The 72,089-nt window shown below is 47.2% G+C and overlaps 1 protein-coding gene and 1 long non-coding RNA gene across 2 annotated transcripts in view; both read left to right on the top strand.

The window, feature by feature from the left end:
* The first annotated feature begins 28,009 nt into the window (after positions 1–28,009).
* Positions 28,010–61,230, top strand: LOC138295467 (uncharacterized). The gene is made up of 3 exons (XR_011203604.1): positions 28,010–28,222; positions 45,929–46,015; positions 60,379–61,230. It is a non-coding gene; the product is annotated as an uncharacterized lncRNA (long non-coding RNA).
* Positions 61,231–70,170: 8,940 nt separating this feature from the next.
* ITPKB (inositol-trisphosphate 3-kinase B) overlaps positions 70,171–72,089 on the top strand; it is a 387,273-nt gene continuing 385,354 nt past the window's right edge. Inside the window, exon 1 of the mRNA XM_069233800.1 lies at positions 70,171–70,247. The gene's annotated coding sequence lies outside the window, so the exon portion shown is untranslated. The remainder of the gene's footprint in view (positions 70,248–72,089) is intronic.

Below are 72,089 nucleotides of genomic sequence, written 5' to 3'. Positions count from 1 at the left end.
TACGAGAGGAGGTGAGTGAAGGAAGACTAGCCGCGAGGCTTTGTCAGCCGCAGTGGGTGTGAGTGTGACGTCACTAGGAGCCGCGCTGGGATAGGTTGGTTGCAGAGAAGGGTCGCGCACGGATTGGACGCAGTCCGTGGGGTCCGATTGGAAGGGGAAAGGCAGGTGAAGAGTATTCCGGGAATTAAAGTCACCTATTGATTACAAACTTTGTGAAATAAAAAGACGAGAAAATGAAATTCTTTAAAGCATTCAGGAGCGCGATGAAGGGGGAGTCTTACATTAAAGCGAGCGTAGGAGAGGAGACGCCACCCGAGGGTACACCAGCTTTCATCGTAATGGAAGAGAAGGGGGTAGCTCCGTGCCTTTGGCTAAAGCAATGGCACAAGTTGACAGAGAAACATGGGAGCGTAGCATTCCCGATACATGGGACATTCAATATAAGGATTTTAGAGAATTTGAGATTTACGATGTATGACATGAAGGTGCCTCCAAGGCCAGCACAGTTTGAGGCTCTAGCGATTTGGGAACTAATGGCTAGACAGCAACAGCAGAAGAAGTTTGAGACCAGGATGAGAAAGGTAGAAAAGACACTAGCGGATGCTAGGTGGGATAATGCACAAAAGGTGTGGAGGTCAGATGTATTGCAGGGGATTAAATTGTTTCCCGCAATTACTAAGGAAGAAGAGGAGACAGGTAAGAAAGCTACCTGTAAGACGGACAGGAAGTGTTCCAAGGATAGAGAGGACGAGGAAAAGTTGAGAAGAGAAGAGGAGTTAGAGGATGAGGAGCTAATAATGCATTTGCTGAACGACCGTCCACCACCTTATGCGGAGAATGGACAAGGTCCAAGTACCAGTTCTGCCCCTCCGGCATCGGTACAGAACAGTGAAACCCAGAGTTCAGGAGCGTCATCGGGATCTAAGGACCCGAGTTTATTGTTCACCCCGCAGATACCGCAGGTTAGGAGAATATATCCAGATGTGCCCGTGTTGAAACCAGCAGAAAATTATCAGCCGCAGATGCCAGGGTACTACAACAGTGATAACAGTGCAGGAATGATTCTAGATCCAACCGTAAGGGGAGTACAGAATGGTTACAACCCAACAATGGCACAAGCTGAATCAACTCAGTTTTTGATGCCTCAAAAGCAGATGCAGGGAGGAAACGCACATGTTCAGATGACGGGGAGCTAGATGGGCATGCCGGCAATGATGACCCATGGAGTGGGAATGAACATGCCTCAGAACATGGGAAATGGACAAAACCCAGACGCGATATCACTACCCATTACTGTAGGTCCACCGGTACCTTTGTATAGTCAGCCTAATTTAGGTATGAGCGGTCAGGGAACAATGCTGCAGAATGGGACAGAAAGAAGGTGCATAGAAAACACTCCAGGGATAACTCCGATAGCGGCTCAGCCAACTGGGTCTGGGTCCTTGATGGAGTTTAGTCCCATATGTGCTCAGTCAACACTGGTGAGGTCAAGCCCCCCACTGATAATACCCCTAACATCGAATACTGAAAAGTTGCCGCAACCATCAATGGCAGTCGATGTGAATCCTACGCTGATGGGGTTGAATGCGCAACAGCTGACACAATGGTTCAACAGTTTAAATTCTACACAAAGTTCAGCCAGTGGGAAAGGAGAAGACTATATGAATAGGGTCAGGTTGAACATGGAAGCTCAAGAATTGGTGGAAGGGACTATGGGTGTGAATAGGTTAGAGTCCTACACGGAAGAAGAGCTGAGGTATCTATGTCCCAGGATTACGAAGGAAGTGAACAAGGTACATAAGAGCTTGCAGGAAGCAGCTGACAGAAACGGGGTTGACATAGACAAGATGAAACACTTGAGCAGAAGCTACAGGTTGGATTTTGGGACCACAGATTTTGAACACATGAGGTCAGCAGGCATGAAGACACACCTTAGAGAATTGCTGCAGAGTGCCCAAGTGTGGAGGTGTCTAGACAAGTGGGAAAGCAGGTGGGTAAAGAGGAAGGAAAAGAGGAGGGATAGTGCTACAGAGCATAATGAGAAAAGACCACAAAGCACCGGGACGGTAACTATGTTACCAATGAGGGAGACAGCAGGGGGAAAGTTAATACATGTACCATTGCACAGAAGTGACATTCAGTCTTTTACGGATGATTTCCCCAAACTAAGAGAGAAGCCGATTGAATGGTATCCGCAGACTGACAGGTTTGTGAAGCTTGCAAAAAGGACCTGAACACTCTGTTTGAGATTGTGGTTCCAGCAGATTTGTGGGAGGATTGCAAAAGAGCTGTAGGTTGGCAGACAAGTGAACCGGAGAGAGACAGGGAGACGGGTGCACCATCACCTATGGTGATGAGTTTGTACTATAAGGTGATTGAGCATTTGAAGACGAAGGTACCAGCGAAAAATGTGGATTGGCAGAAGATCGATCGAACTGCCCAAGAAGCTAAAGAATCGATTCATAGTTACTATGAGAGGTTGTTGAAGGCGTTTAAGAACTACAGTGGCACGGAAACAATAGAGGCGAAGGACATGCTTCATTTTGTCTTCAGATTTGTGGAAGGGCTGAGACCAGAGATAAGTCAGATGATAAAGTCGCATTTGATTTGCTGGCAGTCGAAACCGATTGATGAGGTCTTGAATTATGCGAAATACTGTAGCGACGAGATTGAAGTGAAACAGAAAAAGCTGAAAGAGAAGGTGATGATGATGCAGCTTAAAGCAGCTCAGACAGGTTTGCAAGGTTTGCAAGGGATGCCAGGGTTCCAACAGCAGGTACCGCAACCGCAGCCGCAGTTACAGGGAAATATGGCGTTTCAGCCACAGGCGAGAGGCAGAGGCAGAGGAGGTTTTGTGAATAATGGTCCGGATTTGAACACTGTTGTGACGGGTGTGCAGGCAATGAAGAAGGTGATGCCGTGTCACGTGTGCGGAATCGTAGGTCATTGGAAACGCGAGTGCCCGATGGTGGTGCAGGAAGGTGCAGGTGTAGGTGTTGGTCAGCAAAACAATGATGTCAATGCATTTCAGACAATGAGGGGACCGAAAATGAGAGGTCCAAGCCCAAATTTTCAGACTGTAAATCAGTTGCAGGGATTGCAACCTATGCAGCCGCAGCAGATGCAGATGCCTCGTATGCAGATGACGCAAATGCAGCCAATGCAACAGCAGTTACCTATGGTACCTAATCAGCAAATGCAAATACCCTTGGCACCAATGAGTCAGCAGCAAGTGATGGTTCCTCCACAGGTCTCGGGTCAGGTAATGAGTACAAATGGCACCGTACAACAGTTCCCATTACACAGTGAGAGTGGAATAAACAATGTATGGGAGAGTGAAAGTTCAGAAGAAGGAGATTGTGTGCTTGCAGCATCCTTGGAAGTTGATCAAAGGGGTCCGTACGTAGAGGGAAGAGTAATGGGTCATCGTGTATCGTTCTTGGTTGACACGGGAGCCACACGTTCAACAGTTAAGAGCAGTGAAGTACCAAATTTGCCACTCTCAGGGAGGACAGTTCAAGTGGTGGGAGTAGCAAACAGACATCTGACGAACCCAATAACAGATCCGGTACCAGTCAGCATCGGTAACTATCAAGGGGCACATCAGTTTGTGGTATGTGACTCAAGCCCGATAGCACTATTAGGGAGAGACCTATTGTGCAAATTGGGTTGTTCGATCATGTGTTCGAACGAAGGAATAACAATACAGACGAGCAGTGATGGGGAAGAAGAGGACAGTGTAGAGGGGGATGAGATGGAAACGGTAGATGAAGAGTATCCTCTGATTTGCCTTTTCCCAATGATAACTGAGGAAGACATCCCAGCTGAATTACGGGAGACAGTCGGAAAGGAAGTGTGGGACATGACAGGGAAAGAGGTGGGATTGATGAAAGGAGTGGAACCAGTGAAAGTGACTGTAAAGCCCAATGCAATCTTTCCCCAGACCCCACAATACCACATGCCACAAGATACCCTCATGAAAGTTGCTCAACTTATTGACGAATTTGTAAAACAGGGGGTACTGAAAGAAGTGTTAAGCAGTCCATGTAATTCGCCAATAATGGGACTAATAAAGCCGAGTGGAAAGGTCCGACTTGTGCAGGACTTGAGAAAAATAAATGACATCATAGTCAAATGTTGCCCAGTAGTACCGAATCCAGCTGTGATAATGTTCCAGGTCCCTTGCGATGCTGAGTGGTTCTCAGTCATCGATTTGTCACAAGCGTTCTTCTCGGTGCCTCTTCATGAGGACAGCCAATTCCTCTTTTGTTTCAAATTCCTAGACAGAGTGTACAGTTGGTGTCGAATTCCTCAAGGGTTTTCTGAGTCACCGTCAATATTCAATCAGATTCTAAAGAAAGATTTGGAAGCATTAGAATTGCCATTCGAGTCAACCCTAGTACAGTACATTGATGACTTACTGGTTGCATCAAAGACAGAAAGTGGCTGTACAGCCGATACCATTGCTCTGTTGAACCATTTGGGAAGGAATGGACATAAGGTGTCTCCTTCCAAATTACAGTTCTGTCAGAAGAAAGTGAAATACTTGGGTCACCAGATAGAGAAGGAGTCACGAAGAATAATGAAGGAAAGAATAACGAGCATACTCCAAATGAGTCCACCAAAGACAAGGAAGGAGGTGAGGAAGTTTTTGGGAATGGTGGGTTATTGTCGCCAGTGGATTCCCAACTTCTCGATTCTAGCAAAGCCTCTACTGAAATTGACCCAGAAGGATGCCTTGGATGAAATTGAGCTGAAAGGAGATGAGATGGATGCTTTTATTGAATTGAAAGAATGCATGTGCAGGGCTCCAGCTTTAGGTATGCCTGATTACACAAAGCCTTTCACATTGTTTTGTCATGAACGTGATGCATGTTCTCTGTCTGTCTTGACCCAAGCCCATGGTGGCGTAAACAGACCAGTAGCGTATTTTTCAGCTACTTTGGATCCGGTCGCAGCAGCACTCCCAGGGTGTTTGCGCGCCGTAGCAGCAGTTGGCATCAGCCTCACTCAGAGTGAAGGAATAGTGATGGGACACCCAGTAACAGTCATGGTCCCTCACTCGGTTGAGATACTTTTGACCCGTTCCCGAACGCAGCACATGACCGGAGCAAGACTCACGAGGTATGAAACGATAATTCTGGGCTCACCGAATGTGCAGCTGAAAAGGTGCACTACGTTGAATCCAGCAACGTTGCTCCCTGGAGAAAATGCTGAAATTGAGAACACTGAGGACGTCGAGCACGACTGTCTTCAGGTGACTGAATTTTGCACAAAACCCCGACCGGACATTAAGGATACTAAGCTTGATGAAAATGATCAAGTACTTTTTGTGGATGGTTCATGTCTAAGAGATGGGATGGGAATTTTGAAAGCAGGATATGCTGTATGTACTGTCACAGGAGTCTTAGAAGCGGGATGGCTTCAAGGAGTCTATTCTGCACAAGTAGCAGAACTTGTAGCCCTCACAAGAGCATGTCAACTGTCTGCATTGATGAAAGTTACCATTTACACTGATAGTCAATACGGGTTTGGGATTGTGCATGACTTTGGACAACTATGGTCACAGAGAGGTTTCCTGACTTCTTCAGGATCCCCAGTGAAGAACGGGGAAAGGATAAGGGAATTGTTACACGCCATTCAAGTGCCAGCCGAAGTTGCAGTGGTAAAGTGTAGTGCTCACACGAAAGGACAGGACTATGTTTCTCTGGGAAATGCATATGCGGATCAAGTCGCAAGATTTTGTGCCTTGAACTGTATATTACTCAGGGATGATTGGAATACGATAAATGAGCCAGAACTCGAACCAGCTGAAGCATTTGCCTTGAAGGTCGTAGATACAATAGATGAATTAAAAGCATTACAAAATAATGTCAGGGAGGATGAAAGAGATTCCTGGATTAAATCACAATGTATAAAGAGACAAGACGAGTTATGGGTTTCACATGAGGGAAAATTTGTTTTGCCAAACAGTCTCTTATCACAGCTTGCGCGGTTCTATCATGGGCAGCCTCACCTAGGGAGAGATGCCATGATAAGATTGTTCAAAACTGATTGGTTTAACCCCAGATTTCGTCAAGCTGCAGAAGCAGTTTGCCATCGATGTGTCACTTGCCAGCAGATGAACCCAGGAAAGGGAACAGTTGTGAACGCGAGCCACATTGGTAGGGCAAGCGGGCCTTTTAGTCGAATGCAGATGGACTTCATTGAGATGCCTGTGCATGGGGGTCTGAAATACGTGTTGGTGATTGTGTGCATTTTTAGTCACTGGATTGAGGCATACCCTACACGTAGAAATGACAGCCTTACAGTTGCAAAGCTATTGTTAAGAGAGTTGATACCACGTTTCGGTTTCCCAATCTCTTTAGAATCAGATAGGGGAAGTCACTTCAATAACGAGGTAATAAAGTTACTTTGCGAAGCGCTGAACATTGAGCAAAAGCTGCACTGTAGCTATCGCCCTGAAGCCTCAGGACTGGTGGAGCAGATGAATGGTACACTGAAATCGAGAATGGCGAAAATATGTGCATCGACAAATTTGAAATGGCCTGACGCATTGCCCTTAGTGCTAATGTCAATGAGAAACACCCCTGATAGAAAGACTGGATTGTCTCCGCACGAAATCCTCATGGGCAGGGCTATGAGACTTCCTGCAGTTCCCGCAAACGCGCTTTTGAATATTACAGATGATATGGTGTTAGACTACTGCAAGGGTCTGGCTGACGTGGTTCGCTCTTTCTCTCACCAGGTGGAAGCGACCACCTTGCCACCGATCCAAGGTCCAGGACATGCACTGAAAGCAGGTGACTGGGTCGTGGTAAAGAAGCACGTGAGAAAGTCGTGTCTGGAACCCCGTTGGAAAGGCCCTTTCCAAGTGATCCTGACGACAACTACCGCTGTGAAGTGTGCGGGGGTTCCCAACTGGATTCACGCCAGTCACACAAAGAAGGTGTTGTGTCCCACAGATGAGGAAGTTGAAGCGCTGAAATTACCAGTGCCTGACAAAGCAGTGCTGAGTGCTGAGACAGAGCAAAACCGAACTGAAAGCGAACAGGCAGAAACGGGAGAGAGAGAGATATTCTCTGAGGACGAAGAGACTAACTCGCTTGGGGGAGACCAAGGAGAAAGTTCAGACAGCGACGAAGCAGCTGAAGGTGACAAGGAGCCTGAAGCAGCTGAGGATAGCAAAGAGCCTGAAGCAGCTGAAGGTGAAAAAGAACCTGAAGCAGCTGAAAGTGATAAAGAGCCCGACGAAAGTAACGGTGACGAAGGGCTCGAAAAAGGTGAAAAAGAAGGAGAGCCTGATCAGAGGAGGGCTTTCCCAGAAGCAGACGATACAGAAAAGGGAAAAGAGAACGTGATTGATTCCCCAGGAGGAGGGGACAAGGCAGAACAGAACGAAAAAGTTCAAGCTTCCACAGAAAAGACAGCAGGTCCATCAAATGGACACGGTGCGAAGAGAAGACTAAGTATATCACCAGTAAAAGAAAGGACTAAAGAAAGTTTGGACGACGGAGAAAGGCCAAAAGTGAAAGAGAAAAGGAAGGAAGTGACTGTTGTGGAACAATCCTCAAGTGAAGAAAAAGACTTGACAAAAGAGGAAAGTACCAGCGAGGCAGAATCGAAAAGGGAAGCAAAATTGAAAAGGAAAAGGATACCGAACAGAAGGTATTCCGGTCCTGAATGGGCATATGTAGTAAATGACGATTGGACTGAGGAGTTTGTATCTCTAAGCATCGAGAACGAAGAAGAAGAAGAGATACCAATAGAAAAGAAAAGTTTTATGGACTCTGTCGATTGAAAGGGCAATAAATGACATTGCTTGCTACAATCTAACGTGAAACAAACAACCAGCTGAGACATTGCTAAACCGGATGAGACACTTGCTAAACTGATAAAGACTGAGTTATTGCCGAATTGAGACAAATGCTGCTAACCGATAAGTGACTGGCCTTTTGAAGAAGACGGTGTGAACATTGCGCTCGTTCAGCTTTGTAACTGAATTGCTAAATAGTTTCTTTATAGGTGCTTCCAGCTCTCTGATTCTATATAGATCATGACGCAAAACAATAGAAAGAAATATTGTAAATATGTGTGTATAGGCTTGATAATTGCATGCGTAATAATAATAATGGCAATTGTGCTTGGAATGCATGGAAAGGGTGAGAATGAGAAGATTGAGGCTTCTACTTTTGCTCCTGTTACTGTCACTGAACTAACTGCATTGAAAGGACTAGCATTAGATGAGAGACTCTTGCACGATAAGAAAGAGCTTTCGTATAACGTTTTCTATCGCTTGCTAACAGAATATGTTGAGACTATGGATGCGAAGGATTGTTACGTGTGTACACAGATACCGACATCAGTAAAGGAAGGGGTGACTTATCACCACATGCCTCTTACATACGGGATTACATGTAGTACAGTAATGTCTAGGTTTTATGGTCAAACTAACATACAGTATTTTTATTCAAACTATGATGTTACCTTTGCTTATGTTCCTATAATAGCGCAGCTAAGCCAGACTGCTAAAGATTGGGATGCTAAAATAATGAGGGAATTTTTCGAGCCAATGCAACCTTTTGAAACGGCTCACGCTCATAGGGAAAACCTTACCTGCTCGCTCTCTGCAGTAGAAATAAGCTTTTTAGATCGCACAGATGATAGAAGAGCACAAATGAAGGCGAAATTAGAAAAGGAGTTACATAAGAGGACTTCAGTAGATAATTATGATTTTGCTGCAATAAAGACACAAGGGAAAATAGCTTTAGATGCTTGGCATGTAGGGAAATTTTGTATATATCGAGGTGAATCCTATTATGACAATATTTTTGTAGGAGCGAGTGAGTGTAAACATACGTTTATTTTTAAGGCCAAATGGACATTCATGATGAACGGACTTGACCCTGTCATTCCAGGTGTATATTACATTTGTGGGTATAATGCCTATTATCGTCTTCCAAAGGGATGGTGGGGGAGATGTTATTTGGGTATAGTGTTCCCAAAGGTTTATCAACTGGATGACCTATCGATGATTCAAAAGACATCTGGATCCCATCGTATCCAGAAAAGAGAGACCGCAGCTGCTGTGGTAGGAGATATATTTGGAGCCATGATTCCTTCATTGGGAGTTGTGCTGAATTCCATCAAGATAAGAAAGTTGTCTATTATAGTGGATAACATGTTGACAAAGTTTTCAGGTGCTATAATCCTGATAGATGCTGAACTTGCAGCGGAAAGAGCTATGACTCTTCAAAATAGGCTTGCTTTAGACATTCTTTTAGCAAAGGATGGCGGTGTTTGCAAAATGCTTGGTGCACGACACTGTTGTACCTATATACCTGACAATAGTGTGAAAATTAAAACTATGCTTGCTAATCTAACAAAAGAAAGTGCAGATTTGAAGGAACTGAAAGAACCAGGAGTGTGGGAGAAGGTTGGAAAAGGAATTGCTTCAGTGGGACATTGGATTGGGGGAATTTGGAATGGAATATTGCTAAAAATAATAGAGGGAATTTTAATAGTAATAATTTGCATATTTGGAATATGGGGAATAAAAAGGGGAATAATAATGATTATGGAAAGAATAAAGAGAAGAAAAGAAGAGAAAATTATGAAAAGAATGGCAGAAGAATACAAAGCGCAAACTAGGGGAATTAAAAGGATAAGGGAACTGACAGAATTTTAATGGAATAAAATTTGTGGGCGTGGTTTGGTGTGATGACTAGTAGTCATCAGAGGAGGGATTGATGAAGCAGAAAATGAAGGTTTTACATTTATTAAAGCGTAAACGTAGTGTGAAATAATCATGTGTGACTCTAACCGAACTAATAAAGATTGTACGGGGACAAAATGTGCCCTCAGAGTAGTTTGCCAACATTTATAAGCGTGCTTTATATAACGTGGTGTATTAGAATTGCACTAATCCGACATAATCGTAAACGTGTGCTATGATTTGCTTGTTTGAAATGCTTTAGCTTAGCATGACTTTAGCGGAGACTTTGGCCTAGTTGCCTGGTCTCACGGTTTAGATGCTCGTATTTTTCCACTGTGCTAATAAACGTGTATTTTTGCTTGAAGCTGTACTTTTCCACAGAAACCGTTCACATGCTTATCTTAAGGTTTCGTGCCAGCCTGGCATATTTTCTCTTTACTCCAAGGTCGATTTGCAGGTGCGGACAATGGAAGCTCAGAAAGTAAGCTAATTGGTATACTATGTTGCAATTTGCGTACCCATCTCCAAGGATAATGTATGCTTAAGTAAAAGCTTGAGAACTGTCGTTTTTGATTGGACAATTTGAAGCTAACCTATGAACCCTCCAATGGAAGACCCTACTGGATTTGAACTGTTGTCTATAAAAACCAGGTGCACGAGAAGAAATCAGATCATTACAGCCATTACCAGCTCGATACCCGCCATTTTGTAGACTTCGTAGCTATTATGGCCCACTTTGGTGCGACGCCATTTTGAGAGACTTTGATGCTTTCTCTAATCGAGAGAAAGAGACTTTAATGATTCTTGCCCTAGAGACTTTAACTTTGATTTGTCCCTTTGCATGAAGTAGTAGTCTTACCTTGCCGCCGTGAGGCAATTGCCCCGTCCACCCCTGCCCCTTTGCCCCGTCCTATGCTGATCGAAACGGTACCCATGATGACCGAAGAACGGTACCTGTGAGACGAAGACTTCCTTGTATGCTGATCGTAATTGGTAAATATGAAAGGAAATTGTAAAATTGCATTGTGTTTCCTTTAGGTAACCAACTGCTGATTTTGATAAGAGCCCTAGTTAGGAGTTTTCTAAATTAATGTTGCTAAATTGTTTTTGCATGAAGTCCCACATGCCGATGCTAATCTGAGGTTAGATGAGGATTCCATATGTCGCACGATGCAATTTGAGATCTTGTTATGCTGACTAAATGTATGCAATTAGTTCATTACAGATTATCGTACTAGTGATTTGCATTGCTATTATCGAATGCCTTGTGATTCAAATGCTACATAGATTGCACTTGTTTCGACGTTATGGACAGCTATTAATGTTCATATATGTTTATCATTTGGTGTCGAGACACATTTATATTGTGCTAGCTTTGTTAATATAGGGAAATAAATTCACTAACTTTGAATAAACTGGTGTGGTTATTCCTGACTGAAAGGTCAGGGTTCGCCGAAAATGTATTCTGGATTAATTGTCAAGTGTTATGTTGATCAAGGTATTGCTTATGTTCGTTATTGATTATTGATTTGATGCAATTGATCGATTAGGAGTACAGAGAGTTCCCACTAAGTCAAAAGATTCATTGGCCTAAAGAGCGTCCGAACACAGGTAAATTATTACTACGGACCGCTCTATCACTCTTACTCATGTGTTCCGAGCATGCCCGGGGCGGTCACCTTCCGACCATAAGCCTAGGTTCACCTTCAAGAGAGCTAAGACTAAAAGCAGAATAGAGTATATCCTGCTGGATTTACACCTATGGCCAAACATGGGGGATATGGAGGTGGATAGTGACCACAATGCCCCCACACTGTTGGTAACAGATAGCTATACTGAGGTTACGGTGGCGACCCTTTTCCAGGCGGCACCTGTCTTTCTTTCTAACAGTGGGAAGACTATTAGATGGTCACGCATCTAAGATTCAGCCAGGAAATCTGAAGCAATTTATAGAATCATTGCCGATTTATTAGAACCATACTATAACATTCCCGCTGAGGGAATTCTGATGATGGCTATCCATGGTTGCATGGTAGATCAGCTTAGGGATCACTTCACGAAGTTGGCTTCATCTCAGAAAAGTGTGGCTGTCGGCACCGGCTGGTTTAATACTTCCTGTAGGAAGGACAAGTCTGAACTAACCAAGGCAATCAAGGGGGGAGTGAGAGCTCTGATCCTAACTGCTAGAAAGAACTACAAGCTTATCCACAGCAAGAGAGAGTGGGGGCAAAGGAACTTATGCAATGTAATTGATTATTTGAAAAAACATAGGAGTAAATAATTTTGGCATCTTTTGCTCAGGGCAGTCCTGACCCTAGTAAGATAGATGAGTTTTACATTGAACCCATTTTATTACCAAAACGTTTTAGGGATCTGTGTGCATTAGCTGATCAGGGTAATAACCATCACGTTGCGGTAGACCGGCCCTTAAAGGGTACAGATGGGGGCAGTTTGGGAGGTAAAACGGTGAGGGCAATTAATTCCATGAAGGGGGGTGAAGCAGCTGGACTAAACAAGATTCCCGACGATTTTCACAGCTTTGAAATAACTGTCTTTCCATTCATCCATTGCAATTAAATAGCCTAATTAAATCCCATTAGCTCACTTAGGGTTCTTTTGGGCTCAAACGTCGTATTACAATCACCCGCCACTAGGAAAGGATGGCTAGTAGTATCATGATTCAGGAAGTCATCTAATACCTGTAAGGTTATGGAGTTCTTCCTGCCTTTGGGATGACAAATGTACATTTTTACAGAGGGGAATCTTTCAGAGGAAAGAAGTAGTCCCAAGATATCAGGGGATCCTATATCCAGCAGCTTGATTTTTATAGCAAGTGAAGGTTTAACCTCGATGGTTAACACTCCAGAAGGACGACCAGAAGTTGAGGGTAATGCAGTTACGCTATAGTTTACAAACCCCGGTCTATGCATTGGTGAAACTGCCCATGTTTCCTTGAAGAGCCCCACATGAAATGAGTCAACAAGATCCCCAAGCTTGGAGTCTAAGCCAGCTACATTCCACGAGCGAAATCTTAGTGCATTCGAGCTATGCCTAGGTACCCCGACCGGTGTGGGGTAAAGGTTAGTTGAGGGACTTGACCCTAGATCCAGCTGGCATGGCCGGCTGGGAACACTCGCCTGAGTCTCTTGACCCTCCACCCTAATATTGGTCAATTATGTCAGTCATTTTTGCCTAACCCTGATGGGACCAGAAAGTCGATAGTAGAAGGCAGTGGGATAAGACACACAGTTCACAGGCGAGGGAACACACCTACCCCTCAATGGTGGCTTCCTCAATACACAGAACATCAACAATGCAGTGTCCTCTCCTGGATGATAACAACTGGAACTAGGATGACATTATTGTTCTGCATTTGCAATGACATGCCAGACAGTGAGGCATGGAGACAATAGGGTAACACATTCAATGTATACGTACAACGAGGACATGGGTGTGTACCCAGATGTGTGTTAAGATACATCAATATATGCTCACATGAATTTAGATAAAGTACACATACATATATTGGCTTGAGTACACAGACATATGGCCTATCAGTTTGTCCTTTAGATATTTTATTTAAACATGAATAACTTCTTGTCCACATTGTGTTACATTAATAAGAGAAATACATATCTCCACACACAAACACATGCACTCACATACTCACACACAAACACACATACATAGATGGGAGGACAACACAGGAATCCGAAAGTAGAGCAAGCAAAGTGATTGAAAACTGTTTGTGAGTTCTATTATTTGACAATCTAAGATGCAGTTGCATAAACTGTCAAAGCCTAATAACATCCAAGAAGTTATGTATTTTTTATTGTACACATAACAATAAAATAAAGTGCAAACATATTTTTGTGGTGCCATTTAATACATTAACACCCATGCATGTGTTGGTGGAATGTGTTTTGAAACACAACCTGTTTACCGCCCTGCCATGGATGGAACTACTTCTGAGCCAGGTGTAACAACCAAAACATTTGTAACAAATAAGAGGAAGAGAGAATCTGTGAATATTAAAATCAGCCGATTACTATTTTAGGAGTAGGGTTTTTGTTCCTGCATATGAGGCATACATGTGCTTCTCTGGGTAGGGTGGGTAGGACAAAGTAGCATCAGGAACCAAATGAGAACTAGGTGGGACAGAGGTGTGTATATTTCTTACCTGGCCTGATGCTGGGGTTCTCAAAAACAAGCAGGCCATATCGTAGGCTAGGGTGCGTGATGAAGAGGGCATGCACCTCAAGGGGGTAAGACAGAGAAGGGATCCAGGTCTACTTCCAGGAAAAGTCACCTATATCCTGGAGAACATCTTCTTCATCACCCCGGTTTTTTCTCATCCTCCAATTTCATTTAATTATCTTCCATAGTGCATAATTCCTTCCCCAGTGCATGCAACTAATTCCATAACTTCCTGGTACAAAGCTGCATTCTCCACTCCACTGAGACTGTATGACTGCGGACTGTATGAATGTCTGTAGTGGTTTACTACAAGATCAACAACAAGACTGCCTCCTCCTCTTTCTCGTCAATGAACTTGATACATAATGGGGTGTGATGTCCTAGTAGTGTGGCAACACAAGGAGAAGAGGGCAGATTCTTGGGAGTGGGCTATTTTAATATTCTTGCTGTATGACTGTGTGTCAGACATCTGTGATTTAGGCTATTTCCCATTCAATTCCATTTGGAGATGTCCACCCCAGTGGTGGAGATGTCTGCATCAGTGACGGAGATCTCCGCAAACAGGTGGAAAGTAAAAATACAAGTAAAGAGTTGCTAGTAGTAACTGTGTCTACATAAATCAATTTGCAAGATAATCTAAGATCTATTTTTTAATGGATTTTACCCAGATTTGGTAAATTGTAGATATAGGTGGATACCTCTGCACATGAAGATGTCTGTACGGTGTCAGAACCCCATTCATGGCAGGAACTTGTGGGCTCAATCGTGGGGCTGAGGCCTTTTACTCCTGATGTCCTGGGGCCCGGCCTAATATAGATCCTGAGCAACTGAGCCAAGTACCCTTTCACCACTTACCTCTCAGCTGTAGCGCAGGTCAAGCATTTCAAGGCCTCTTGGGAGGGAGGTAAACACAGGGGAGTGACCACAGACTCGCAACTCAAAATATGTTCAATAGCAGCAATAGATGATTGTTCAGTCAAATACTTTCTTTAGGACAAAATGAGTATTTATATACAACCATAAAGTGAAATACAGCATACACAAACAGTGCACAAAGCTCTCTGAAGTCAGCACTCTAGTGTTTAACAGGTAGTCTTCTGACTCACACCTACCTCTCAAAAGTGGTAGTGGTTATTCCACATTCACTATGTGTGATATTCAGGTTATTTACCACTAGCAGTCCAAGTCGTAGAAGTCCCATTCTGACTCTGTAAAAAAAGTCACAAGTATTCCAGCGCCGAAGCACCATCTAACAGACAAGTTCCCCTGGGGCCTTCTGACCCTTTGATCAGTCTTACTCGCATTCAATCAATCAATCAATCAGGAATTTGTAAAGCACACTAATCACCTGTGCAGGTCTCAAGGTGCTGAAGATGGGGGGGAGAGGGAGAAGGGTAGTAGGTGCTGCTACTGCTTGAACAGCCAGGTCTTGAGAAGTTTCCTGAAGGTACGGAGGTTGTTGGTCTGGCGCAGGTGGGTGGAAAGAGTGTTCCACGTTTTGGCGGCTAGGTGTGAGAATGATCTACCGCCGGTTGTAATTCTGCAGACGCGTGGGACGGTTGCGAGGGTGAGGTCGGCGGAGCGGAGATGCCAGGTCAGGGTGTAGAAGGAGAGCCGTCTGTTGAGGTATTCTGGTCCGGTGTTGTGCAGTGCTTTGTGAGCGTGGGTGAGGAGTTTGAAGGTGATTCTCTTATGGACTGGGAGCCAGTGCAGGTTTCTCAGGTGGTCTGTGATGTTGCAGTGGTGGGGGATGTCCAGGATGAGGCGTGCGGAGGCGTTCTGGATGCGTTGCAGCCTCTTCTGGAGTTTGCCCGTGGTTCCTGCGTAGAGGGCATTGCCGTAGTCCAGTTTACTGCTTACGAGGGCTTGGGTGACTGTTCTGGTTTCGGTGGGTATCCATTTGTAGATTTTTCGGAGCATGCGGAGGGTGTTGAAGCAGGAGGAGGAGATGACGTTGACTTGCTGGGTCATGGATAATGAGGAGTCCAAGATTAATCCTAGGTTGCGTGCGTGGTCGGTGGGAGTTGGAGCAGCTCCGAGAGTTGCAGGCCACCAGGAGTCATCCCGTGCAGAGGGGGTGGAGGCAAAGATGAGGACTTCCGTCTTTTCGGAATTGAGTTTGAGGCAGCTGCTCTTCATCCATTCGGCGATGGCCGTCATTCCTTCATGGAGGTTGGTCTTGGCGGAGTCCTTAGTGAGGGACAGGATCAGCTGGGTGTCGTCGGCGTATGAGATGATGTTGAGGTTGTGGGATCGGGCGATGTTGGTGAGCGGGGACACGTAGACGTTGAAGAGGGTCGGGCTGAGGGACGAACCCTGGGGTACACCACAGATGATTTTGGTGGCCTCCGAGCGGAATGGGGGGAAGCGGACTCTCTGGGTTCTGCTGGTGAGATAGGGGGTGACCCAGTCCAGGGCTCTGTCGCGGATTCCTACATTGCTGAGGCATGAGTGTAGGGTGTGGTGGCAGTCGGTGTCGAACGCGGCCGAGAGGTCCAGGAGGATGAGGGCCGCGGTTTAGCCATTGTCCAGTATGGTTCTGGTGTCGTCGGTGGCGGCGATGAGGGCACTTTCGGTACTGTGGTTGCTGCGGAATCCAGATTGGGAAGGGTCCAGGGTGCAGTTCTCCTTGAGGAAGCAGTTTAGTTGTCTGTTGACAGCCTTCTTGAATGCTTTTACCGGGAAGGGGAGCAGGGAGAAAGGCCAGAAGTTCTTGAGGTCCTTTGGGTCCGCCTTGGGTTTTTTGAGGAGAGCGTTGATCTTAGCGGGAAGGTGCGGCCTCGAAGGAGCTGTTGATGATCTTCCATAGTTGGGGTGCGATGATGGAGCTTGCTTTGTTGAGGATGTGGTGAGGGCAGGGGTCAGATGGAGAGCCGGAGTGGATGGTGGTCATGATTTTGATGGTGTTGTTGTCGTTGACGGGGGTCCAGGAGAGCAGGAGGTTGGTCAGAGGTGAATCTGTGGTGTTGGTGGTTGCCAGGGGGTCTGGATGCTGCAGCTGTTGTGGATGTCTGCAATCTTGCGGTGGAAGTATGAGGCTAGGGAGTCGCCGAGGTCTTGGGATGGCAGGGTGTCTTTGGCATTGGAGCTGGGGTTGGAGAGTTCCTTCACAACGTTGAAGAGCTCCTTGTGGCTGTGTGCGTTGTTGTTGATTCGGTCTTTGAAGGTGGTTCTATTGGCGGCTCGGATGAGTTGGTGGTGTCTGCAAATGGTGTTTTTGATTGCTGTGTGGTTGTACAGAGTCTGATCTTGCGCCACTTTCTTTTGAGCCTTCGGCAGGCTTGCTTAGATTCATGGAGGTCGGCGGTAAACCAGAAGGCCTTTCTGTTGGCGTGTCTGATGGAGGGATTCTTGATTGGGGCGAGAGTATTGGCATAGGTGTCGACCCATTGCCTGAAGTTGCGGGCAGCTGCATCAGTGCCGGTGGTGTCGATGGGTGGGTTCCGGGAGAGGGTCGCGATAAGTTGGTCTTCGGTGATCTTGTTCCAACTGCAGTGGGGGATCCGTTGTGGGTGGTGGTGTGTTGTGGGTTTCTTGAAGGAGAAGTGGATTCAGCGGTGATCTGTCCACTGGAGTTCGGTGGTGTGGCTGAAGGAGACGTGATTGCTGGCGGAGAAAATAGGGTTGAGTGTGTGTCCTGCGGAGTGGGTCGGTGTTGTGACAAGCTGTTTGAGGCCAAGGTTGGAGAGGTTGTCGAGCAGGGTGGCGGTGTTGTTGTCGTTGGTGTTCTCGAGGTGGAAGTTTAAGTCCCAGAGGAGTATGTAGTCAGTGGATGCGAGAGTGTGCGTGCTGATGACGTCGGTGATGGAGTCGCTGAACTGCTGTCGGGGCCAGGGGGCCTGTAGGTGAGGGTCCCTCAGAGGGTGGTGTTAGGGTCAGTGTGGATCTGGAAGTGCAGGTGTTCGGCGGGGGAAACATCCTTTATGCCGAATTTTTTATAACGAAGTCCTGGTTAACGAAAGCGGAACAACGCTTTCTTTAACCACGACTTCGTTATTTTGTGCCTTAACCACGCATGTCCTGAACAACGAACATGCATGGTTAAGGTACAAACAAGGGAGTCGGCTGAGGAGGACGACGCAGATGACAAGGTGACGACTCAGGTAAGTGGGGGGTTTTAGGTTTTGGGGACGGGGTGGGGGGTCAGGGGGTTTTAGGTTTTGGGGTGGGGTTGGGGGGTTGGGGCGTTTTTGGTTTTTGGGAGGGGGTGGGGGGTCGGGGGTTTTAGGTTTTGGGGTGGGGTTGGGGGGGTGGGGCGTTTTTGGTTTTGGGGAGGGGGTGGGGGTCGGGGGTTTTAGGTTTTAGGGTGGGGTTGGGGGGGTGGGGCGTTTTTGGTTTTGGGGAGTGGGTGGGGGGTCAGGGGGTTTTAGGTTTTAGGGTGGGGTTGGGGGGGTGGGGCGTTTTTGGTTTTGGGGAGTGGGTGGGGGGGTCAGGGGGTTTTAGGTTTTGGGGTGGTGGGGCGTTTTTGGTTTTGGGGAGTGGGTGGGGGGTCAGGGGGTTTTAGGTTTTAGGGTGGGGTTGGGGGGTGGGGCCTTTACTGGTTTTGGGGAGTGGGTGGGGGATCAGGGGGTTTTAGGTTTTGGGGTGGGGTTGGGGGGGTGGGGTGAGGGATGTAGGGTGAATGGTGCCTATTGCTAATGATTTTATCAGGAATGCCTTTACAACGAAATATCGTTGTTAAGGCATTCGTGGTAAAATCATTAGTAGTAAAGACGAGGTCGGTGTTCCGACCTCGTTGTTAAGGTTAGTAGTAGTTTAAAATTTGGTGTTCCGTCATATAACCATTCGGCGGTGCTGAGGGTGTCTTCTGTGCTGGTCGTGATCCTCAGGGTGTTCTTGTGGATGATGGCGATGCCTCCTCCTGGTTTGTTGGAGCGGTACCTGCAGGTGATCTTGTAGCCATATGGGATGGCTATGGCGATGTCAGGCACTGAGGAGGGGTTCATCCAGGTCTCGTTCAGGGATTGTGTTGCCGGAGTTTCTGAGGGCATCTCTCTCACGGGCACAGTGGCTGCAGTGGCTGAGCCTGGTGAGTATCACCCACGTGGCTCTGCAGAGCCATGCCTGGTTGTCCTTGGTGATCCTCTGATGCCTTTCTTTGGTCTTCACCACAGGTGGGGGGATTTTGACGGCTTCTGGTGTTGATTCATAGTGACCAGTGCAGGTCAGGACTCTGACCTGCACTGGTCAACACAGCAGCCTTTCCTCACAATGATGAAATCAACCAGGATACAATCCTTGTCTTTTTGCGGTGCCGCCCTCTGACATACAGGGTCACTGCACTTACTCTAAACTCTGATATGGCCAGACCAGCATCAGTTTCTTTTTCACGGCAGCCCCCTCTGGCATAAAGGGTGACCAACTTACACACCACCCATGGGAGATGGCCGGGTCGGCATGGCAAACTTCACAGCGGACCTCGCTGGCATATGAGGCTCGCTCCTGGGTGACAGCCCGATCAGCATGATAGTCATAATGACCACGTCTAGCTTCACCTTGGCCTCCTCTGGCATTCAAGGTGACTGACTTGAACATGTACACGAACACTGACACAATCAGTGCAGCAGCCGTCTCCTCACACCTTGGTGCAGGAATCCACTCACCTGTATCCCTCATTGGACTTTGTTCAATTCAGCACTCTACTCTTCCTCACAGGGCTTACTGATCTTGGCAAGCAGGCAGACACTGGTGCTCCGGGGATAGGTGGTTTTGGATGTCCTTGGGTGAGTTTGCTTTACCCAGCTGGGAGACTGGGAGGTCTTAGCCTCCAGCCATGGTCACAGGCAGAAGCCTTCCAGAGCTTTCCCTCCTTGCAAAGCTTGGCTGGCTGCTTGACAGTTGACAATTCTGGGGGCCTCGAGCTCCCCTTCTAATAGTCGATTACCAAACACCAAATATGACTGAGAGTCTGAGTCTTTGAAGTTTGTAGTGGGGTTCTTCTTCCACTCCTCTGTCCTATTCTTCCTCTTAAAAGCAGTTGGCCTCAGCAGCAGCCACTCCAAATCTGATAGCCCCATGACAGACCATGTGAGTGATTAGAGGTTCACACCTGGAAGTCAGTCACAGTGATATGTGTATCAAAAGGTTATCCCAGGGCCCCTGACTCGCGCTTTGTGATTCTCTTATCAGCCCGATCTCCTTCCTCAGATGTGCCCAGGCCCCTTTCCAGTGACTTCTCTCTAATTCAAAGAGCACCCCTTGAATTGTAATGAAGATCCTGCTTTTCTTTCCTCCAGTGTGTAAACCACTCAGTTCAAAGGAATACAGCAATATACAAATCTACCTCCAGGCAGCCCTGCATCTCAAAAAACAGAACACAGAATCTTCAATATATTGCACCATTCACAGGCACACATACATCCAACACATGCACACATCACGCATGCACAGCGGTAAAGACGAACTTGATGTAGGCCAAGGGTGAGTTAACCACATCACAGCTGAACTTTTCATAAGTCAGCCTGAAGACTTCCTCTAGTGACACATGTAAAAAGGACCTGTTCAATGCTACTGATCGCCACACGGCATCCTGCCACCACAGCAATCATGCTACTTAACTCCTAGGAAAGGCAATAGCCTGTCACCACTGTGAAGGTAGCATTTCGGTCGGTCGTCCTGGTCCAATAAGACCACAATCCGTGAGACAGTCCTATGTTATGGCACACTCATTATCTATGTGTATCCAAAGAGAACCAGCTCCAGGGATCCAGACATATTACGGCTGGGGAAGGTGTACAACATGCGAGGGACTTTTCCATCCCACCATAAGGGCACTAATGTCTGTGAATAGGCCCGTATGTCTTCATCACCACATTCACCATGCCTCCTCGCCTAGAACCCCAGCTCTAAATTCCAGTACTTACACCAGATAATATAAGTTGTAACGGTGTTAGGAAATTTCGCACATTGAATGCAAATTTTCAGGCAACATTTGCACTTATAGCGAAAGCAAAAACATTTCCACCGACGTATCAGAGTAAAACTGACAATTTGTATTAATCGGCATGTAACATCGGTTCAAAATGTACATAAAATTACATGACACCAGATCAAACATGCCCGGAACTGGTGCAGTGTACGCCATCTGGCGCCTCGCTATGATTGCGCGCGTGAGTAATATATCTGCCGTCACAAGGACTTCCCTTCCTTTGTTTTCTAAACAAGAAAAAGCCCTCTGACTTTGAAAATCAACCCATAAACTTTGTTGAAAAAGCCTATCTTTAATGCCGGATGAGGAAAGTGCATGTAACTGGCTCTGACCCCATGTATTTTTTTAATCTCTGTTCGAATCGGCCATTGGCATTCATTGTCCCGGCATGTGTAAGGTATTTCGGTACAAGGCCACAGCACTTTAGGCGCCAGTCCATGCAGGATACAACGGTTCTTTGTTCGTCGTTTCTCCAGTTCTGTGCGCGTCTCCTTTTTTAGTAAATTAAGCGCGCTTTTTATAGCAAAGGGAGTTCCAAATTCCCTTTAGGGATGGGGAAACCCTCACTTGGAGAGACCGTGGAAGGAGGAAATGGCCTTTATATTTCTCTGTCGCTGTGGCTGACCCGGGTGAACCTTTGCTCCCATGTCACTCGACAAAATTAAATGTAACTTGGCCCAATGTGTTGCCATTACCTCAAAAGTCGAAGCTATTTTTTTTGTAATTAATTCCTTTGCATTTTAAATTGGTTGTTCCAGTGCTTAATTTGTAAATAAAAACGTGGCGGTGCCCAAAGAACTCTTCTTAAACACGCGGCTGCTGCAATGAAATGTGCGAGCACGGAATACTGAGGCAGCGTAATCCTGAAGCCATCTAGGGCCTCCTCAATCCACTTAAAGCCGCTTCCTGCACCTTCAGGTTACTCTTGCAGCTCTCTGCTTTCGCTAATTGTGTTGCTTTTTCGTATGTTCACTTCTTCCGTGTTTCCCATATGTGTTTTTTGCTCGCAGCAAGCGCTTGAGGCAGAAGAATAAGCGCCGACCTTCAAAAATGAGTGCTGGTGCTCCGCACCGGAAACAACTAGCACAAATTAAGCACTGGGTTTTTCTCGTAATGCCCACTATTCCCTAATGGTACATCCCTACTTGTGTTTCCCCCACTTTCTTCATATCAGTTCCCTTGTTCCTAAGCCCAGCCTTACAGGACTTTTTCCTGTTGGAATGATGAGGTGATAAACATTATATCCTCTCAGCTACCTACATTTGGCTCACAGGCAGCTGACAAGGGGTTGGTGATGCTCTGACATTGATCAATAAATTTATGTTTCTGATCATTTTTCTGGTTAATGAGGTTGAGTGTTCTGCAAGTCTCCCTACTCTATGCCCACCTTGAAAGTCATAAAGACAGGCTCTTGGAAAATGCAGGACCAGTTTCTTGTAAATGTAAAAAAATAAATGGCTTGATTAAAAAATAAATATTGAGATAGATTCATAAAAAACAAAAATAAATCCAGAAATTATGGCCCAGAAGAACAAAAAGGAAGTATTGATTAAAACTGAGAACATTCCGACCTATTGTCACCTAGAGTGGGCTTAAAGCCCACACATTGCTTACCATTGGCTGGGTTTATTGTTACCCTCATTTGCTTGCTTCTTATTCAAAGGCTTGCTTTGTCCATCTTGATTTTGTCCCTCCCCTGGAGCATAGCTTCTTCACTTGGGTATGTCCACTGCTCACTATTAGGAAACTACATTTTTCCTTTTGCTTAAGCACTTCATCAACGTACATGCATTTTCCAGCTGTTTCTCGTCCGTGTGCTTCTCTCTTCCCTTGCTCCGTGTTGCTATCTCATCCATGTGATTTTCTTAACCCCACTCTCTGTTGCTGTCTCTATCCTATATACTTCTCTTTACCCTACACTCCCTGTTGCTGTCACCCGTGTGCTTTTCCCTTGTGTTGTTCTCTCTCACCTGTGGATCTACCCCATCCTCCTTATTTCTCCCTGTCTTATGTACTTTTTTCTCTTGCTCTCCCCACCCGCTGCCACGACCCACACCTTTGCTGTCTCCTAAAGCAATCCTATTTTTTTTTCTTTTTTTTTAATTTGACTATTTTTTGGGAAAGCCAGGAAGCAAATGGCTGCCAGCCCTTCAATTAAAAAAAACACTTTTGTGTTACTCCATGTTGGTATTTTACTTATTTATCGATCTAAGCTATTTATGAGTTTATGGTTTTAGGCATGATACTTTGGTGAGGTTTACTCTTGTTCTCAGTCTCACTTTAGTAGTCTATTTTCTATCACTTCAGGTGGCGCAATTTTGGGTTGTGTTTGATCATCATCAGTGGTCAAGTTATTTTTCTGCCAATGTGCACACTTGAAGCCTATTTAGTGGTGACTGTAACGTGGCCCGGAACCCCCTTGCACGGCACGACAGAATGACTCAATTACAGTGTATTCCGCACAGGAAACTGCTGGGTCAGCAGCACCCAACTTTATTTATTAACTTGGGCTAATGCCCGCCCTCTCGCCCTCACGGGGCAACAAAGTATAATAGAGCCCGAGTGGCTCTCTACATCCCTCCAGGGCTTTAATTAAAACAACAAAAAGCAAATAGGTAGCAACCAACCACGGGGGGAAAAGAGAGAGAGAGAGAGAAAACACGGGAGCTAGAAAAAGGACAACTAAAGAAAATCAAAGATTTAACAGACAAGCACTCCTTGGTCCTCAGACCATCACGTCGGGGCATTTCCACATCACTTTCTGGTTATCCCAAGTCTGCTCATCCACTAGCCTCTTTTAGCAGGCAAAGTCTCTGAGTCTCTGGCTGGGGGCAGGTATGGGCCTGAGGTGATACCTCTTACTCCAACCACTCGAACCACATCGCTGACTTCATCTGCTTGTCGCTCCGATGTAGGACGTGACGCCTCTTGACTACCCAGTCTCTCCTCCGTCTCACACTGTTGTCCTCCAACAGTACCCTCATCTTCTCCTTCTTCATCTCCAGCCTCCGTGGACGGACTCACCCGCTCGTTTGAAGTGCGATATGTTTCTTGTCACCTGCCTTTCTCCACGGCAGGCTGTCTCCATGGACCCTCGGATTCTCACAATTCCACAGCTCGGGTTCGAACGGGGTCTGAAACTTCCCTCCGGGACGTCGGTTTCTCACAACTACTCGGTTGCCTACCTGAAGATCTAGACGTCATGTTCTCCTATTGGCAGTTCCCTTGTCATTGGTCTGCGTCTGGCGTTGTTGTGTAGCTTCCACGTCTAATTCAGGGGGCTCCCACTGAGAGCTAGCTGGGATACAGTCACGCGGAGCCACCTTGAACTTCAGAGCAGCTGGGGCACACCCAGTGGTGCTGTGAGGCGTTTGTCGATATGCTCTCAAGAACTGTTGCATGCCTCTTTCCATATCTTCACCTCTTTCTACACCTATTCTCAAAGCTTGGTTAAAGGTCCGCATAAATCTTTCTACTTCGCCATTGGCCTGTGGCCAGTATGGCGTGATTTTGAGGTGGTGTATTGCAAGTCCAGCCAGGTAGGTCTTGAAGTCCTGTCCCTGAAATGGTGGACCATTATCTGTTCGGATTTCATCCAGAAGCCCAAATGTCGCAAATGTTCTCTCCAGAACTGGTCTAACACTCTCAAAAGAGGTGGAGGCCACTATTTCTGCCACAGGAACTTTTGTGTATGTGTCAATCAGACCTGCTGTTAGCCTCCCGTCGGGGACACTTCCAAGATCCATACTTAATTTCGACCACAGCATTCGGCTGGGAGGTTCAGTGAGTACTTGGTTAGTGGGCTGTTCAATGGAGGTGATTGTGCAGGGGTGGCAGTTTCCTACGAGGGTGTCTACCTTTGAGTCCATACCTGGAAACCACACCTTAGCTTGGAGGCGTGCCTTTGTCTTGGCTGCTCCTTGATGGCCCTGATGGGCTAACTCCACCACCTTGTCCCACAGGCTGCGTGGAATCACTATTTTTTGTCCTCTCAGAAGAAGACCATTGCACCCGACTGACAACTCCTCTTTCACTTTCCAAATGCCTTGCATGGCTGTCCTCTCTTCGAGGTCATAGGTCTTCACCCCCTCTAGGAAGTGTTTCCACTCGCTCTGGCTCAGAGTGCCTTGAACTCGATTAATGACAGGATCCTTTTCTGATGCATTTGCTATCTCTGACACTGTTAGGGCCACAGGGCATGCAGCCTGTACCACCAAGTTGATGAAGCTCTCAACTTTCTCCTCTTCATCGTCTTGAGATGTGCCCGGCGGTGCTGTCGGGTGATGTCTTGACAAGTAGTCTGCTGGATTATTCGCACCAGGGCAGTAGATAACTTTAAAGTGGTAAGGTTCTCGGGGGAGCCAGCCGCCTGGATCCAGCAAACAATGATATCAGAGGTTTGTAGTCTGTAACAACTTGATATTCATGGCCGTAGAGGTACAGGTGGAAGTGTTTGCATGCCCACCGAATCTCCAGCGCCTCTCGCTCTACCTGAGCGCACCGGGTCTCTACCGCCGATAGGGTCCTGCTGGCATACACTACTGGGGCCCATTCTTGGTGATGCTGCTCCTGCAATAGAACCAACCCCAGCCCCACAGGGTTCGCATCTACCACCACTTCTGTCCACTTCTCGGGGTGGAAATACGCCATGGTCACCTTGTCTAGCAGCACCCCTTTTACTTCCTGATAAGCTTTTTCTGCTTTGGGGCTCCATTCCCACTTGCAATTTCTTTTCATGAGCTGTCGAAGAGGTTCCGCCATTGTAGCTAGTTGGGGAATAAACTGGCCACAGTATGTTGCCATTCCCAGGAAACTCCTGACTTCCGTTGCACTTCGAGGAGTCGGTGCTTGTTGAATGGCTTCTACTTTCTTTGGGTCTACTTGCACCCTGTCCTTTGAGAAGATGTACCTGAAGAAGACGATCAAGGTCTGAAAAAATGCACATTTTCTCCTGTGAAGAGTGAGGCCCGCATCTGAGAGTCTCTGCAGTGTGGCCCTCAGATGGCGGTGATGTTCCTCACGAGTCTCTGAGAAGATCAGGGTATCGTCGCTCAAGTTGATCACACCTGCCAGACCTGAAAGCGTTTCTCTGATGGTGTTGTGGAATACTTCCGCTGCTGACGACACCCCAAAACTCAGCCATCCAAAGCATCTTAACCCCACGTGGGTAGAGAACGTGGTATTATTCCGACTTTCAGGGTCCAACTCCAGCTGATGATAGCCAGAATTTAAGCATAACTTTGAAAACCATTGGGCTCCATTCAGGTCCGCAATTATATCACCCTTTTTGTGGGTGTAATATGCCGCTGTCTCTTATTAGCCCGATTGGGTAAACGCATGTCCACAAAGAGGCGGATGGCCCGGGTTGTTTTGGCTTGGGTGCAATCACCAGTTGTGAGACACAGGGGGTGGGTCTGTCAACCTTTTCAATCACCCCTTGGCTTTCCAGCATCTGTAGTTCTTTCTCGACTGCTGGCCTCAGATGAAAAGGCACTGGTGTCATGTCCGGGTCAATATTTAGTTTAACTTGTTTGTCTTTGAGCTTTCCCAATCCTGTGAACAGTTGTGCGAACTTGCTGAGGAGGGACTCCGTGTGCAATTCGTGCACCTGGCATGCAAAAAATCAAGCTCAAGGTCTTCTGTGGTGGCACCCTAGCAGAGTGCCATGTCTCCTTTGACTACATAGAATTTGGCTTTGACGGTGTGTTCTTCATTGGTAACAGACACTTCTATAGTGCCCTACAGAGGAAGAGGATTGCACCCTCCATATGTGTAGATTTTTGTGTTGCTGGGTGACAGACGTGGTTAGGGAGATAGTTGTTGGTACAGTGTGCTGTCCATTACCTGTGTCAATGAGTATGGTGGCAGGGGTGTTGTTTATCATGACTGTGCTCATGGGGGGTGGTCATCGCTTGTGTTGTCCATCCTGTGAATGATATAACAAAAATGTCCTCTTCATCGTCCTCGTCGTATGTTGTCATTCTTGTGTCCACTTGTCTTCGGGGTGTACAGTCCTCTTTTTTAATGTTCTTTACAGTGACTGCCTTCCCTTTGAACTCTCTTTGTCTTCCTCTCCCCATCAGGCACATCTTGGCAAAATGGTTCCCTTTTCCACATTTGTTGCAGACTTTGCCTCTTGCAGACCATCTGCCCAGTGACTTGTGTTCGTAACCACAGCTGCCACATATCCTGTCTCCTTGTTTGGAGGAGCTTGGCTGCACCCAGGCGTTTGGTGGGTGTGGACGGCGTCTACCTGCTCCTCTTTTATAGCAGGTTGTCGAGGAGCCGTTGTCTCTGATATGGCTTGTCCCCTCACAGCAGCCATGGAATCCACGTGGACAGCAAAGAATTTATGGGATCGCGCCAGAATCAAGATTTCATCGAGGGAGATGCCAGGTTGCCGCCTTATAAGTTCCCGCAGCATGTTTGAACGGCACCCTTAAATGATTTGTGCCTGTATTTCTTTGTGTTGGTTGAGGCCTACGCACGTGCTGGCAAGTTTTCTCAGTCTGGCGTAGAACATGTCTACGGACTCTACCTCCGTCTGCTGGGCTTGACGCAGTTTGAACCGTTCAGAATCAGGATTTAGCTGAGGGTCAAAGTGTTTGTTTAGTGCCATCACCGCAGCATCGAAATCTGCCACGTCACCTGTGTTGGGGAGTGAGTCAAACAGCTTGTGAAGTTCGTCGCCTCCAATGTGAAGCATCAGCGATCTGCGTACTGCGCCATCAGTTTCCCTCGTTGCGTAGAAATAGTTCTCTAGGCGGCTAAGCCAAAGGCGCCATTGTGGTGCTGCTGTGGCAGGGTCTGCTAGTTGGCTAAATGGGGGCAGTGCGCCTCTCACGAGTGAGCGCCCGCAGGGACATGTGTGGGCTGCTGCTCCCGACTCTGCTGCGGTGCGTTCATTTTCCACTATCACTTGGTCAAGTTCTTAACAAAGAGTATGTATTATTCTATCTCTAAATCTTATTTTCTTTTGTCTACTTTGACAATTTCTGTAAGTCTCTTATTCTTGTTTTCTTTTATCTACTTTGACAATGGCAGGGTAGAGCCCTTCTCTCTTTTTTTTACTTTCTCTGCACAGCAGTGGTACTCCATGTGTAATGGCTTCAGTTTGTGTGGGGTTTTATTCATATATTTTTTTCTTACTTGGTGTGCACCACGTGCTCCTGGTCCTGCAGTTCGCTCTGCGGGGTTTGCTGGGCAGGCACCATACTAGACACCTTCTTGGGTCCTAGCGGCCGACCGGCTCGGGTTTAAAGAGCCGTGTCACACGCCGCCTTCCGATCGCAGCCTCCTGCACTCAAGCTGCACCCCTCTGCACATGCGCCTCCGCCGACTTGGCAAGCGCGGTTTTCCAGGAGCGGCAGGGAGACACGCAGGTGGGTCCCCGCAGCTGTTGGCTTACCCAGTCGGCGGCTGCACAGCACATACATTTCTAGAGTGGCAGGTAGACGGTAGTGCAAGCAGTGGGGAAGCGCGGTTGGAGTACTCCCTGACTGCTTTTCAGAACTTTTTGATCAGGCCTTGTCGCCAATGTAATGTGACCCGGAACCCCCTTGCACTGCACAACAGAATGACTTGACTACAGTGTATGCCGCACAGGAAACTGCCGGGTCAGCAGCCCCCAACTGTATTTATTAACTTGGGCTAATGCCCGCCCTCGTGCCCTCACGGGGCAACAAAGTATAGTAGAGCTTGAGTGGCTCTCTACGTCCCTCCAGGGCTTTAATTGAAACAAGGAGAAGAGAGCCCGAGTGGCTTTCTACAGCGACCACAGTACATCTGCAACTGTTCGCGCCAAGACACAGCAGCTGTGCTAGATCAAAGTCTAATATCTTTTTTGGTTAAGCATTCCCGCCAGACACACTTTACTACCACCTCCTCCTCCCGATGAATATTTGGATGTTGTTGAATCACATTATAAAAAGAGAAGAGATATAAATGGGTTAAGATATTTAACGGAATAATATTAGCACTGGAACCAGCAGTTTGTTCAAAGAATTATATTATGGTTCTGTGGCGTATTCAACCGGGTACATAAAACTTTAGAAGTAAGTGAGCCTTAAACAGGGTCTTTATTCAGCTCTTTAGTATCACTGGCGTAAAACACAGGTTAAGATTCTGTTATTCTTTACTCTTCTATTATTCCCCCTTACCCTTATGAATTCAAGTCTTTGGGCCTGATTTATTCATTGTGGTGTGTATACTCCATCACAGTGGTGACAGAGTAACTATATCGCCAAGATTATGGTCCACCCGCCCTTAGGTTTAATCATGGTGTCATGATTAAATCCCTCTGACAGCGCTGCGGAGTAGGGGGCATCAGAGGCAGACCTCTAATTCTGCTCACCTGATTTAGAAGAACAGAATGAGAGGTCAGTTTTCACCAGGAAAACCCTGGCAGAAAGGGGCAGTTACAACAGCTCAATGCTCCCCTCACTATGGGAGATAACTGCCATGGTGAGGGAAGCATTGTTTTTTATTTCCAAAAAGAAAATCCTGCTTAGGGATTTTCATTTTGGAAATAAAAAAGAAACCCCTCTGGTGCATGGATCCGTCATGTTGACAGAGTTGCGAACCAAAACTTTTAACATCTTTGACAGGATCTGCAGTGATTCTGGTTCCTGTCAATCCTTTAAGAAATGACTGCCTGCATGTTGGTCATTTCTCTATTTGGCGAGCAGTACTTCTGTCAGGGTAATGGAGTAATTTGTTCCATCTCCCTGATGGAGAAACAGGTTTCCTGCCAACACCTAAATTAGGCCCTTTGTTTCGTCTGTCTTGCAGCCTTCAGTAATGGTTCCAGCCCCTCAGAAAGAAGAGAAAACCTCTGTTTAATGAAAGAAATACGTTGACAAGGCTTTTGTCCTTGAGGTTTCTTTATCTCACTTTTCCCCCTTTTCCAAATCACTACAATGCACATAGTCTCATTTGGGACACCCGTCTGTGCACCCCATTCAATCTGTGTTCCCTTTTTCAGTTCCTGGAACCCACAATAGGAAGACACAACCCACCTAGATCATGGCGGGGACAGACTGCGATGTTGAGTGGGAGGTGTAGTGAGGCACCCGGTTCTTACTTTAAATTGTGTGAACTCACTATGTACCTTCAGGGCGAGACATGGCAGAGTGGTTATACAAAGCGGAAGGTAACAGCTCATAGTGACTCCCACATTACCAGCATTGTGTGGCATGGCTTTGCAGGCATAGGTAGCACATGCTCAACATTGGCAACGAGGATGGGAATATACCCATGTAGTGAGACACTTGACACAGCCTCTCATTACTGTTGAGGGTCGAAGAATCCAAAGCACAAGGAAAAGACGAACAGTATGGCCCCAGCCACCAGACATACCCAAGACAGCAGTACGTGAATGCCCACAGCACGCTGATACACTTCTCCAAAAAACTGGTGCATGGAGTCCAAGCACAGCAGATGCCGGTGTTATGCAGTGGTGAAGAGCAGTGACAGCAGGCTCGGGACCACCTGCTTCCACCCACATGACTGGTAATGGGTGGGCCCGCACCGGCGTGAGAGCTTCCTATGGAGGCCAACAGGCACTGCAGCTTGCCAGAATCATGCAGATGATATACAGCAATGGGAATATTGAAAAGCAGGCCAAGGTCATGTTACCAAGAAGGGGGAAGGGATGCTCCTCAGTTGCCACACTGCACAGTATTTGGAGATGGTTTACTTCGCAAGGAGGATGCAGGGTACAGGACTGCCAGTAAATTGAAATCCTGAAAGACTTTGCACAACTGTTTAAAGGACAAGGATACCTTAAGAGTAACCTGATCAAGCTCCACATTGATAAGACAATCCAGCCTGTGGCCTTCAGGCATGGAAGAGTGGCCTTCCACCTCAGACTGCTAGTGGAGGACAAATTGAAGCGATTGCAGCAAATAGGGATGATAGAGAGTGTGTCAGGTCTAACACCCTAGGTGTCCCCAATGATAATTACATCTAAATTGAGCATGTGCATTGACATGAGGCTTCCCAACCTGGAGGTCCAGAGAGAACAGCATATAACACCCACAATGGATGACATCATAACTGATTTAAATAGAGCACAATCACTTTCCAAGTTCGATCCCAATGCAGGGGACCAAAGCTGATGCTGAACCTCAAGAGGCGGTACATCACCACCTTCTCTACTCACTTATTGGCAGCTAAATTTCAGGATATCGTCAGGGGTTAAGGTCTTTCAGAAAACTATTAGGCAGTCGCTCTCAGGGACTGAGGGCGTACTAAACATCAGCAATGATATCTTGCTCTATGTGATCACTCTAGAGCAGCCGTTCCCAACCTGTGGTTCCACGGACCACCAGGGATCCGTGACACATTTCCAGGGGTTCCGCAGGCCTGGGCAGGCAGGAAGGTATTTCTCCAGCTGGGGGCCTCTTTACAGAAAAACATGCATTTTTTAAAATTTATTCCTTCATTTGTGCAGCAGTTTTAAAAGCACTGGAAAGTTCCTTGTACATTCAGCAGCTTTCGGGCAAAAATAAAAGCATCAAGATAACTCTGGTGATCAATGTTCCTGCTGCAGAGAGATGGGAGTTTTGTCTAGTGGCCGTTTTGACTCATCTAAGGTAGCGCTGATGGTTGATATGCATGCTGCAAAGAACGTGTATCATGCAAAGAACAGTATTTTATGTGCATAGCACAGTGGGTCACTGATTTTGCCACAGAGATTATTTTGTTACTGTGCAGTCCATAAATTACAATCCTAATCTAGCACAGTGAGCTAGGAATTGCTATCAAAGAGCTGCATGCACAAATTAGAAAATTATGTTTTTCCCAGTCTCAATATTCTGATGCTGAAAAAGGTTTGTTTACATGGAAATAAATTATTATCATTAAAGGCAAAGCTAGCCATTGTGTTATCTTCTGAATCCTGAGTTTGTGCTTCTCCGGACCAAGCACTCTTAGAAAATGCCTACCAGTATGGATGACATGTGAATCCTACACCTTATAGTCCCCTTTGCCTTATGTAACATTTTCTATACAGATTTACACCCATATGATCCATTGTCTCTGCATGTGTGTGTTGTGCTCCGACACCATATACTGGTTTGAGTGGTGCTAGAAAACAAATTAATACATGTGACAGAGGGACTATTGAGAGATGAGAGGCACTTAAGGTTTTACTTCCTTTCCCCACCACATATTTATGTGAAATTGCTTTCTCATATCTTATGTACCTAAAAAATAAATACAGAAATATCTTGGGAAATGTAGAATCCAACCTGAGGATTCAACTTTCCCCAATAAAACCAAACATTGAAAAATTAGTCACTGAGATGCAGCACCAACCTTCCCATCAAACGTTTTCGATTTGTTTTACATATTTTCTCAATCTAAAATAATAAAACCGTTGCTAGTTTGAGCATTTGTGTGGTGTTTACTTTTTGCGGTAATTTTTTTTTGTGAATTACTGTTTTGATGTTTGAAATTTAAATCGTAAAAATTGCTTGGAAGCCCCCAGCTTCTAATAGTGATTCAGTGGGGGTCCTCAGGAGTCAAAAAGTTGGGAGCCATTGCTCTATAGCAGTGGTTCCCAACCTTTTGATTTATGTGGACCCCCACTTTAACATTAATGGAACCCAGGGACCCCCACTGAATCATCATGGGAATCCGGGGACCCCCACCTGAGTCATTACTGGAAGCTGGGGACCTAATTTGTCAATATTTGTTAATATTTTTTAAGTTTCCAGGCTCTCGCGGACCCCGTGAGAAGGCTTCGCGGACCCCCAGGGGTCCCCGGACCACAGGTTGGGAACCACTGCTCTATAGCTTCCCAGCTAGATTTGCAACATATATATATACCCCTGCATACAGACATGCATTGATTGCCATTTGGGTACTATATAACAGCACCGAGACTCTCGCAGTGCAGCACTGGAAACACGTGATTGAAGCAAGACGCTTCTGTGACGTGCTGCAGATGCGACGCATGAAGCGTGCCAGACTCTAGACTGAGGAGGAGCGCCACAAGTGCTGTTTCCTCTGTCCCTTTAGACACATTAAGCTGCTAATGCTGATGTATTGTAATCACTGCGTGATGGAAGGTTGAGGTGACGCTATGTTCAAGAAAACAAACCCGAAACAGACTCATTATCATTCTGGGACTTTAATGCATGCTGTTGTGTTTGAGAGGGTGTTAATGTTTGCCTCTTAGCATTGGGATGTTTGCATCTGCAGTTCAAAGGTCATCCCCGCCGCTCCATGACTGGACTGTTTAACTCTTGATTAACTCCACGAAAAAGGAAAAATATTGCAAAATTAATTTTATTTTGCTTTTAGCAAGGCCAGTAAGGGGCTAGAATTCACTTGCTATCATCCAGGCTTGACTCTTGTCAGACAGTCTTGGCTTTTTAGATGCAAGATTCAAGGGCTTGTAAGTTTTGCTTTACACACTATCATTATACGCTCAAACATCCCAATACGCAAAGTGATGTTGAAAAAAAAAATAGAAATCACTGACGTATTCACACATGATAAGGAGCTACCTGGCAGCTATGCTATTGCATTTTACAAAGTGGTCTACTACTGCGAAAGTAAATACTACTCACCTATAATTACTCGTTCATACATTAAAACAAGCATTGGCAATACCAGTCATTTTGGCCTGTGTGCTATGGCTTGTATTATAACAAGCTTCATTAATGCACTGGTACAAGATGCGCAGCAGCAATGCTTCCTTCCCTAACACGAACAATAGGTGCAGGACAGGTGGTTTCAGAATGATGGTCATCACAAGTATCTGTCACTAACTGAGAACAGGTATAACACAGGTAGTAAAAGAACAAACTTCCCTTCCTCATGAAATAGATACAACAGGCCTCAACTGTGCAAGTATTTCTGTCTCATTAACAGGTAAATAGGGTGCCACGGTAGTGGAAATACATTTTATTTATAGCAAATACACCGCAGAAAAGCAGCAGAGCAAGCTTCCCTCTCTGTCACAACAGATACAGTTTGAGCAGCCAGATGTTTCCCTCCCTACAAGATGGGTACAGCATGAGCAGCAGTGATGCAAGCTTCCCTCACTCACAGGATGGATATAGTTTGAGCAGCTGCAGTACAAGTTTTACTTCCTCCCAGGACAGTCATGGCCTAGGTGGCAGAAGTGCAGGCGTCCCTGCCAAACAGAAGCTTGGGCAGCAGTGATGCAAGCTTCCCTGCCTAACAGAGCAGGTATAGCTTGGGCAGCAGTAATGCAAGCGTCCCAGCCTCACAGAGCAGGTACAGAATGAGCAGCAGTAATGCAAGCGTCCCTGTCTCACAGAGCAGGTACAGCTTGGGCAGCTATAACGCAAGCTTCTCTTCCTCACAGAGCAGGTACAGCTTGGGCAGCAGTAATATAAGTGTCACTCACTCACAGGATAGATACAAATTGAGCAGCAGCAGTGCAAGCTTTACTTCCTTGCAGAACTGGTGCAATATGGTAGTAGCAAAACAAGTTTTCATTTTCACAGAAGGCAACCACATACAAGCTTCACTTCCCTGCAGAACAGATATATCAAGGCAGTAGCGCAAGCGTCTATCACTTGCAGAACATGTATAATTGAAGAATCAAAAGCATGTAGGTTACACACAGATATTGATAGCACATGATTTATCTACTGTATAAATGGATGAGTGAGCGCATAAGTGTCATTGCTCTCAATCGGCCACACTTACCCCTATCACATTTCCTGTTTCAGCTACTATGCTGTCAGTGTTGTTTCTTACTGAAAGTCCTGTTGCAGTCTCCTTTAGTCTTTATTGAATTGAAATTACTGCTGTTGCTGCTGTGTGCTGCTGTATGCTGCAGTCACTTCCTGTAGGTCTTTGTCATTGACAGGCTTATTTGTTAATGAACCTTAGATCTCTCAAGCTGTGGTGATTGGTATACATACTGAGAGACTTTCCCTACTCATGGTGTGAAAAGGGCAGTAGGGAGCCGCAAGTGCCCAAAAAAGCCTTTACAGGCAAAATCATTTTTTGCACTTACACAGATGGATAAAAGCGGCATGCAACAATTAAGCAATTTTTAAAAACAAAGATAATGGGTGTCAGAGAAAAGCCTATTGCTAACACTTCCAATTGCAATAATGTCATCTATATTGAAGCAATTACCGTGGCAGACACCCATGAAGTTGGTCCAGTCACCTTCTCAATCATTGCCTCTAGTCACTTTAGCTCTTTCTCCACCTGTAGACACAGGTGAAAGGGTACTCCTCAGTGCTGTAAGGAAATCAGCTTGGTCGTGGTGTCAATGTGTAGCTTGATGGTGTGGCTTTTGATGCAACCTAGGTCATTAAGTAGGTGCTCTAAGTGTTTGAGGATGTCCTCGGTTTGGCAATCATAGACTTGTTGCGCAAAGAAGGCTAAACTGAGATCCTCTGACGTGTGCCAGCTTTACAGGGCTGCACCTTTTTCGTTAATGACCCAGAATTTCGCTTCCATCTCTCCCACTACATAGCATACGTATATTTCACTGCTATGGGTAATTGTTGAACTTGGCCCTCTCTGCAAGATCACCCCGAACTTTTTGCGTTGATCCCTTCTATTTTTTCTGAATTTGTTTTTGTTGGCCTTAGTACACTGCAACATTACCACTGTAAACCAATGAAAGGTGCTTGTGCTCACTCACAAAAACATGGTAAAATTGGCTTACACCTTATTGCCATATTTAGTTTACTTATAAGTGCCTAGTAAAGTGGTACACCATATACCCAGGGCTGCAACACTTATTGTGCTACACACTTAATTAGCCCTTCAAAATATGTCTCAGGCCTGCCATTGCAGCAGCTGCCAGCTTTGAACTATCAATTCGACTTGGCAAAATAATCCCCTTTTCAAGTCTTAACCTCCCATTTTATTATATATAAATCACCTCTATGTAGCCCTTAGGGTAGGGTGCATTGTAACTAAAAGGTTGGGCTTAAAACTCAGAAGGCTGTTTAAATGTTCTGGTAGTGAAAAACTCACAAATTCGTTTTTGCCTACTGTAGTGCCTTCCTCTCCCAAAGGATAACATTGGGTTACCTTATTACATTTAATAAGTGCTAACCTTTGATTGGGAGCAGGTAGGAAAGTCATGTCTGGTGTCTGAGAAATTGTAATAAAGTCAGATTTTAAGTCAGAGTTTTAAATGCCACTTTGAGAAAGTTGGTATTTTCCTGCCTTAACTATTTGGTGCCTGCAGCCTATTCCTGGGTCACATGACAGGGTGTAGTTGGCAGTTGGACCTTGTATATTTCTCTCAGTCAGCTGCACAATAGAAGAATTAGGTGTGCCTGGATGGGCACACTGGCATCTCTGTCAGGATGATGGGGCGGAGCTGGGCACAGCCCTGTTTGCCAGCCAATACGCAGTGTCCTTCCTCCACACAAATAACTTCACATTATGCTAATGTGCCTGCAGCCAGGCTAGAGCTAGGGCAAGGAGACACACATTTCCAAGCCCTTTTCAAAGGGAATCACTAGAAATGTCTATTTCAAAGAAGGCACCAGGTATAAAAATAGAACCCTCAGACCCACTCTTCATTTCACTAGGACTCTCAGAGTACTGCCTCCTACTGTGACCGGCTAAGTACTTCAGAAGACTGCTTTACTGCACCAGGAAGGACTGCTCTGCTGTCTGAAGCCTACCTTGAACCCTCAGAGGTCTGACCTACTGCTTGAGCTGTGTTCCACTGCTTGACCCCAGGATTACCAGAGTGACTCCAAGAACAAGCTGACTGGCCTCCTGATCAGCACCTCAGGGACAGAAAATGCTCCAACTATCTTGAATCTCCAGCTGGACCCATCCTGAGTGAGTCGTGACCCTCCAAGTGGTGCTCATCAAGCCCTGGAGCCTTTGAAGTGGTGCTAAAGGTGCCCAGATAACCAAAATCCCAAACATGGGACCTGGAAAATGTTTGGATAAAAACTGCTCTGAGAACAGAGTGAAAACTAGGGCCTATCTGCTCAACGCTCTGCCCAAGGTGCATTGCTGGTCAGCCTGACTTTGTGGCAGTTCCTGCTACGTTCTTCTCCATGACAGCAAATCCTGTTGAGTGGCTCCTGCAAGAAGGTGTATCTGGCTTTGGGGAGCTCTTATTGGCTACAGCCTGCATATGTGTCCCCTTTGAGATTTTCGACTTCCAAAAAGAATAAGTCAGAACGTTGAAATCTTCACTACTGCTTTGTCCAGTGGCTCCAAGACAATGATGCCACCTCCTTGAACACTGTCTGCTACCTTGCCCTGCTCAACTTTGTCTTTTCAGACAATTTCCTCTAAAAGTCTGAATGGAACCACAGGCCGGGCCCCCTTGCCAAGCCTTATCCTCCACTTTTAATAAATATAACTATCCCCTAACGAAAGCCTTAGGTAGCCCATAGACCAGGATGCATTGTAAATAAAAAGGTTGGGCATGTACTTTTAAGTTTTACATGTATTTGGTAGTGAAAAGCTCACAAATTTGTTTTTCGCTATTGTGAGGCCTACCTCTCTCATAGGATAATATTGGGTTACCTCATTACATTTAATAAGTGCTAACCTTTGATTGGGAGCAGGTAGGAAAATCATGCCTGGTGTCTGAGAAATTGTAATTTATAATCCTCTTTAATGATAAAGTTGGATTTTAAGTCACCGCTTAGAACATGCCACTTTCAGAAAGTTGGCATTTTCATACCTTAACTATTTGGTGCCTTCAGCCTGAGTCAGATGACTGGGTGTGATTGGCAGTTGGACTTTGTATGTTCCTCCCAGACAGCCACACAATAGAAGAATTAGGTGTGCCTGGATTGGCCATCACTGGTAAGATGGGTGGCAGAGGTGGGCACAGCCCCATTTGCAAGTCAATAGGCTGTGCCATACCTTCACACAGAGAACTTCACACTAGGCCATTGATACTCAAAGTACGGCCTGGGGGGCCGCATGCGGCTCCCCTGACCTTTACATGGGGCCCCCCTGACCTTTATATGGGGCCCCAAAATCAAAAGCAGCAGTGGGCTGAATCAGCGCTAACACTGAGAAAGGAATTAAATAAACAAGCAAGCATTCATTTAAAGATTAACATGAAATTAAAGAAAGGAAGTAACTAGGTTATCCTGCACGGTTTATCTTTAGAAACACCTTTATTTTTAAAGCAATATTGTTAAAATATGATTAAATCCACACAAAATTCAGAAAGCGTATTTCATTAACATATAAAACCATTCTACCTTTGTATATCACATTTTATCAGTGCATTGAGACTATTATTTTTTAAAGCAATAGTTTTTAAACATGAATATACATTCGTTTTTCCCCCACCCCGACAACAGTGTCAGTAGTGAGCTAAAATGCATGTCAGCTGTTAAGTGCACCCTATGGGTTGGGTTCCTGTTATACACAAACAACATTATAGTTTATTAATTCAAACACAGGGGAAGGTTTTGCACATTCCACATCGTGAAGTCATGTATTTCGACATGCTTTTGTACGTGATATTGAAGAAAAAAAGGGAAAGTGGAACGAAACAATTGCCTAGGATCACACAATTTGATAAAGTGGGGAAGCTGGGATTAATTCTAGGTTGCAGCTGTTATGTGTTTCGCTTCCAGTACACCCACTTCACTGGCACCATTCCCTGGAACTTTCTCCTTGTGAGTGCCACATTACTGGCATTAATGCGGCCCTCGTCACATCATAGCCCAAAAATGTTGGCCCCCAGTAAAATGTTTGTGAGGCCATTGTGCTTGCAGCCAGGCAGCGGCCAGGGCAAAGAGACAGGAAATTCCAAGCCCTTTTCAAAGGGGAGTCTCTAGAAACATCTCCTACTTCAAAGAAGTATATAAATAGGACCCTTGGACCCACTCTTCATTTCACTTTCTGAACCTGCACGAGAACTCTCAGAGGGCTGCTTGCTGCAGTGGCCAACTGTGTACTTCAGAAGACCGCTTTGCTGCATCAAGAAGGAGTGCTCTGCTGCCTGAAGCCTGCCTTGAAGCCCCAGAGGCCTGACCTACTGTATGAGCCTTGTTCCATAGCTTGAACCCAGGACTACCAGATTGACTCCAAGGGCTAGCTGACTGGCCTCCAGATCAGAGTTTTATTCTAACAGTTTCAGCCTGGTACTTAGCACATGAATAATGAGCACACAGAGTACAATTAAACAGCACTTCTGCATGTTGCCAGAAGTGAAAATAAAATGAACAGTTCTAACATGTTTAGAAAGTCCCTAGCAACCTACCACCATGAAGCTACACTGTGAGAGCATGAAATCACTAGCTTGCCTGTAGAATTTCTTAAGGCCTAGTTTACTGCATATCTGTTCACTGCAGATTCGGTCAATCAATCAATCAATCAGAGCATTTGTAAAGCGCACTACTCACCTGTGAGGGTCTCAAGTTGTGGTTGTCAGAGGGAGAGAGTTTTCCGTCTAAAGGAAAACACACAGGGGGTCATTCTGACCCCGGCGGGCGGCGGGTGCTGCCCGCCGGGTGGAAACCGCCCAAACACCGCCCCGCGGTCAGATGACCGGGGGGGCATTCCGACTTTCCCGCTGGGCCGGCGCGCGATCTGCAAAAGATCGCCCGCCGGCCCAGCGGGAAAGCCCCAGCAAAGATGAAGCCGGCTCCGAATGGAGCCGGCGGATTTGCTGAGGTGCGACGGGTGCAGTGGCACCCATCGCGATTTTCAGTGTCTGCCAAGCAGACACTGAAAATCTTGCTGGGGCCCTGTTAGGGGGCCCCTGCACTGCCCATGCCAGTGGCATGGGCAGTGCAGGGGCCCCAGGGGCCCCACGACACCTGTTCCCGCCAGCCTCTTCCTGGCGGTGTAAACCGCCAGGAACAGGCTGGCGGGAAGGGGGTCGGAATCCCCATGGCGGCACTGCTTGCAGCGCCGTCATTGAGGATTCCTTTGGCCAGGGGAAAACCGGCGGAAAACCGCCGGTTTCCCTTTTCTGACCGCAGCTTTACCGCCGCGGTCAGAATTGGCCAGGAAGCACCGCCAGCCTGTTGGCGGTGCTTCCGTGGTCGTTGGCCCTGGCGGTCAATGACCGCCAGGGTCAGAATGACCCCCACAGTCTTCTGGGCACAGCCCCTCTCATCACTGCACTGTATCGACTCTTGCCATAAGAGTGGATATTCCAGCAGTCTGGCAGAAGCTCTTGTGATAACCTGGTGCAAAGGGCCTTTCGAATTCAGAGGTCATTTTGAAGGGGTTTATATAGAGTTGACCACTGACTTTCTATCATACATTGTCAAGTCTTGTGGGGACCAATAGTCCGAGATGTAACCGGTCTAAACAAGCAGGATGAAAATATGTCAATGTGGACTAAATTATTCCCTTACAAGTCTACTGTCAAACCCTGAAATGTAGATATTATGTAGCTTGTGGCAGACTTCTGCCGCCTGATGTTATAACAAAGTCATTGTTTAGCTAAAATGACACTTTCACAAGTTCTACGGAAGATGATGGCATGTTGAATGTGGGCCAAAGGCAGGCAGGCTAACTTAAACCTCTTCAATCTTGCTTCTTTCTCAGCTGAGGGTATTAGCAAGTCTTGTTCTTCCTTTTCACCTGTTTCAGACTCGGTAGTGCCTTCGGGTAAGTTCTTACATGGTGACTTATGTTGGTCATTATGATGTACACCAATGGAAGGACATTGAATGGTCTGGGGGTTCTTTGTTCTCTTCCTCCCCTCCAGCACACCTGTGCAAAGTGGTTTTGTTTGTTGCATTGGGAGCAGGTTTTCCCTTGTGCAGGGCACCTTGATGACAAGTGTTGTTCCAGCCCGCAGTTCACACAGGTTTTTGTTGGACAAACAGGGCAGTTGTTGTCCAAGGCTGCCCTCTGTTCTGCATTGCATCCAGTATTTCATCTTTGATCCACAGTGGAGGATCTGGTTTCAGAAATACTTACAGGAGCGTCACTTCCATTTGTTCGACTTTGCTGTTTGACAGTTTGTGAGAGCGAGCAAACACTAGCATGTCATGCCAGGTTTTTGTAGGATGAGCCGGCACAGCATGGAAGACATGCACTCCTGGATTATCTGTGGTCAAACGTCTTTTGTAGGTTGTTATTGGTGCATGTGCTGGCCTTGTCATGCAGGCCATTTAAAAGCAATCAGTGGTTTCCTTGTCCACGCTCACAAAGCCATCCACAACACTGGACCGGCCTACCTCAACGAACAGTAAACTTCCACATACCAACCCGACAGCTCCTCTCCGCCGGCCTCGCGCTTGCTACAGTCCCCCGCATCCAACGCACCAACTCCAGCGGCAGATCCTTCTCCCACCTCGCCGCCAAGACCTGGAACTCCCTCCCCACCAACCTACGCAAGACCCAGGACCTCCTTACCTTCAGAAAGCACCTTAAAACATGGCTTTTTGAGCAGTAACCGCCCCCCCCTCCCGGCGCCTTGAGACCGGGTGAGTAGTGCACTTAAGAAATTATTTGATTGATTGATTGATTTTTCTCACCTTGCTGCCTGGCTTTTCATAGCTTGAAGCATTCAAATCAGGGTTAATCTGAAGGTCAAAATGCAGTGAGAGCAGCAACTGTGGCGTCATGGTTGTCGTCATTTCCAGTGCTGAGGAGGTTTTTGAAGCATTTAAAAGACCTCCTTTTCCGCAAATAGACGCAATAATGATCTTTTCACAGTGACAGCTCCTTCACGTGTTGCTCAAAGATTATTATTCAGCCTGCTGAATGACACTTGCAGCCCGGAGGCCTTTGTGGCTGGGTCGGTCAGCTCACTGAATGGAGGTAGGACTCCCGTTAAGGAGTATGCAGATTAATCTGCTTGCCCTTGTAGATCCACTGGAGGCCTACCTGCCTCACCTCCATTAAGGTCAATCACAAGGATATTGATATTTCAAGGCAGTCCCAGAAGAACAATGCACCACCATGGAACACCTTCACTTCCTGGTCCACTCCAACCACAACTTCATCTGCTGTACCCTGGTGGACAGGCCACCCGGCCACCGCCCAGCATTCATAGACGACTTTGTAGACATCACACCCCCCAGGCCCTGGCGTCAGACGACTACCTCCTCCTCGGCGACCTGAATTTCCACCTCGAGGACCACGCCGATCCGAACACCACCGCTCTACTCGACAACCTCGCCACCCTCGGCCTCAGACAGCTGGTCTCCACACTCACACACATCGCAGGACACAAACTGGACCCCATCTTCACCTCAAGCAACCGGATCACCATCAAGACCATCTCCACCCCAGACTGGACTGACCACCGCTGCATACACTTCTCAATCTCTGCACCCAGCAGCCACACCTGCACCCACAAGGCCCCCCACAGGAAATGGAATGAAATCATCAACGAGCAACTCACCTTATCTTTCGCCAAATCCCTCTCTCCTCCCAAGATGATGCCAACACAGCAGCACGCAATATCAACGCATGGATCACCGAATGCACCAACACTCTAGCCCCCCTACGGCTGATATCGGCCAAACCGTAACTAAGAATGCCAGCTGGTTCACCACCGAACTCCAAGAATCAAAGCGTACACGCAGACGTTAAGAGAATAAATGGAGGAACAGCCAAACCAGCAAAGACCTCACCTCTTTCAGAGCCGCAACCGCCGCCCACCTCCGAAAAATCAAGAACGCAGGAAGGACGCACTCTGGGAGCGCATCAACTCCTCCACATACAACTCTAAGGAACTCTTCTCAGTCATCAATGAGTTCACAGATCCCCCCTCCGAAGCCACCAGCATCACCCCATCACAGGCCCTCTTGGACAAACTTGCCACCTTTTCCACCGCAAGATCCAGGACTTCTACGAAAGCTTCCTCCCGGAAAATCCTGGCACCGGAACCTGTGACCGACCCACCCCCCCCAGAACCCACCCAGATCATCCACAGCTGGTCCACGCTCACCACGTCGGAAACAGTCAGCATCATGAACAGCACCCACTCTGGAGCCCCCACAGACCCCTGCCCACATCACATATACATCAGAGCCAGCACATCCATCGCCCCTGAGCTCCGAAACACAACTAAAGAATTTCTGGCCCATCTCCCTGCTACCCTACCCCGCCAAAGAACTGGAGAAAGCAATCAACATATCAACTACTGAATTTCATTGAGGCCGACAACTCCCTGGACAGCTCCTAGTCCGGCTTCCACAGCACGGAGACAGCCCTCCTGGCAGCCACCAATGAGATCCGATTACTCCTAGACCGCGGCCACACCACAGCACTCATACTCCTCGACCTCTCAGCAGCCTTCAACACGGTCTCCCACAGCACTCTACACACCAGACTCCATGACATAGGAATCTGTGGAAGAGCCCTGGAATGGATCCATTCCTTCCTGTCCGGGAAGACGCAGAGGGTCAGACTCCCGCCCTACACATCCAGACCCACAGAAGGCAACTGCACAGTCCCCCAAGGATCCTCACTGAGTCCCACAGTGTTCAATGTACACATGGCCCCTCTTGCAACCATCATCAGAAGCCATGGTATGAACATCATGTGATATGCCGATGACACACAACTTATCATTTACCTCACCAAAGACCCAGACATGGCCAAGAGGGACTTCCACCCAGGAATGGAAGCCGTCGCCAACCGGATGAGAGAAAGCTGCCGAAACTACGACAAGACTGAGCTCATCATCTTTGGAAACGCCACCTCAGCTTGGGACAACTCCTGGAGGCCCACATCCCTCAGCGCCCTACCTGCACCGGCTGAGCACGCCCGCAACCTAAGTATCATCCTCGACTCCTCCCTATCCATGACTCTGCAGGTAAACTCAGTCGCTTCCTTCTGCTGGCACACTCTCAGCAAATTTCGGAAGATCTTCAGTTGGATCCCAGCAGACTGCTGCAGGACAGTCACCCACACCTTAGTCACAAGCAAGCTTGACTACTACAACGCCCTCTACTCCGGCACCTTGACTACAAGCATCAAAAAACTACAACCCATCCAGAATGCCACCACCAGACTCATCCTCGGTCTCCCACGCCAAAAACACATCTCCCAACACCTGAGGACCCTCCACTGGCTCCTGGTCGAGAAACGAATCACCTTCAAACTATTCAACCACACGCACAAGGCCATCAACAACGCAGGACCAGCCTACCTGAACCACCGCGTCTCCTTCCACACCCGACCAGATCCCTCCGCTCTGCCAAGATGGCCCTGGCCACCATTCCTCGCATTCGTAGAACCACCACCGGGGGCGATCCTTCATCTACATCACAGCAAAGAGCTGGAACAACCTCCCCTTGCACCTCAGACAAAGCCCATCGCTCACCATCTTCAGGAAGAACCTCAAGACGTGGCTCATTGGATGAGGCTTCTCCCCTACCCCCCAGCACCTTGAGACCCTCATGGGTGAGTGGCCGTGCTTTACAAAAACTGATTGATTGACATGCAGTTGGTCATCTGTAAACATGTGAATGTGCCTCTGTGGTCAACATTGGCGGTGATACTGCTGTAGTACTGGATTTGTGGTGGGGACTCCACTTGTGTTGCCTTTACATGCATTTCACCCAGTCTTGTGAACACGTCCATGAAACACAAGCAATAAAGTCGGTTTTGTGCGTAGGGCTTTACAGAATAGATAAAGGAAGATTGTATCTCAGACCAAGGTGTGGGTATTTGGATGCCATGGTCACCAACCACTTAACAGCCGGCTTTGGGCTGTATGTTTCACTGCCTACCACTTTCGCACTGAGCAGGGTGTGGTTTTGTGTGCCCATTGCTAGGTGGCGCCAAAGCGATAGAGCGGAATGCTTCATGGACTATCTGTGGCATCTCCAACAGTGGTGCTGACCATCCTCGGCAACACAGTTTGCGGGCATAAATGGGGCACCAATGTCTCCTCACTCATCTGGCAAGTAGAGTAGCTGGGCACCTGATATTCTCTCCGGGGAAGTGCTGGAGTGATGCCCTTCATGTCCCTCTATTTTTACCGTTTACAAAGACTGGTCTCCAGGGTCATGTGACGCTTGGGCGTCTCCCATTTGTGGTAGCCAGGTGGCCCACTACACTGAGCACTGGCAATCATTTATGGGTGGCAGGACTTATTTTTCATTCTCAGACTTTGACTCAGAGCAAGAGAGAAAGACAGAGAAGGGAGAAAGAAGGGGGATGAGAAAAATAACAAGCACTGGCAAAGCCAGTAGGTCTTGCCTATGCAAGAGCTATTAGCTTTGTCATTGCGCTTTAGCCATGTTGTTCATCAGTGCAGCTGCTGTTCAGCATGGCTAATGTTAGTGGCATAGAGGAGAGTGATGTGGAGTGTTGTAGCATGGAAGGGCAAAAAGTGAAGAGGTGAGTTGTAGAGTGGAGTGGCAAAGAGTGTTGTGTATTAGAGTTGCACAGTGTAAAGTCACATAGAGTAGCATAGAGTAGAGTGGACTTGTGTAGGGTGCATTGGCATAGAGTGTTGCAGAGTATAGAGGCATAGAGTGCAGTGGCATTTAATTCAGCAGCGTACAATGCAGTGTAGTAAAATGCAGTGGCACAGATTAGAGTGGTTGTTGCAAATGGCTCTTTCTGCAGGGTTAGCCCCAAACGTTTTGTGTTTCTCTTCCTATTTTTCTGACCCTCTTCTTGTTGGCTTTAGGACTCTGGACACTTTGGCATTGCTAATCAGTGCTAAAGTTCATGTGTTGTGTGCCCTAAAACGTGGTATGATTGGTTTACACCTGTTTGGCATATTTAATTCACTTGTAAGTCCTTTGTAAAGTGGTATACCTGCGTGCGCAGTTTACTGCCACATTGATTTGGAAATTCAAACTACTTGTCAAGGACTAAAAGTCCCTTTTTAGTACACCTCAGTCACCCCTAAGGTAGGCCCTAGATAGCCCAGTGGGCAGGGTGCTGTGTAGGTAAAAGGTAGGACATGTCCCTTTATGTTTTACATGTCCTAGTAGTGACCAACAGCCTATTTTGTTTTTCACTACTGTGAGGGCTGCTCCTCTCATAGGTTAGCTGTAAGCGTAGAAGTAGCTTTATCAAACAGACGGACTACAAGCTGGGATTAATTGTCTGCCTATTGTGTTTATTTCTTAGATATGTTTTTGATTACGGTGGTTACTATAGTTTTAATGTTCTTTTGTCTTCGTCTTGTTTTCTTTCCCCTCCAGGTGATGTCTCTGCTCCTCTCACGTTACTTCCTGCTTGTACCAGGGTGCCTCGGTGGACAGAGAGAAAAAAAAAAACCCAGTTTTCAGGTAAGTGGATTATTATACTAGGGGGCTGGTTAACCAGGGAAGGGAGTGGTCGTGGACTTGAGGGAGGGGTCACATCGGTGTCATAATTGTCAGGCATGCATGTGTGCTCATGACAGTGTGTTCTTCCTGGCCTCTTTACCCTCCCCTTTTCTCTATAGGGGTTGGCCTTCTAATGGTTTCCTCACCCTCTCCCCTTCCCTTTTTTCCCCAGTGGGAGATCTTGACAATAAATACGCCCATACCTTGTGCAGCTATGTCCCTCCAGGAACGTGGCAGGATTTCCAGTAGTCAGGCTCCTCCAGTATCACTCTCGGTCCTCCTCTGTCAGCTCTGCTCTTTCTGTCCTCCTGTTTCCTCGTGTCACCTCTCCCCTCCTGTAGCTCCTCCTTGGTGTCACTTTCTCTCTCTGTATAGTGATTCCTTTCCTTCTCCTGTTTATGTGGTTCTCCTGCCTCCTCTCGCAGTCCCACCTCTCCTCGCTCTCTCTCTGCCTCTCTCATCTCCACGCCATCGGTCTCCTCTCCTCCAATATCCTATGAGTCGGAATGACCCCGGAATTGTTCTGAGGTTTCCGATTCCTTGCTTCAGACGGTCCCCCAGAGCCCTGAAGATGTTGAGGATGCAGTTTTCCAGTCTCTTTTGTTGTGGTTGTCCCGGCACTGTCGTTGCCGGCGGCAATCGAGTAACAGCATCCCCGTTACAGGACTCTCCCTCCCAGGATGGCCGATCGGGCCATGATGGACCAGGTGAGAGGGACAAGTAGTCGGCCATGATCAAGTGGTTTCCCGAAAGATGGATGGCCTGGAAGGAGAAAGGTTGAAGAGCTAAGAACCAACAAAGAATCCTTGGATTCGTGTCCTTATGCCGGGCCAGCCAGGTTAGTGGGGCGTGATCTGTGAGGATGGAAAAAGGACAGCCCAGCAGGTAATATTGAAGAGACTCCACCGCCCACTTAATAGCCAAACATTCCTGTTCTATGGTCGGATAGTACCGTTAACGCAGAAATGTGATTTTTTCCTTGCAACAGATTGGTCAGTGGGACGGCCTTCTCCGCAAAGTGGGGTATAAACCTCCGATAATATCCAACCCATCCCAAAAAGGAACATATTTGTTTTTTTGCAGTGGGGTAGAGTATCTCTTGTATTTCCTGGATTTTAGCCATCTGTGGACAGATAGTGCCCTGTCCAATCTCATACCCTAGATATTGAATAGAATTTTAGGCTAACTTACACTTACTGAGATTCGCTGTGAGACTGGCCTCCTGAAGGGTTTTCAAGACCTTGTCTAAACGTGACAGATGTGTATCTCATGAAGGACTGATTATGACAATATCATCTAGATAGGCGGCAGCGTGTTGTTGGTGTTTTTCTAGGAGTCTGTCCATAAGCCTCTGGAAGGTGGCAGGAGCGCCATGTAATCCAAACGGCATTACTTTGAATTGATAGAGCCCTGAAGGTGTTGAGGAGACAGTTTTACATCTGTCTTCTAGAGCAAGAGGTGTTTACCAATAACCCTTGGTGAGGTCCAGAGTGGACATATAGTTTGCAGCGCCTAGTTGTTCTACCATTTCATCTACTCTCTCCCCTCTCTAAGTGTCCAACAACTATCTAATTTGTTATATACAGATGACCTATTATTGCTTAGTAACACCAGAATAGGCATGCAAAAACTGCTAAACAATTTAGAAGAGTATGCAAGAACAAACAAATTAGAAATTAACCATAACAAATCTAAAGTGATTACTCTCAATCGCAGACCCACTAGCCAGCGTAAATGGTATCTGAATGGAAAGACCTTAGAGGAAGTAAGCTCATACAGATAACTAGGAGTCATGAAAGATGTCGGAGGTAATTATGCGCCACAAAAAGAAGCAATAAAAAATAAGGCGCACAAACTCGTTCACGCCTTTGGCAAGCTTGCAAATTCAATCTGTGGCCACGCTGTGAATCTATTGACAGCCATAATGAGAGCAAAATTACTTCCAACCCTCACCTATGGGGCCGAAATAATGAGGGGGATGGAGGTAGCTCTCCTGGATAAACTTCTGGTAAAGACATATAATGGTGTCTTTCGGTTACCAGGACATGCCTCCCCAGCCCAGGTCAGACTGGAATTTATGTTGGTTAAGCGGTCGCTGGCTCATCCTGCGGCATATATCAAATGTTGTTACAAACCCAAAAGGGTCACTAGCTAATTTAGTTTGGCAGGAAATTATTTTAGAAAGAGGGAATAGCAATTACAAAACGTATCTGGAAAAGAGTATAATTCTTTTAAACTTAGGCGATGTATGGGATCAGCCGCTTCCCACTCTGGCTTTCAACAAAGCAGTGAATAAATCAAGTAAATTATATAGCTGGTTAGAAGACAGGGAAGTTCTGGCTAAAAGGTTGCATGGTTGGTTGATTCTCAATTCATATAAAACTCTCAAAGAATCACCACTTATGGCTGCCCCCTATTCACGGAAAATCAAACAACGTTTTCTAAGGCTCAGGCTGGGTGAAGTTCCAACGCTAGACCTCATGCCAAAATGGAAGAAGGGGCTGCTAGCAGGCACCCATGAGTGCAGCCTATGTCATCTGGTGGAAGAAAACTTGGTGCATGTGGTCTGCATTTGCCCAGCTTTGGCTGCTGAAAGAAGATGCTTATTGAAAAAGGAACTAAGGCCCTCATGACATTGGCGGTAAATTCCACTTACTGGTACATACCGCTGCGTTCAAAATACACACACACAAACAAAACAGCACCACATTGGACAATTCAAACTACACACACCTGACACCCATACATATACCACACCCACACACCCACACCACCATAAAACACCCACCCACATTACCCACAACCCTTTACGACTACAAACCATTGCCAAGAGACTGACATCACAACTACTGACAAGACCAGACCCACACACCACCATCACCTATAAACCACCCACACACCTCAAAAGACACACACCAACACATCACCCTACAAACCCTCACACACACCACTCACACTACACTCATGGCACCACAACAACACCCCAGATTCTCTGAGGAGGAGCTAAGGGTAATTGTGGAGGAAATCATCCGGGTAGAGCCACAGCTATTTGGATCACAGGTGCAGCAGATATCCATTGCTAGGAAGATGGAGCTATGGCAAAGAATTGTGGACAGGGTCAACGCCGTGGGACAGCACACCAGAACAAGGGATGATATCAGCAAGAGGTGGAACGACGTACGGGAGAAGGTACGTTCTATTGCAGCAAGACACCAACTCACTGTACAGAGGACTGGCGGTGGACCCCCACCTCCTCCCCCACAACTAACAACATGGGAGGAACAGGTCTTGGCAATCATGCATCCTGAGGGCCTGGCAGGAGTAGCAGGAGGACCGGACTCTGGTAAGTCAACTATATACTACTACTACCATCACATACCCCCACCCTCACTCCCATCACTCCACCACTTCCCACACACCTCACCATCACATCTCACTCATCCCAATGCCAAGCCCTGCATGATGTACCAATGCATGGACATCCCACACAGCCCTGCGTGGACACCTATCACTAAAGCATGCACACTAGAGAGAATCAGCTAGCCCACCAAATAACTCACACAAGGCAAAGCTGCCAGGGCAATAACAACCATAGAGGGCAACCCACCCATGCACAAGATGTCACACACAGAAACAATAACACTGCATTTACATCCCCACAGGTATCCCAGCCAATGTCACCGGAGAAGAGGTGCCAGCAACATCCAGTTCTCCACAGATGAGGCCCACAGTGATGACAGCAGCTCTGCTCGCCTGGATCTGGATGACCAACCTGGCCCATCAGGGACCTCTGGACAGTTGGTTACCCAGGCACAGTCTCACACCATCACAGAGCCTCCCCCCTCAGGAAACACCACCAACCCAGCGGGCCCATACCTCTGTCCCCAGGACACGTCAATCAGCAGTGAGTCCACCACTACAGGGACCCCCACAAATCCAGGACAATCAGGGACCTGGGGTCAGTGGCAGTGGGCACACGGTTCAGGGGACAGAGGCACAGGACAACAGGAAAGCTGGGAGGACTGCTGTGCGACAGGGGGAGGACAGGCCCAGGAAACCGACCCTCTAGGAGGCACTCACTGCGATCCTGGGAGCCTACCAACATTCCCAGGATACGCAAGATGCAGGAGAACATGCAGCTGCAGGAGGGACAGTAACTGGGGATCAGGGAGGACTTGAAGTCCATTAACACCAACCTGGTCTCCATTGCAGGGGTGCTGGCAGACGTGGCCAACAGTATGAGGGAGGCAGTGGCACACCACCGGGCCCCTAACACTAGCCTGACCACTGAACAGCCCTCCACCTCTGCTGCCGCTAGTGGACAGGAGGCCCCGCCACAGGACCAACAGGCCACTAGCACCCCTCCCCCTGCAGAAGGTGAACTACCCCGCAAACATTCCCTGCGATCCAGGCAGAAGCCAAAGACTATTGCCAAGGCCCCCGCCAGGAAATAAGACTCTCCTGATTGTCACCCTTGTGTCCCACTCTGTCACCCTGCCCACCTTGAACTGCCATTGCTCCCCTTCCTGTGCCTCATTGTAACATTCCTCTGCCTTTGTCCTGGGATTCCTCACAGGGGTCAGTAGCCATGAGAGGTTGGGTTAACCAGAGTCACCTGCAAATATTGAGGGACAACCGTTAGCCACACATTCAACCTTAGGGCCCACAACATACCCATACTCCAACACCCACTGGGTGGGAACCAGGGCTCACCTATTAGCCACACCCTGTGTCTCTGGAGTTGGGCCATCACATTTGGGATACTGCTATTCCTCAGGATAAAGGCATCATGCACAGACCCAGGATACTTTGCATTGATGTGGGAGATGTACTGGTGCACCAGGCACACCATCTGGACATTCATGGAGTGAAAACTCTTTCAATTTCTGAACACCTGTTCATTCTGCTGGACAAATGCAATATGTGTTCCATCAAAAGGGGTTGAAGGGCACAATTAACACAAAATTGCACGAGTGAGGGTGAATGGGGAAAAGAAAGGGAAAAACCGAGAGGGAAGGGTGAGGGGCATAAAGAAGAGAGGACAAGAGGGAAAAGGGTGAGCGAAATAGACAAAGAAAGCAGAAAAGGAAAAGAGGCAGTAAATAGTAAAGAAAAGAGAGATGTCCATGGAGTAATAGAAACAAGTAACGGGCACATCATGCAGAAACAGGATAACGAAGTACTGAGGCAGAAGAAACAAAAGACAAGGGACAGAGAAGAGTCCAAGAAGTCACCACACTTAGAAAAAGAAGAGGAAAGAAAGATAGTGGTTAACAGACCAACAAGGAAAAGAGATAAAAGTAAAAACAAAGACCAGGACATAGCGGAGTGAGGAAAAGGGAAAGACAGAGGCAAGAAGAGACATAGAAGAAAACACGAATCACTTACCAGGATTATTCTTCTTCTTCCCACATGTGCTTCCCGAGAGTCCCAGAGAAAAAGAGAAGAAGAAGAAGAAGAAGTCATAAATCCCAGCCAGATGGAAGACACGGAGAACAAGAATACAAAAATACATCCACCGCCCACCACAAACTGTTATATACAATCAATAAAATACCACTTACCTGTATATCTGACGAGTACTGAGTGATTACTAGCGCCCATCCTGCAACACAACCATTGTTGCCAAGTCCACCAGGGGTCTGTACACGGGGGATGTCTCCATCTCCTATTCATTCGCAGCAGTTGTAATCTATGTGGCAAAAGAGTGAGCAGCTGGTCATTATCTTTACATTGCAACCACTACAGTTCTATGCATATTGTGATTGTTACATTTTTTAGGTGTGATAGGTCTAAAACGTGAATTTGTGTACTGTGACGCAGTTAGGATCCATGGCCTGCACCCCCCATGAAATGGCGTCTGCCTGTCCAGTATAGAGGGACAGGTGGAAGTGAGGTAATTCTGCTGACGTTGTGTGCCGCTGCGGGAGGCGGTCGATAACGGCCGTGCAACTCCTCATTGATTGTCATTTGGCCCTATGGGGTACAATGGCCAATGGTGGTGACGGTATGCACCGCTGCAGACGTGACCGCCATTTTCTATCTGTTCACTCACTTACTACCTGACCTTCAACAGGAGAGGACCTACACTGCATGTGCTGCTGCGACCTGTGTCTGGAACCGACCATGGCTCGTGTGACTGGAGAAAGGGCCCCTGCCTTCACCTCCACGGAGTTGGAGAGACTGGTGGATGGGGTCCTACCCCAGTACCGATTGCTGTATGGACCTCCAGATCAATAGGTGAGTACACCGTGAGTACGATGCAGGGGCCATAAATGTAGGGAGTGCTGTGTGTGAAGGCCTCTTGTAGGGGGGGTGGTGGATGGGCCATGGGCAGCGTGCAGCATGTATGCTGGGCCATATCTGTGCTAATGGGGATGGGAAAGGGCATAGTGGGCCATAAGTGTAACAGGCAGGACGGTGAGACTAATACCTTTCCCTGTGTGTTTTTCCCTGCAGGTCAGTGCCCATCAAAAGAAGGGTATATGGCGTGCCATCGCCAAGGACGTGCGGACCCTGGGGGTGTACGGCAGGTGGAGCACCCACTGTCGAAAATGGTGGGAGGACCTGAGACGCTTGGCACGGAAGACAGCGGAGGCCCAGCTGGGGATGGCCTCCCAATGAGGAAGGGGTGCTCATCGAACCCTGACCCCCTGATGGCATGCATACTGGCGGTGGCCTATCCGGAGCTAGATGGGCACTTGGGGGCACCACAGCAGCAACAAGGGGATGAGTACAGTGCCCTTCATTACAAATTATGCCTGGTGGGGTGGTATCCGGGTGGGGGGTGTTGGCCTTGTGGGTGCCCCTAGGCCAGGCCTGACATTGCAGAGTAGGTCCATGTTGGGCAGGGTTCTGATGTGAAGGTCCTCCAACCAAGCTAGTAGGCATCCACTACTGGGCAGGGGTCTGTGGGTCTCAGGTATGCTGCAATTGGCGTTACGTGTCCCTGTCCATGGGCTGGTGGCTAGCATTGTGACTGATAGTGCATTGCCTAGTGCGTAGGGCTGTTCCCTATGTGTTGTGTACGCCAACAGTGGTGTTGGTGCCGCCATTGACCAAGTGTATCCGTTGTCTCTTCCCCCTCCTTTTTGTTTTGTCACCCTGTCCTGATATGCATTAGCATCATCTGGCAGAGGAGCAGAGGCACCGGCGACGGAGGGAGCTGCATCCCACAGGACCCAGGAGGCCTAATCCCCTAACGGTGAGGGCGCCAGTGGGACGGAGGGCGAGGGGAGCACCACGGTGGAGACTGGAGGGGGCAGTTCGGGCAATGATACCTCATCTGATGGAAGCTCCCTGGTGGTGGCGGACACCTCTGTGCCCACCCCAGCTACAGGTACAGCCGCCACCCCCATACCAGCACCGCCCTCCCAGCAGCCCCTCAGTGAGTTGCCCGTGCCCGCTCACCCAGGAGGGTGGGCACCTCCTTCGCCCCAGGCACCTCAGGGCCTGCCCCAGTTAGCCCTGCTGCCCTGAGTGAGGAGGCTATTGACCTCCTGCGATCCATCTCTGTTGGGCAGTCAACCATTGTGAATGCCATCCAGGGGCTGGCAGCCAAAATGCAACAGACAAATGCATTTCTGGAGGGCATTCACACTGGCTTGGCAGCCCAACAGAGATCAATCCAAACTCTGGCCTCCTTTATGATGGCAGCGATTGTCCCTGTTTCCACCCTCCAACTTCCTCCACCCAATCCCATTCCCCTCAACCCCAAACTATACCAAGCACAAAGGCAGACGAGCAGGCACCCAGGACAACACACAAGAGTGGACACAGCAAACACAAGCACCACACTTCATCCCAAAGGCACTCACACAAACACCATCCAGATGCAGACATAACAACATCCACTGCCTCCACTGTGGCCCCCTCCTCATCGTCGTCCACCTCCATCCCAGTAGCTTCTCCACTCACACCTGCATGCACTACATCTTCATCTAGTAACACCATCACCAGCACACCTATCACTACACAACCCTCACTGGCAGTCACCACCCCCACATCCATGCACATGTCCCTGTGTCCTCTCCCACTGTGTCTGTGCCCCCTCCTCCCAAAGTACACAAACACAAGCACTCAGACACCCAACAGCCATCCACCTCACAACAGCATCCAGCCCATGCACCTGCACCCAAACACAGCAGACTGACACCTCCTACAACCACTCCCTCTTCCTCCACTCCCAAATCATCTCCCTATTCCCGCCCCAATGTCCCTAAGAAGCTTTTCCTTTCCACCATTGACCTCTTCCCTACCCCTCCTCCCCGTCCCCTATGTCAGACCAGGGTGGTCAAAACCCAGGCAAGCACCTCAGCCACCCAGTCCACAGGCACAGTAGTGTCCCTAGCAACTCCAGGTGGGAAAGGATCCCGGCCACCAGCCAGCATGACGGAAACGGTGCCTGCCCCAAGTGCTTCATGGAAGGGCAAGGAGCCAGCCCCAGCTGCAGGAAGGAAGGGCAAGGAGCCAGCGCCAGCTGCAGGAAGGAAGGGCATGGAGCCAGCCCCAGCTGCAGGAAGGAAGGGCAAGGAGCCAGCCTCAGCTTCTGCCAAAAGGGGCAAGGAACCACCCCCAGCTGCTGGCAGAAAGGGCAAGGGGCCTGGTGCTGGGACTCAGTCGGAGCCCCCACCACCAACCATGGTGGTGCAGCCAACCGAGGCTGCAGGGGATGGGCTGGAGCCTCTTCCCACCACCAGCACCACCACCAGCAGCCCCAGTGGGCAGCCGTTGAGGCTGCAGGGGATGGGCTGGAGTATCCCCCCACCAGCAGCACTGCCACCACCACCACCAGCAGCAGCCCCAGTGGGCAGCCGTACAAGGCTGCAGGGGATGGGCTGGAGCCTCCCCCCACCACCACCAGCAGCACCCCCACCACCACCACCAGCAGCAGCCCCAGTGGGCAGGCGTCTGAGGCTGCAGGGGATGAGCTGGAGCCTCCCCCCACCACCACCAGCAGCACCGCCACCACCACCATCACCAGAAGCCCCAGTGGGCAGCTGTCCGAGGCTGCAGGGGATGAGCTGGAGCCTCCCCCACCACCAGCAGCAGCAACGCCACCACCACCAGCCCCAGTGGGCAGCCGTCCAAGGCTGCAGGGGATGGGCTGGAGCCTCCCCCCACCACTACCAGCAGCACCGCCACCAGCACACCACCAGCAGCCCCAGTGGGCAGCCATCAGAGGCTGCAGGGGATGGGCTGGAGCCTCCCCCCACCACTACCAGCAGCAGCACCACCACTGCCACCACTGAACAGCCGTCTCCGCTGGCGGACAGTGTGTAGTCCTGCGTCCATGGGCTACTGTGCGTCCTGGCCTCTGAAAATCCTGTGGGTATGACACCCAGCTGAGAGACTGTGACCTTCCACTCCCCAAGATCTGCATCACTGGGCATGATGCCCTCTCCAGAACTAGTGGAGAAGCCATCCACTCACCCCATCCTCCCCAGGATGAAGCCCACTGGGCACGATGCCCCCTCCAGTAGCAGTGGAGAAGCCATCCACTCACCCCATCCTCCCCAGGATGTAGCTCACTGGGCATGCTGCCCCCTCCAGAGCCAGTGGGCAAGTCACCCACTCGAGAGACTGTGGCCTTTCACTCCCCAGGACAGAGCAATGGGCATGTTGCCCCCTCCAGAGCCAGTGGGCAAGCCACCCACTCGAGAGACTGTGGCCTTGCACTCCCCAGGACAGAGCATTGGGCATGTTGCCCCCTCCAGGACCAGTGGCATTTTACCATCTTCCAGCTGAGGTGCCCCCGTTCCCCATCCCCCTAAGGTGCCTGCCTATTTTCGACCTGATGCCCCTGCAGTGTTCTCTCTGTGTTGTTGCAGGAGTGAGGTGGGGCCTTGGACTTCGTGATGTGGCCCTGTGGACCACGAACATTATATACTTTTTTATTTGGATGCACGTATTCCTACTATATTCATCTTATTACACTCACTTTAATCTATTGGTGTTATCCTTGCATTATTCCTGAGGTGTATGGGGTCAATATGTTATGTTACTGCAGCTGCTTTTGTGTATGGTGTTGGGGGTGGGGGTGTTGCATGTGTGTGTGTCACTCTCTTTTTCCTCCCCCCTCTCCTGTGTGCTAGGCTGCTGTACTCAGTGTGGTCGTCTTTGCCGTCATTGGTGTTCGTAGTGGAGCAGCACATAGAAGAGCATGGGGAAGACATGCAACTTGGGCTCCATGGCGGCGTGGTTCTTCCCTGAGTCTCCACAGGTGAGTCGTTTCCCTTCTGTGCAGTGTTTCCGCCAGGCTTTTGATGATGTTGGTACCGCCCAGGAAAAGGTGGCAGATTGTCATGTCTTAATACAGTGGGCGGAAGATTGCCTTCTGCCTATCTGTAGGCGGTTACTGCTGTGGTGCCTGTTATTTCCGCCCTAGCGGTCGGGGTGTTAAAGTGGCTGTCTGTCTGAGCTGTTTCCGCCATGGACATAATTTGGTGGTAATTACCGCCGGCCTGTTGCCAGTATTACCGCCACTTTATCACCGACCACCAGGGTTGTAATGAGGGCCTAACTGTCTTAGGGATCAGATCACGTAGACAAGCTTTAACTGAAGCATTTAATCCATGAAAGATCATATCGAATATTAGCCTGGTTCAATTTTTGGAAATTGTTTCCTCCAAAATTGCATGTGCCGAAACAAGCTAGTGATAGGGAGGGTGCCAATGGAAACAAAACCCATCTACTATGAATAAATATATTAAAGAGAGGAAGGCTCTTAGGTAATGTCGCTGTGCATCGAGCCAATCCTGTAATTAAGTCATGTACCAGTAACTGGAATTAAGAGGGGGCAGATCTGTAGAATGTATAAAATTATTTTTATTTAACAATTTGTATTGCAATATAAATGTCTTAGAGCACCAATACTGTTCTGTTAATTTTATGTTGAAGGAATATTTTTATGGTTTTAATTAACTAATAAAATAAACATTCATTCATACTCTAGGCATGGGGTAAGCGTCAAAAGTCGAAATAGCGTTTAGTTGGCGAAAATCTATACAGAACCGGATGCTATTATTGGGTTTTGGTACTAAGACAATGGGAGAACACCAAAGACTTGTAGAAGGTTCTATAATGTCGAGCTCTAGCATTTTTTTTAACCGCGTCCTCTACAGCTTTTCTCCGTGTTCAGGAATACGATAGGGCTTTAGTCTGACGTATTTCCCAGGGTCTGTATGAATATGATGTTGTGCTTGGATCTTTTGTCCCGGTTGAGGGGAAAATACATCTTGATACTGATGGACAAGGGCTAGTACTTGTTCTTTTTGCTTCGGAGAAAGTCCTACATCAAGGACAGGGAGAGATATTTCTTTGTCCCCGCCTAAGGACGGAAACTCTATTTGCAATGGTTGTGAGGTGGTGATGAGGGAAACCGGGGTAGGTTTTTCTGGCTCCCTTCATTCTTTCAACATTTTAATATGATATATCTGTTTGCGTTTTTTCACATGTGGTACTGCTACTCTATAAGTGACTTAGGTTACCTTACCAGCGATCTTAAAGGGTTCTTGACACTTTGCTAACATTTTATTATCAGAAGAAGGGAATAATAGGAGAACTTTGCTTCCTACCTGTAGGTTCCTCAACTTACTATTTCTATCATACTATTGTTTTTGTGTTTGTTGACTGTTCTCCATCTGTTCATGTACTGTGGCCCACAATGTATGCAAAGTGTCTTTGAGCTGTTCAGCATATTCTAAGAGCTCCCTCCCTTCTTTCTCTTCCTCCTCCCACTGTACCGCTGCCATATCTAATAGACTTCAGGCCAGCCTACCAAAGACCATTTCAAAAGGGCAATACCCAGTGGAAGATTGTACATGCAGCGAATAGCATAAAGGACCCGAGGAAGCTTCTTATCTCAATCTCTGCTGGTGTCTGTAATAGTTTTCTTAAGTACAGACTTGATAGTGCAGTTATATCGTTCCCGAAGGCTGTCTGTTTGAGGATGATAAACCAATGTTTTTCACTGAGTTATACCTAGTAAGTTACAAATCTGTTTCATTAATTTAGACATAAAGGGGGTTTATTGATCGGTCAAGATTTCCTTGGGAATTCCTACTCTTGAAAAGAATTCAGTCATTGATTGGGCCACCGTTTTTGTGGTCATATTCCTTAAAGGTACGGCCTCATGATATCTAGTGGCCTAGTCCACCAATACCAGAATGTATCGATACCCCTGGGAGGATGGTATAAGAGGTCCTACTGAATCCATACCCACTTGAGTAAAAGGAATATCCACAATTGGTAAGGGATATAAGGGTGCTTTAGGCAGTTGTGGGGTGTTGGTAAGTTGACACCAGGTACAGGCGGCGCAATACTTTCTAATGTCAGAGAAAACTCCCGGCCAATAGAAACGAGTTAAGAGGTAGGATTCTGTTTTTTCCCGGCCATAGTGACCTCCCCCACATTGACCATGGGCCAGGTGTAGAACTTGAGATCTAAAGGGACCTGGTACTAGCAATTGGGTCCTCTTTTGATCTGGGGCTATTACTGGGGTTAAAGCAAACCTTTTTTTTAATAAAAAAATAAATTCCTACCTGGTTGGGTAGTTCAGAAACAACCTGTTCCCAAGTATGTGTAAGCGTGGGATCTTCTCTCTGACAGGTGCGGAAGCTCCCTGTAGGGTTATTCATGGAGGATGCTGTAGGGAAGAAGGAAACGTTATGAGTAAGGATTCTAGGACAATAGTGTTTGTTATTTTCCCTCTTTTGTGTCCAGGTTAGTTTTTCCCTCTCCTTATCTGGCTCTATTTCCTCACCATGGAAAGGTCCCTATAATAACCATTGTGAAGTCTTTTCTTCTGCAAAGGCTTTCTCTAATAGGGATAAAAAGTAAGGGTAATCGGTGCCAATAATTAGGTCCTGCATAAGGTCGGGTATCCCTCCCACCCAGAGAATCTGTACATTACCCATCCCTTCCAACGTGACTTTTGCAAGGGGAGATGTGTGTGTCTCACCATGTACACATGTTATGGCCGTTTTCTGGTTGGTATCCATTGTTCTGGTGCTACTCTTTCTGCCTATATCGCGGACTGGCCACACCCTAAGTCAATTAAGACCCTCGTAGGTTGTCCATTGACTTTCATCTTAAGGAGATAGTTCATCTGAAGTCCCTCTATGCATAGAACCCTCCCTTTCGAAAAACCGATTTCCATGGGTTCAGGGCACCCGTCGGGGAGAATTTTGAGCGATATGTCCCCACTCAGCACAATTATAACATCGAGGTTGATTGTTTATCACTCTACCTATGGTTCTAGAAAGTCTAGGAGCCTCCACAGGTTCCCTTACCGGGGTTTTTTCGACCGTCGGTTTCCCCATCGGGAGCAGTGCCCTGTTATTTCGTGACTGATATGCTTTACACTCAATAGTTCTATGATAGGCATTGGCTAAGTCTATGGCTTGGGTATTAGAGATGTTTGGGTGTTGTTTTACCCAATGCCTGGTGGAATTGGGTAAGGGTTCTAAATACTGTTCAAGTAGGATCTTTTGGATTATTTTCTCTTTAGTGGACTCCTCAGGTTTTAACCATCTTAACCATAAATCTTGAATCCTGAAATACAAAGCTCTAGCATTATCCTGGGCACCCCATTTCTCTCGTCTAAATGTTACCTTGTATTATTCACTGTCATAGCCTACTCTTTCTAGTATAGCTTTCTTAATGTCGTCATATGGAGTAATTCACCCGGGATTAGTGGCCTGATAAGCACTTCACTGTAATTCGCCTGTCAATAAGGGGGCAATGTATTGGACCCACCATTCTCGGGCCATGTAGCTGAATGGGTGACCCTCTCAAAGTTAGTAAAAAACGTGTCAGGGTCTTCCCCGGGCACATATTTCTACAGAACCCAACTGGGAACATTCGGATGTACTTTAGCATTGGCTATGGTCTCTGTCAGTTTTTGTATGGCTTTTTCATGGACCAGTTGAGTGTTTGATTGTTTGCAGTTATGGTAGCTTGGCTTTTCAAAGGCACCTGTAATTGCTCCTGGTCTTTTTCCACATTCTTCCTTGTTCCTCAAATATTATCTGTAAATGTCTATGGCCTTCAGCTAATTGGCGTATCATGTCTGTTATGCTTGTGTCAGTATCCACTGTATGGTTGGGTAGGGAGGGGTGGGTTAAAGTTAATAAACGGAGGGAAAATCCCACTTCTGACACCACTGTACTGTAAACGTAGAAGTCGCTTTATCAAACAGACGGATTACAGGCTCAGGTTAATTGTTTGCGTATTGTGTTTATTTCTTAGATATGTTTTTGATTACGGTAGTTACTATAGTTTTAATGTTCTTTTGTCTTTGTCTTTTTTTCTTTCCTTCCTAGGTGATGTCTCTGCTCCTCTCACTTTGCTTCCTGCCTGCACCAGTGTGCCTCGGTGGAAAGAGAGAAAAAAAATACCCAGTGTTCAGATAAGTGGATTATTATACTAGGGGACTGGTTCACCAGGGAAGGGAGTGGGTGTGGACATGAGGGAGGGGTCACACCGGTGTCACAATTGTCAGGCATGCATGTGTGCTCGTGACAGTGTGTTCTTCCTGGCCTCCCCTTTTCTCTTTAGGGGTAGGTCTTCTGATGGTTCCCTCACCCTCTCCCCTTCTCTTTTTCCCCCCAATGGGAGATCTTGACAATAAATACGCCTGTACCTTGTGCAGCCATGTTCCTCCAGGAGCGTGGCAGGATTTCCAGTAGTCAGGCTCCTCCATTATCACTCTTGGTCCTCCTCCGTCAGCTCTGCTCTTTCTATCCTCCTGTTTTCTCGTGTCACCTCTCCCCTCCTCTTGCTCCTCCTCGGTGTCACTTTCTCTCCGTCCTCCTCCTGTTTCTGTGGTTCTCCTGCCTCCTCTCGCTGTCTCTCCTCTCCTCGCTCTCTCTCTGCCTCTCTCATCTCCACGCCATTGGCCTCCTCTCCTCCGATATCCTGTGCGTCGGAATGACCCCAGAAGTGTTCTGAGGTTTCCGATTCCTTGCTTTGGAAGGTCCCCCGGGGGCGCCTTCCAGTCTCTTCTGTTGTGGTTGTCCCGGCAACTGTCATTGCCGGCGGCAATCGAGTAAAGGCGCCCCCATTACATTAGCATTGAGGATTTCCTTATATATTTTTAAGTGGTAATTTCTGATCTGAAAGGAGTAGCGTGGGCATGTTTGGTATGTTTGGAATGATAGTGTAGCAAGGTGGCAGTATTACAGGGAGTGCAGAATTATTAGGCAAATGAGTATTTTGACCACATCATCCTCTTTATGCATGTTGTCTTACTCCAAGCTGTACAGGCTCGAAAGCCTACTACCAATTAAGCATATTAGGTGATGTGCATCTCTGTAATGAGAAGGGGTGTGGTCTAATGACATCAACACCCTATATCAGGTGTGCATAATTATTAGGCAACTTCCTTTCCTTTGGCAAAATGGGTCAAAAGAAGGACTTGACAGGCTCAGAAAAGTCAAAAATAGGTTGATATCTTGCAGAGGGATGCAGCACTCTTAAAATTGCAAAGCTTCTGAAGCGTGATCATCGAACAATCAAGCGTTTCATTCAAAATAGTCAACAGGGTCGCAAGAAGCGTGTGGAAAAACCAAGGCGCAAAATAACTGCCCATGAACTGAGAAAAGTCAAGCGTGCAGCTGCCACGATGCCACTTGCCACCAGTTTGGCCATATTTCAGAGCTGCAACATCACTGGAGTGCCCAAAAGCACAAGGTGTGCAATACTCAGAGACATGGCCAAGGTAAGAAAGGCTGAAAGACGACCACCACTGAACAAGACACACAAGCTGAAACGTCAAGACTGGGCCAAGAAATATCTCAAGACTGATTTTTCTAAGGTTTTATGGACTGATGAAATGAGAGTGAGTCTTGATGGGCCAGATGGATGGGCCCGTGGCTGGATTGGTAAAGGGCAGAGAGCTCCAGTCCGACTCAGACGCCAGCAAGGTGGAGGTGGAGTACTGGTTTGGGCTGGTATCATCAAAGATGAGCTTGTGGGGCCTTTTCGGCTTGAGGATGGAGTCAAGCTCAACTCCCAGTCCTACTGCCAGTTCCTGGAAGACACCTTCTTCAAGCAGTGGTACAGGAAGAAGTCTGCATCCTTCAAGAAAAACATGATTTTCATGCAGGACAATGCTCCATCACACGCGTCCAAGTACTCCACAGCGTGGCTGGCAAGAAAGGGTATAAAAGAAGGAAATCTAATGACATGGCCTCCTTGTTCACCTGATCTGAACCCCATTGAGAACCTGTGGTCCATCATCAAATGTGAGATTTACAAGGAGGGAAAACAGTACACCTCTCTGAACAGTGTCTGGGAGGCTGTGGTTGCTGCTGCACGCAATGTTGATGGTGAACAGATCAAAACACTGACAGCATCCATGGATGGCAGGCTTTTGAGTGTCCATGCAAATAAAGGTGGCTATATTGGTCACTGATTTGTTTTTGTTTTGTTTTTGAATGTCAGAAATGTATATTTGTGAATGTTGAGATGTTATATTGGTTTCACTGGTAATAATAAATAATTGAAATGGGTAAATATTTTTTTTTGTTAAGTTGCCTAATAATTATGCACAGTAATAGTCACCTGCACACACAGATATCCCCCTAACATAGCTAAAACTAAAAACAAACTAAAAACTACTTCCAAAAATATTCAGCTTTGATATTAATGAGTTTTTTGGGTTAATTGAGAACATGGTTGTTGTTCAATAATAAAATTAATCCTCAAAAATACAACTTGCCTAATAATTCTGCACTCCCTGTATATGTTATGACTGGAGGGGACGTTTTTACCATGTAATACCAGCATGTTACCAGGTTGTGTACCTCGGATTCACACTAGTAAACCTTAGCTCAGTTCTGGTGGTGTGTCAAAGAGCAGTCAAGCTATTTAGAGGAACATGTGTAAAGCATTTCACAATACCAACATGGACAATAAGTAAATTACACGGTTTAAAACAAATCCTAAACCAATTTAGACAAATAAAGCTTATGTTTATATGAATTTAGACACCAAAACAAACCTTTTAAGTTACACCCAATCGGAGTTATGAATTTTTGAAGCTTTAGAAAATAGAGTATTTTCACTGTTTAAATGGCTCTCATTGAAGTCAATGGAGAAAATCAAAGTGTGCACTTCCAGGGAACCCACCTAGAAATAAGGTTCTGCGGGGCCCTTGACCAACAGTCAACAGTGAGTTTCTTATTACCTTGCCCAGGGAGTTTGGGTGCAGAGGTGCATTGGCCATCCTTGGTACTGACAGGTCCATGGCTGCTGATGAGTTTGCACCACTTGGCAAACGGGTACTTGGGGTTGGACACACACTATACGCTTTGGATGTAGAGGTCTTTTGGGGCAGGACCAGGAATCAACAGTTGGAACTTTGCCACCACATCTGGTGGCTCGGGGTGCTGAGATGGCTTCTAGCTGTGAATCAAAGGAGCTGGTCACACCAAAGCTGTTTTGCTGCTGCTCCTGAGGTCACTCTCTTCAGGATGCAGAACCACAGGAAAGGGGTTGTTGCCGACATCAGTCTATATGGTGGGGGTCTGCTCTGGAGTCAGTGATGTCTGAGTGGCCGTAGGTTTCTGGACTGGCGACAAACAAGCCTTAGTAGATAAAAAGGTGGTCCGCTGGTACTTAGATGGCTAGAGGTCATCCAGCAAGAAGTAGAGGCTTGTAACTTGGCAGAGACCTCACTCCCACTCTGGATGCTGGACACTGAGTTTCTTTAGGCTCACTCACACAGAGCCTGTGGGGTCACAGTTCTTTCAATTCAGCACAGCATTCACTCCTGCAGTTTACAGTGGACTGGTACCACCAGTCAGGGGAGTTTTTCTTGGCTCTCAGTGTCCACTGGGGTTCCTCTAGCTGGGACCAATGAGCTTTTACCTCAGACACACGTTGGTCACTCGGCTCCAGTGGTGGTCACTTTAGGTCACTTCTGTGTCCTCTCTTCGCACTGTGGCTGGAGTCCAGGTTCTGTTGTCAGTGATGACGACTTGGTGCCTCCTTTCCTTTGCAAGTTAGAACTACCTTTCTGGTGCCAGGGGAGCCCCTAAAAACCTGGTTTTAGGGGCATTGAGGATGAGAGGGATGTTGGGCAATGGGCTACTGGTCCCTGTGGCTAGCCTGCCCGTGTAGTGATCACTTCCTTTGGGAGTGGGTCACTTTCCTACTCAGTATCAACTAAACCTAAGGGTTGCCAAGATGGCAGCACCTTTCCTTGACTGTACGGACCCCCTAGCCCTCCCTAAAGCTGTGGCTGGCCTTTTGGGGGTGTACACCTCTTGCAAAGCTAATTTTCTAACCTGTCGGGCTGAATAGGGCGGGAATGGATTCATCCTCCACTGAGCAACAAGTAATTACACTTCAAGGGAGGGTGAAGACTTTGAGGCTCACCGCCTTGATTACCTTTTCACACTAGCTAGACTGGGAGGGAGGAGGTGTGACCTCCTGCCTGCCCAAGCCCTTTGACTCTATCCTATGGAGGTGCTAGCACAACCAGCAGGAGGACAGACTCTTGTCTGTGGTGGCAAAGGCTCAAGAGAGTCCACCAAAACAGTAGAAAGGTTGGTACCTTGATTAGCACCCCCTAAAGGTGCCACAAGGCACATGCTAGTTAATCCTTTACTTGGGCATCATGCTCGGGGTTAAAATGCAAGATGTTTCTTACCAATCTTGGGGGGAATTGGCCAGACAATCACGGAGCTAGACATCTGGGAACTGCCAGTCCATGTTATCCTATAGACCACTGGTTACTCGTGGTAGCATTACATTTTAAATGCTATCATAAGGTCCTCACTCATAGTACAATGCATCCTGCCTCCTGGCCTAGGGGTGACTGACCTGTCCTATGGACAGTAAAGGGACTCTGTCTGCACCTGCTGTGGGCAGAGTCGTACTCGACCAGCAGGCTGCTCATGCAGGCTGACATGGCAGCTCTGCAGTCTCACTTTTACTTGGGTCACCCAGTTTGGCACAATCAGTGCTGCAGCCCTGGTGACCCCTTTACCACCCATGCCCTGGGTACCACTAGTACCAATTACTAGGGACTTACAGGGGTTGTAAAGTCTTTGCCAATTGGTCTATGAAACTCAATATACAGTTTAAGGGAAAAATAATAAATACTGAGGTCTGGTTGGCAAGCCTGGGTACACTAACAAGTCAAAAACAACAGCATCAAGCAGCAAAAGGTAGGAGGGTGACCATCCAAAAAGGGCACTTTACAGAAGGTAGTGAGAAATCCTGCTTACTGGTGTAGTTGGATTTTGCATTACTATGTTTGAAATGCCACTTTTAGAAAGTAGGCATTTCTGTGTGCTTATAACTCTATGTGCTTTGAGCATGACTCCAATCCACGTCTGGGCCTGATTGACACCTACACTTTGTGCATACTTTCCAGACAGCCGCAACACAAGAGGGGCTAGGTGTGACAGGAGAGCCATTTGCATCCATATACATACTGATAGGCTTCCTGGGCTGGGGGAGAGAGGGAGGAGGGTGCACTTACATTTGTACAGGCTGTGTCCCGGCCTTGACAATGGGCTGATTTACCCACTACGGATGTCTAGAGCCATGGCTGAGTTGAAAGGGATTGTGTTACACTTGAAAGGGACCCTTGAAGTCACCCCTGAACAAAGACATTTTTGAGTATAGGTACTTGGGCTCCGACTCCATGATTTTTAAAGCACTTCGGGAACTGGAGCGGAACCTCTGTCAGAAGGACTGCTGTGCTGCTCAAAGGACTCATCTGGACTGCTCTTCTGCTGTTGCCCTCTTGCCTGCTACTGCTGGATGGCATAAAGGAATCACTGGATTGTTTTTCTGCTTGTTGCCCTGCTGCCAGCTGCTCTCTGATTCTGTTCTGCCACAACCCTTTGGTACTGCCAGTAGGAACCGCCATTGGAGTTACTGTTGTTGTTGTGCTGACCTGTCATCTGTTGGATCCCTAGAAGGTCTACCACCTTGCTACAATAGTAACTGTATGTGCTGGCTTGTGCCCCCTTTGTGCCCCCAGTGTTCTTGCCTGGTCCGTAGGAGTCCCAGGGCCATCAAAGATTCCTCCTTGCTACCACAAGCAATGGTCTTGGGAGCCCGTAACCCAGTAGTGGAGTGACAGAAGTGGCTTCCATTACATCAGCACCTCACATGCAAGACTCTAGTGCTTCACCCGACTAATCACCAGCACAGGAATCTGTCCCTGGAAGCAACACTGTAGGTTGTCCACCATTGATTTGCACACCTGCCAACGTGTTGCTGGTGCACCGTGATCTTCATTTGTAACACCTGCACTACCAGAGAGGAGTCTTGTGTTGAATGCGGGCCACTGAGGTTTCCTCCACAGGGCGAGGACAACCCAGAACAGCCCACCTGTCTGTCTTTTACTCTGGCCGCAAAGTGCTGATTGGGCTGCTGAGCTTGTTTCCCCCACCCCCAGACCGAGGACAACCCAGTGCAATCCACCAAAATACCCATTCCAGCCCCAAGGCCAAGGTACTGTAATGGTGTACCTTCCCCACGTGCTCGGAGGAGGTAGGAGTAGGCTCTTGGGAGTTAGGGACCGAGCAAGGACTCTCCTGTGTGTCTGGGGCTTGTGCCCCCCTCACTTCTCACCTTGGGCAGAGCCTGGGGACCTTAGTCTGTCTTGGCAACAGGGTGGGACATCCTCTGTGGGAGACCTGGAGCACGGCGTAAGGCTGCCATGGGAGACTGGACCGATGGTGAGGGCTACTGTATCTCGTGTAGTAGGTGCGCAGGGGCCTTTGGGTCCTTCCTTTTTATTATGATCCAAGTGACTTTTTCCACCAGGCGCTCTAAAAATTACTGTAACCCACTAATAGGAGTGCAGGGGTCCTGGTACCTATGTGGGATTATTATTGTTAGTCTTCTGATAAAGATACTGGGTGGCGTATGTACTTATGGTGGTAACTGGTCATTTATTTACCCAAATTACAGCATTTCATGGCCTTCTGATAATGTGATGTGAACTTCATTGATGCCTACATTATCCAAGATAATGGGTATTACTTCACTGATCTGTATAGTACTTACGAGTTACACCATTTTGCTGTGGCTTTATATACAATATAACCCATTTATATTATTATACAATCCTGTGTGGAGTCTCTTTTGTGGTGTCAGTATTGTGTTACTGGTGCAAACGCTTTGCACATTGCCTCTAGGGATAAGCCTGACTGCTCTGTGACAAGCTACCAAAGGGGTGAGCACAAATATCTTTGGTGTGTAACTGACTTGCCCTCACTAGAGTGGTGAATCCTGTCTGGCTTAGGTGCATTCCCTAGCCAGCCAGAAACCATGTTTCTAACAGTGATGCATAGTAAGTGAAATGGTGCAGAGTTGGGGGGAGCAAAGTGGAGTGGCACACAGTAGAGTGGCACAGAGTAGAGTAGAGTGGCATCGAGTGCAGTGGCTTAGAGTAGAGTGGCATAGAGTGGTTCTGAGTAGAGTCGAGTGGCATAGAGTGCAGTGGCATAGAGTGCAGTGGCATAGAATGGTGTAGAGTATAGTGCCATACATCGAAGTGGCATAGGGAGCAGTGGCATATTGTTGAGTAGTGCAGAGTAGAGTTGTGAATAGTTCAGCAGTGGAGAGTGCAGTGATGCACAGCAGAGTGTCAGAGTGCAGTGGAGTAGAGTGGCGTAGAGAGCAGTGGCATAGAGTACAGTGATGAAGGGTAAGGTGCAGTAGCATAGAATGAAGTGACCTAGATTGCAGTTGTGTAGAGTGCATTGGCATATAGTGCAGTGGTTAAGAGTAGAGTGGTGTACAGTGCAGTGGCGTACAGTGGAGTGGTGCAGAGTAGAGTAGAGTGACAGAGTGCAGTGGCAACAAGTAGACTGTTCCAGAGTAGAGTGAATTGGCATAAAGTGGACTGGTACAGGGTAGAGTGCAGTTCCGCAGAATGGCATAGAGTGTAATGGAATACAATAAAGTGGCATAGTGTGCAATGGCATAGAGTGCAATGGTGCAGAGTAGGTTAGAGTGGCGTACAGTGGTTGGTGTAGAGTGCAGGGGCATAGAGTTTAGTGTTACAGAGTAAAGTGCATTGGCATACAGTGCAGTGGCATAGAGTGGTGCAAAGAAAAGTATCATAGAGTTGTGCAGAGTAGAATATAATGGCATAGAGCGAAGTGGCATAGAGTGCAGTGGCGTAGAGTGGAGTTGTGCAGAATAGATAGGTTTGGCCTAATCTGGAGTACAGTGCAGTGGCGTTACAGGTTAGAGTAGAAAGGTGTATCATGAAGTGGCACACTGCCATTACAGACAGCACATTTTCAATTGAAATGACCATTACATTTGCACATACACACAGTTTTACTAATAAAACTATATAGTGCACAGACAAAAATGTGTGGAAATTGCATCACCTAGATTAATGATTAGTTTTTATCATATTAAAATAGCTGTTTCCAACACACTTCAGAAATAACAAAAAATGTGCTTCATTTGTGTTTATAATTCTGATATATTCTGAAATACTTGCAAAGTTCATTTAAATGTTGTCATGTTTTAGAAAAAACTCTTTCTTAACCCCCAGTATCCAGCAAGATTGTCACATAAATCCTCTCACTTTGGAGTCAGAGAAAGAAAAGTAAACAAGCGTCCTTGGAAGAGAACGTCTGATTTTTTACCTCGATCTGTGAATGCACAGTAAATGTGACCAGTTAGGAACAAGATTTAAAGGCCTGTTAGCAGAAAGTGAGTTTGTGCAAGAATACAGAAAACATGGTTTAGGCAACAGGAGGGACAAACTGAACCTGGAGAGCCTAAAGCAAATAAATCCAGCAAATGGAAAGACAGAAAGTGTGTTACAATCCACAGACACAACGGTAATCAACGAGGCTCATGTATTCCTATGTCAACTTTCTGAAAGTCCCCAAGCTGTCTTTAGTAAACCAAACAGCTGCGTTGTCTGGTGGGCTGCGACCTAATAAAGCAGTGACAATGGGAATCAGCAGGAATGAAAAATAACCTGCAAGATTGAGATAAAGAGACAGTCAGGAAACGGTGGTGGAAGAAAGAGGCTAGAGGAGGACTCAAGAATAGGCAGCCTTGTAAGGATAGGTAGTATTCAGTAGCCCCCACGATCGGCAGCCAATGAGGCATTCTACAAAGAAAAGCTTGGGATCCAAAATAAGTACTCATAAGACCATTCCAAGACTCTTATGACAAGTTGACCCTTATTTACTCATACAAATACAGAGATGGAAATACCAATACCAAGGTTATCCATAATATCACGGAACTGTAGTACCAGGGCATTATAAGTTATCCCCCGACAGGCCTGTATGACATTTGGAATACCGCGCGAAAATTAGTTTTACCGGTCTGATTTTCGCATTTATTTCCTCAATTCGTGTCTGTTTTTCCACCACATATACACGTGCTAAAAGTAATCAAAATGAGCACAGAAATGTGTAATTACCATTTTGGCCAAAAATAACATTTTAGCTGAAAAAGGAATTCTGGTCAACTGGTAATGGGGGCCTTAGGTATTTTGGCAGCAAGGTGTTGATTTGATAGCACGGGAATTACACATTACACCACAGCATACCCAAGGCATTGTTTTAACACAGTCTAAAGTTTGAAAATAATGAAATGGCAAATTTTCTTTAAAAAGCGAGTGAGTGTTTTACTCTGCTCTAGAAGTGCTTTGAGACGAGTGCTATGGGAGGATAGTGGCCAAGAGTTCTGTAGTGAGTGTGCAGGAGTCTCCTTCAATAAAAAGTGGGCCTTCCTCCAAGGGTAGGAGCTGGCAAGGCTTCGGAGTGTATAAATAAAACAGGCTCTAGCCATGCAGAGGCTCGTAAACCGCCCTAACCACTATGCCCTGTATGTCAACCACAATTGTTGTCTTGGAAAGTCAAGCACCTCCTAGCGCCAAACTCCCTGCTGCACTTAGCACTATCTAAGGCTCTGAGATAAGTGAAAGTGGAGCTGTAATGTGACTACTGTGTGCCAACCAGCAAGATGCCAGTGAGAGGTCATTGGTTTTGCCTTATCATTGTGAATAATAATTCCTTCCAAGTAAACTACAATGTTGGCTCTTGTTTCTTATAGGTAACCAGCAAGATGAGGGAATTCCAGTCTAACGAAATTAGGTGGAGAGCTGAAGGAGAAGACATGCGGTGCTGCACAGCCGCACCCCCTACTTCTGCTGCAGCCTGAAATAATCTAGAAACAGTTGGTGAGGGTTTAGCTGAAAAAATGCATGGCTAAATGCATGAATCCTTGGAAATAGGAGAAAGTTTATGAAGCTGACAGCTGCTGCTTCAAGGCGGCTGTGGGAGTTTAAAGACGACGGCTCTTCTCTGCCAAGGGAACAGACGAGGCTTCCAAAAATGGGGGGAAATTGGAAGCACTGTCTGATGAACAGAGAATATGTGCATCGCTGACTGCAGTGCAAAATGTTTCTTAGCTTCTGGGAATGGATGGGGTTGAGCTACATGTTTAATGCTAATGATATGTTCCATATCTAACACTTGTATTCGGTTTGCTGGCATCAGCCCAGTCAGCAAAGACTATTCTCCTCATATGTGGCTTGTACTAGTGTCTTCCTCCTCTGTACTGAGAGGCCTGACTTTCGTCACATCAGCCATAACTCCTGTCTGACTGTGGGACCACTTCTACTTGGCTGACACCAAGTTGTTAATTTCAAATCAACATTGACGCGGTTGCCCCCAAATAGTTAATTTTAACAGACATGGTAAAAATAACTTGTGTTTATAAAACGCAGGTTCACCCCTTGGGGCATCTTGGCTGCTGAATAACAGGTCTTCATTGTTAACCAGCTTAGCAGTATTCATTTTATCCACATCAGCAGGCCTGGACAGGCCCTACCAGGCACCGGGGTTATCCTGGTGGACTGGCAAGTCGGGGGCCTTTTTTATGTCTTACCAACATATAGTTAACGTACAGTGGGCTTAGAGCCAGTCCATTATTTACCATTAGTTGGCTTCATTTTCACTCTGATGTGCTAGTTTCTCACTGGTCAGCTGCTGTAATCTGCCTTCCTCTTTAGGGTTGAGAGCACAAGCGCTCCGTCCCTGTTGTAATCTCTCTTTGGGCTTTCAACCATGCCTATGTCACGCCTGTCACTTTCATTGGTTCGTGGGCTTGCCTTTTAAAATCCGCTTGATTTCATTAGTGAAAGGTATGCATATGTCATGCCTTTTTCAGTGTTTAGCCCTCCTCAAGAGCACCAACCAACTACTGAAAACATATGATGCTCCATGTTTTCAGCCTGGTTTCTGCACTACTTTATCTTTTTATTTTCCACATAGTGCGATCGCGCTGGGTTTTACATAGCGCAATTGCGCTCTGCTTTTTGGTTTTAAATTTCAGTGCAATTGCGCTGGGTTTTACATAGCGCGATCGCGCTCTTTTTTTTTTTTCTTTCAATTTATGTGGCAAGAAACGTCTGGTTAGGAGTTTACAACGCTAATAGCTCTAACTCGAGCAAATGAGAGACCCGTTGCGTTGCAAATGTTTGTCTTGTGTTTGTCCCTGCCCTGGAGCATGGATGCAATACATGTGTCCTTCCACTGCTACATTATCAGGAGCTACTTTTTTATTTTTAACTAAACACTCCATAAGAGTGCATTCTTTTTCCAGCCGTGCCCATTTCTCCCTGTCCCCCCCATGGTTTCTTGTTGTTCCTTCTATGCCTTCACCCCCTTCTGTGTTGTGCTCAGCCTCTTGTGCCCCCCTCCCTTTTCTGTCTCGCCTGGGCATATGACTGCCTTTCTTCCGTATCAAACTGCTCTGTCCCAGGCCTTTTTTTCCTGTCTCGCAACTAGTGTGACCCTGCTGTGTCCAGTCACTGTTTTCTTGCCCCTCAATTGGTTTCCTCCCCTCCTGCTTACATTTGCCTGAATATCACTGTCTCCCCACCCAGCCCTTTTTTCCAGCCTCAACTCTGTGCTTCAGCATCCCTTTTATTCACTTTTAATTCAATATTTACTTCCTGCACCCAAGCATGCATCCTTTCACCCGGGTAGTGCTGCAGGCTTCTCACTTCACAAGTACT

Source organism: Pleurodeles waltl, chromosome 5, assembly GCF_031143425.1.
Source record: "Pleurodeles waltl isolate 20211129_DDA chromosome 5, aPleWal1.hap1.20221129, whole genome shotgun sequence".
Lineage (NCBI taxonomy): Eukaryota > Metazoa > Chordata > Amphibia > Caudata > Salamandridae > Pleurodeles > Pleurodeles waltl.
The sequence above is the reverse complement of the archived record's forward strand: the minus strand, read 5'-3'. Positions and strand labels throughout refer to the sequence as shown.